At 35.5% G+C, this 72,089-nt stretch overlaps 3 protein-coding genes and 1 long non-coding RNA gene across 8 annotated transcripts; 3 read left to right on the top strand and 1 right to left on the bottom strand.

Moving 5' to 3' along the window:
* The first annotated feature begins 4,256 nt into the window (after positions 1 to 4,256).
* LOC104645530 (uncharacterized) lies at positions 4,257 to 8,148 on the top strand. 2 transcript variants are annotated; one of them, XR_011214540.1, is made up of 3 exons: positions 4,257 to 4,822; positions 7,234 to 7,289; positions 7,983 to 8,148. It is a non-coding gene; the product is annotated as an uncharacterized lncRNA (long non-coding RNA). The 2 variants fall into 2 exon arrangements; XR_011214541.1 differs by having other exon boundaries at positions 7,980 to 8,148.
* Positions 8,149 to 11,745: 3,597 nt separating this feature from the next.
* LOC138337030 (uncharacterized) lies at positions 11,746 to 14,071 on the top strand. Its single transcript, XM_069293287.1, has 2 exons — positions 11,746 to 13,232; positions 13,372 to 14,071. The coding sequence occupies exons 1-2, from the start codon at positions 12,623 to 12,625 to the stop codon at positions 13,404 to 13,406; spliced, it is 645 nt and encodes a 214-aa protein (XP_069149388.1). The 5' UTR covers positions 11,746 to 12,622; the 3' UTR covers positions 13,407 to 14,071.
* A 25,111-nt stretch (positions 14,072 to 39,182) lies between these two features.
* On the top strand, positions 39,183 to 53,255 carry LOC101265687 (probable 3-hydroxyisobutyrate dehydrogenase, mitochondrial). Of its 4 annotated transcripts, none has more exons than XM_004231511.5 (10): positions 39,183 to 39,434; positions 39,704 to 39,792; positions 40,388 to 40,502; positions 40,690 to 40,840; positions 44,255 to 44,337; positions 45,159 to 45,254; positions 46,513 to 46,655; positions 51,295 to 51,379; positions 51,891 to 51,970; positions 52,978 to 53,255. In XM_004231511.5, exons 1-10 carry the CDS (start codon positions 39,330 to 39,332, stop codon positions 53,063 to 53,065), a joined length of 1,035 nt encoding a protein of 344 aa, XP_004231559.2. In that variant the 5' UTR covers positions 39,183 to 39,329; the 3' UTR covers positions 53,066 to 53,255. The 4 variants fall into 4 exon arrangements, with proteins under 4 accessions (XP_004231559.2, XP_010315632.2, XP_069149386.1 ...); XM_069293285.1 differs by having other exon boundaries at positions 39,235 to 39,434; positions 40,324 to 40,502; XM_010317330.4 differs by lacking the exon at positions 45,159 to 45,254 and having other exon boundaries at positions 39,223 to 39,434.
* A 6,127-nt stretch (positions 53,256 to 59,382) lies between these two features.
* ERN1 (ethylene-responsive nuclear protein) lies at positions 59,383 to 60,958 on the bottom strand. Its single transcript, NM_001247871.2, is given in 1 exon segment — positions 59,383 to 60,958. A coding segment is annotated over 1 exon segment (1,242 nt). The 5' UTR covers positions 60,806 to 60,958; the 3' UTR covers positions 59,383 to 59,563.
* Positions 60,959 to 72,089: the final 11,131 nt, after the last annotated feature.

Here is a 72,089-nt window from a genome sequence, read left to right as displayed (position 1 = left end):
CACGGATTCCACACTTAGCTCTTGTAGTCTATGCAGGTTAAGCCAAGTGTTCCCGAAACTAAAATGAAGTAAAAACTACCTAGGGTGACTTAAGAGGTTTGACTTAGCCTAGGTACGAGTATGGGACTATACCTTTGAAGGACTATACCTATGGGACGAGTATGGGACTATACCGTCCATTGAGCTTATAGAAGGCCTTTGAAGACTACTTGGATATTCCTCAAGTGTTCGGTAGGTCCTCACTTTCTGAGGACGATGCCACTATCAAGCTATTGATGTAGTTCTAGTTATAAGACTTCTAGTTCTTTCCTCTTCATTTGGAGATGATTGTTATATAAGCCTATATAAGGCTCTTTGTTGTAATGAAGTATGGGTTAAGCCCAAAATGTTGTATTCGTTTTATATGGTTCTAATATGAGACATATTATACTTCCTATAAGATTATGTTCCTATAATATGTATGTGAAATAAAAATAGAAGCCTATGTAGTGCTTCCTATCATCAGGTATCTAAGTAAACTCCATAAACATATATTATGTGTAAGCAAGAGGTCTAAGTAAACCTCAATGTAAAAGTAAACAAAAAGTTTTAATTTTTTTTTCATTTTTAACCTACGAAATGTAATGACGAATGCTAAGAGGTTAGTCTTAGTCCTCTTCGAGGACGACGACACCGGTTACTTTTAGGGGATGCTCTCGGATGTGACACCTAAGACGTCATAGTCTAAAGGCATCATTTCATGGCCTGCAGACATCATATCATGGCCTAAGGATTTAATTTCTGTGTATCATGATTTGAATGTATCATAGTCTAAGGGCATCATTTCTTCATTGCCTAGAGACAACATTTTCATGACCTGAGGAACTAATTTTTCGTATTATGGCCCTTGAAATCATAGCCTAAGATATCATTTTCATAGTCTTAAGGCAAACTTCATGGTCGATATGGGAAATTGCATCATGTTTACCTTTATCATCTATTTCATATATTTGCCCTAATCATATTACAAGTTACAGATTAGCAGAGAGTGACAGTTTGTAGGTGTGATTATCTCTCTCGGCTACGATTATCGTGCTTAGATCTATCACAACGAAAGCCCTACCAATTCTCCACTGCTCATATTGCTCCTTTTTATCTTAAACTTGCTCATAGTTGGAATCACTCTATCATGCTATTCTAGCTACTCTAATTTTTTCTATTCAAGCTGATATCATATCCTTTTGGATATCGTACCACTCTTTCAATTTTTAGGAGTTTTGTTTTCTCTTGAATCTAGAACTACATACGACCTGATTCTCGTATAACCAGATATATATAGGCGGCTTAATACCAAAGTCTCGGTCGTACCCCTCTCCTATCTCCAACTCTATATCATTTCAATTGATCCCACTAACATCTCTCATCGGTCGAACAAAATCGGCTACTAAGTTAACGTTAGTTGCCTGACAATTCATTCTTCATTCCCGAGCAACAAAGGGGCAGTTGTCGATATCTAATTTTTACCAACCTTTAGCCAATTTTAGAATGCTATTCGATTAAGTACGTATTTTTTAAAATACATTTCGAGTTTAAAATTTTAGTAGATTTTATCAAAAAAAATTATATTTTAGTATGCATATTTATTAAATCATTGTAAATGTTCTTAAAATATTTTTAAAAATTATTAGTAAAACTTGAAATAATTATTTCATTCAAATGTTATAAAATTTAATTGATTTTAATTATATAAAATATATTATAATATTTTAGTATTTTAATTGGATAGCAATTCCTTAATTTCTTCTTCAAAATCATTTAAATCTCAGCCTATTCTGGCCTAATTTATTTCAATTCTAGCCACTCCAATTCAAATTTATATCAACTATAGCCATTATTAATTCAAATTGTGGTCCATTTCTTACTCCAATTTCAATTTTCAGCTTTAGTCATTCCAATCCAACTCTCAAATCCCATCTTAATCTCGTCTGTTCATTCAAATCTTGATCAAAAGATATCGAAATCGTGGTCGTTCGTCCCTCTAATCTGATAGTCAAGATTTTAAACCATTTTCTTTCTTATTCTAGTTCAAAAAGGCCTAAAAAACTTTTTTCATTCTTCTCCTTCTCCTCTCTTCTAGAACTGGTGTTGCCCTTCCTCTCTATGATTTTCGGCAAGATCACCACCATTTGCTGGTGGCAGCCCTCCTCTTTTGATCTCCGTTGCTCTTTCTATTTCTCAAAAGACCCGCCGCCCTCTCCCTCATCTTTTCCTTACTCCGGCGAGACGCAGCAGCAACCAGTAGCGAGGCGAGGCGAGCTACCGGCGAAAGTCACCTAGAAGTAGTGATCCCTACAAACCTATTCTCTTCTCTTTGGAACCGGCGAAGGCAGCCAACGACGACAACAGTGCCTGGAGAGGCCACCAGTGAAGGCAAACGACAGCAACATCAACAGCCGACGAAAGCTCCGGCTGAAGCAGCAACAACAACCGACGGAAATAGCAGTGCCACCACTCGCCTGCTTATCCAGTGAAGACAACAGTAGCACATAGATGGCCAATAATTGGTCTTTTTCATTCTCCCATCAGCGAGCTATGAAGCAACAGCTCCAACGCAGTCGTATCCGCCTCCGGAGAGTCGAGCTCTAACCAACAGCTACAATACCAAGTAAAGCAAGATAAAAAAGCTCAGATAAATTTCTCAAATTTCAGATCTGTTCGAGTATGTTTAGTTTCATGATTTATCTAAAGTTATTACTTATTTGTTTTGTGACTTAAGTCTGAGCATCTAGCACAGTTAGAGTTCGATGTTTTCGTCACTATTCTCCCCTATTATTTGTAATAAATGGTTTTTGACACCTAATTTTGTCCCTCCAATATATAAATTAATTATCGAGCTTCTTAAATTTCAAACGATTTAAAATAATTAGTTTTATAAGAATTTCAAAAAAAATTGAATAAATATAGTTTGCAAGTTATTTTAAATAGTTTCGTTGCTTTTTCATAATTTTAAATAATTTATACGTTCTATACAATTATATATAATTAGTATATTTTATTAATATTCGAAAACCATCTAAAAAATTTTTACTTTTTAGTTGAATATTTTATTAAATTAGTTTCTTTTGAGTTGGCATATATTTTTTAGTTATTAATTTACAATCAAGTTAATTATTATATCTCGTTAAGATTAAGAGGCCGTTAATTAATTAATATTAATTCATCTAAAATTAAACTCAATTGGCTAACTTCTTAGTTCCTATTTGGCTATAATTTCAATCTAATTGTCAATCTTTTCAATCCCTTTTTAAACTTAATTTGCAAGACCAATTTTCGGGCCTTATCAACAGACCACTACATTCACTCCAATTCCTCAATACACCTACTCAACCCAACATAGCCCTAACACCTAAATTATTAGAAAAAAAATATATATATAATAGCAAACTAATAATTTAAAATAAATGAAGTAGTTAGAGTTTGATTTAATTGTGTTCCATAGCAAACTTTTGCAAAAAATTATCAGGCGCCTCTCTCCCAAATATCTCGCTCGCCACTCTCTTCCAATCTTTCGCTCGCTTCCTCACTTTTTATACAAATAAAAGTGCATAGAAATTATTTCTAATTGTATAAAGCAGAGAAAAATGTATAAATACATATATTTTTGTTCCCCTCTCTCCCCTCTTCCAGATCTCGCTCGCCACTCTTCCATATCTCGCTCGCCACCCTCGCCTTTCTCACTTATATAAACAGAAGCGAAATATATAAATTGTGTTTCTGTTTGTATAAAGCGTGAGAAATTGTATATACACATGCAAATACATATATTTTCATCTTAAACACTTATAATTATAGAATAAAAATACTCCCTTGCCCAGTTTCTTTTGTCTTTCTCTCTTTCTCAATTTGTACAATTTTCAAATTGTATGTAATTTCTCTCTTTCTCATTTTGAACAATTCGATTCAATTGTATATTCCCTGTCAAGTCTCTTTTGTCTTTCTCTCTTTCTCATTTTATACAAATTTAAATTGTATGTAATAGTTCCATACACTTATAATAATACAATTCGTTTTATACACTTCGTTTTTATACAGTTCTCTACCCAAGTGTCTTTCTCTTTCTTGTTTTATACAATTTGCTTTAACTGTATATGTATAGCGAATTATACATTTTCTATATTTGCTATGGAGCGCAATTTGCTATAGCATAAAAATATAAATTTTTTATTTGTTGTACGTGAAAGTTGCCAAAATTATTATAACCTTCAGCCCACCTCAATCCAACTAATAAGTCAATACCAATTCTTTCAATGTTTGACCCATCAGAGAACCGACCCAACCCCTTGATCCCTATGTTTATCTTCTTCGTGACCAGAACGCAAATCCAGAAATACACAGCAAAGCTCACTCCATCCACGAAATCATCCCAGAAAGAGGGCCACGACTCTGACAGCCACAGAGCATGCGGCGAAGCGACAACCCATCACCATCGCCGTTTCCTTTCTCCCCTTTTCAGGGATTTCCCATCTCTGCGTCGAAAAGGGGCATATGAATTCAAATTTCCCAAAGTTCGATCGAATTTTTGCCTTTTATAAATACTTTGTTGTCATCACTGTTAGAAAGGGGATAGAGAAGAAACAGAAAAAAAAAAGAGAGAGAGAGGAAATTGGTGGAGAGAAATGGTGGAGGGGGGAAACAAAGGGGGATAAAATATTCTCCCTTTGTTTCTAAGTTTCGAGGCATTAGCCGCTTAGATTTTCTTGGTTTGCTGTTCCTATTTGAATTTTGTGGAAGAAGAATCGTTGTACTCTCAAGCTCGTCGTCCCAGAACGCTGCTCCAAAGAAGGTAACTTCCTCTCTTCTCCTATCTCATATTGGTTGCTTTTACACTCAATGAATTTATTGTGTTTGAATTCGGTTAATCTGTGAACTAAGACAGCAATGGCAATATACATGTTTTCCATGCATTTTCATATATGTATTGTTGATGACTTTGTTTTATTACTGCTATATATATATAAAATTATTCATTGTCTTTTGTATCATATGCATGTTATTCCATATTCATGAAGGTATTCCATTCATCTTATATGTCGGGATCTAATGGGAACTTAAATTTTGGTTTAAATTTCCTAGGCATGTTGTTTCCTTTAAAGTTATGTTCTCTATTCAAATTTATAAATTCCGTGTCATAGTCTTTGCATAATTTCCTTTCTCATTCATTTATTATAATGGGATTTTCATTTAACTTCAACTTGGGATTTACTCGTTGTATGGTTCTGTTTTTGTTTTTTACGGTTTGATGTCTTCTTCATGACTAAAGTTGGGAAGAATCAATAATGGTTTTGCTGGATGAAAAATTATGTTCACTGTTTGTTCATTGAAGTGTGAATATGAATATTTAGCATTTGTTCTTTTTTTTTCTGATTTTGTTTTTCTCATGTTTCTTTAAAATGCCTAAAACTTTCAGTGTATTTAGTTCATCTTCCTTGTTGTTTTAACTCCCTAAGAGGCTTGTAATTATTGGTGATGTTTGTCACCCCTTAAGGTTTGTGATTAAGCAATCTGCTTCCTTTCCTCTTCCTCTTTGTTTGTTAAGAATTGTCATTTGGAGGTTAAATTTAGTTAATATTATTGGTACTTATATGTGTTTTGTGGATAGTGTTTCTTCATGTCCAAATTGTTGAGTTCTAGTTGTGATAAGTATTAGAAAACATTTATTTGTGTCGTCATTGTGATGTTTTGGAGTCTGAAAATAGCATAAAGATATGGATCTTTATTTTCCTACATTACATCATATGAGTTGTTACTTATAAGTTGCTTATTCTTGTTACATGTGAACCTCGTCCGAGTCTCTTGTGGACTTTCTTTTCTCTTTGCATTTCCGATACGAGCCATGGAGGATTCAATTTCTTTACCGAGTCAGCCCCATTCTTAGTCAAACCATTGAAAAGAATGACAGATTGAGCACAGGTTACTGGTCCAGTACCCCAAGAAAAGGGGCTGATATGCAGCCTGTATACATTCATCATACAATGGTATACAAGTTCAGCGCAACGAATGCTGGAAAAAAACAAAGATACAGGTTGTAGGCATCAAGGGGGACTGTATACAGTCGATATATGGGTCGATATATAGGAAACAGTACTGATTTGCGATCTGTGTACACTGATATACGGCTTGTGTATACAAAAACGGGTTTTGGATTAAACCCCAAAAGTAGCAGCGAATTAGGCCTAAGAAAGGCCCAAATTCAAATTCTCTCCCTTACTCTTAAAGTATTTGATTGTGATTATTCATCTTTGTTGTTTATTAATTCTTAACTTTTATTTTGTTTTGGTTTAATTTAATTAAATTCCCCCAAAGATAAACTTATTTCTTTTATGTTGGTTTATTTGATTAAATAAAATTTTCATTTTATCAACTCTTGAATATATTTAACCAAAACCTTTTATTTATTTTACAATTAATTCAAAATGGTTTTCATGCTCAAATTAACCAATTTAGTTTAAATTATTATTTTACAAATGAGAAGTAAATTCTAATAAATTTTAGTTTCGTTAAAATTCTAGTCTTGCATTTCAATACGAATATTTCAACTAAGTACCAGTTTTCTTAGAAATTAAAAAAAAAAACTTCTTTTAACTATTTTATCAAGCTGATCAAATATTTTAAATTAATTTTATTATGTTTATATCAATTCATTTTCCTAAAAAATAGTCAAATAATTAATCTAAGTCGTGGGATAACTGTGTGTTAGCGGACGCTTCAAATGCTTTAAAAATCTTCTTGAAGCGTAAACAAGAATTTCTTACCCATTTTTTCTAAATTTATTAAGATTTAATCTATCTTTTAAAATTAAGTTTTCTTAATTTCTTTAAAAGATTAAGTGGCGACTCTTTCTAAATATTTTCAAAAAAAATGTTTTATACTTAAAACATTTCAAAAAGTGATTTTTCTAAAGATAGTAAAATACGGCATAAAATGGTCTCTGTTAAGTTATTCGACATGCTTGTCTCAGAAGATGATTATTATTTGTTATTTGATTATTTTCCTACCCTCCTGTTAACATTTAATTCCTCCATAATTGTGACTTTTTTTACTGAATGTGGGAAACTTATTGTGTTGTCTTAATTGATTTTGTACTTGAAATAACAGATTGGGTACTTAACTTAATTATGATCTAGGCTAATTGAAATACTCAACTGCATGTTCGTTAATTCGGATCTTTATCCCCCGTGTTTTGATTTATGTTAGGGAAACTAAGTGATCATTACAGTTCGTGATTTTGGCAAAAACTTTAAGTGGTTGTGGTAAGAAATCTTTATGAATTGTGTGTCTTTTTCATCTAAGGGAAATAATATATCCCTTAATTGCTTATTGTCTGCCGTAATTAGAATGAAGTTGGTTTCTTGTTTGTTTTATATTTTGTAAAATTGTGTCTTTTTGGTAAATATATTTTACTGATTTATATTTTCCTTGGTAAGGAAATATAGTCTCCCTTAATTGCTCCTTGTTGAGTATTCTTTTCTCTTATTTACGCCCTCTTCTCCATCACTATATAAATAGGACCCCTTTCTTCATTATAATTCACTCTCACATCTTGATATTGTCTCACCCTCTGAAAATATCAAAAAGAATACTCTCTACTCTTGAAAAGAAATAAGAACTCCAGTTTAATTTTGTATCATTCTTTGTGATTTTGTTGTGTTGTTATTTCGGTGGATATCTCTTAAAAATACTGCATTGCTTGTATTTATTTCTGCTAATTGATTGGTTAGTAATTATTTCATTATTTTGAATTTTGTTTTTCATCATCTATTTTAAATATTGTGTATTTGAAACAAATAAAAGGGAAGCAATTTGGTTAGTTCTCTTTACCTCTCTATTCTATATGTTATTGTGTGTGGCCTGTTTAAATTATTGCAACGTTACATATATGTGAATGATATTTTATTATGTATGTTCATTTTTTATATGTATTCGGTTGTATTGTCCCTTAGCAGGATCTTAATCTTAGAGTTCAAGGTTTTGAAGAGTCGCTTTGGAGAAGATATTGATGGATTTTAGTTTATTTATGTATCTCTTTCGATTTTATTTTGGTTTTGCAATAATTTGTGTAAACCTCTAACTCTAGTATATATATATATGAGAAATAAATTTGGGGGATCATCCAAGGGGAGGGAAAAATACGTGATAATTGTTATTTTATTTGCAAACTTATTTGTTCTTAGAAAACATGTCTACAAGACTGTTGATGGATCATTTCTATTCTAATCATTTCACTCAAGATCGGTGTAAAACAAAATAAGTTACCTGTCACCAATTTCTTATAGTGGAAAATCAGTCATGTGATTAGGTACTTTAACTGACCGTTATGCTTTGCTTTAATTGATTTTTATGATCACTTTCTTCATAAAAAATATAAAATAACATATGACTACTCCTTGCTTCACCTACTTAAATCAAACTCCTTTTATAAAACATGTGATAATTGTCTCCATTTATTTTATATTGAAATAATTTATGTCATCTTAGATATCATGCCTATAGAATTTTACCTTTTATGTTGCATTTCATGGTTAGATATCATGCCTATAGAGTTTATATAATTTCTAATATGTGTATGCATTAAGATAAGAAATTTATTTTGGCTTGTTCATTTAGAAATCATGCTTGCAAAATCTAATAAGTTAACTAAAATAGCTTCTCTTTTGAAATTCTGCATGTTAATAAATTGAGAATGTCTTAAAAATCATGCCCATAAGATCTGATTGTTAAAACTAATGTTGATTAATTAGTAGACAATTTCAGCATGTTTAATTAACTTTAGGGATAACAACTTTTCAGCATGTTAAATAACTATCTGACATGTTAATAACTAAAAGTAATATTTACTGTGCATATTGCTTGCTACTTGAAGAATTCTGTGACATAATTCTTTTCTTGCACTTGAAGATGTAACGACTCGCTAGGTCGTGTTGATAACTCGAACAATCTTGACTATCCCCGTAGAAATTAAAATAGAAATTTTAAAATATTCGGTAACCACGATTATTTAGTTGTCGGATATTTGTTAAATGATTAATATAGATGAATAATTAATGGGCCAAAACAATACCTAATTTAATTAAGATCCTTTTATCACTTGGCCCATACATTGAATTAAGTTAAATGAGTGATTAACATAAATCCAGTAACATATTCTGGCAAACGTATAGGGGAAAAGAAACCGCAGAATTCAGGTGAACGAAATATCTCAAACTTTTCAATTCTCCATTTGAGTATGTTGTCAAAGTGAATTAAATGGTTATTTTATATTATTTTGTTCAAACTCTTTATCTAAGGAGAACACAATTTTTTTTTGGATCTATTCAGATCCTTTGTAAAAGAACGAAAAAAATTCTTTTTTAAAAAAAATTATTTTCTTTTATTCTGCATCAACCCAAGGTGGGGACATAAATGTCATTGATGATGCTCATTTTAATAGCGGCATTTGATATGCCTATTTCTTTAGAAATTAAGCATTTTGACTTAATAGAATTGAAGGAAAAAATGGAGGATCGTATTTACAGTGCATTTTCTGATTTTATTAATTAGTGAAAGTGGGTCTTAATTTATTTATTTACAGAGTTTAGTTACTAATATTAGTATGTTAGTATTAAAGAATTAAGTTTTGGTTGTATTGTATTATATAAATATTCGTATTGATGATGGGAGGATTTTAGTAATAGTATGTATTGCTGGAAAATTATTTGAGTTGTGCAACTTGTTAATTTAATTTATTCCAAAAGACCAGCAGGTTAATTAAGTGGGTTACCGTAAGTATTGAGGTTGTTGGATTAGAGTAGAGGAAATTGTTTATATTAATTTTTATCAAGTTTAATCATTAAATAAGGATTAGGTATAATCATTGGGGGAAAAAATAGAAAATGTTTGACAACCAAACCTGATTCCATATATGGAATCTGCGAAAATTCCATAGTCGTTATTTTATTTAACTTTTCGTGGGTCAAGTTACATCAAATTAATTATTGGCCTTAAACTTTTTATTTAATTATTTAATTATTTAATTTTCATATAGTAATACTCCTTGAAGTTTATGGGTATGGCTAACCAAATTTTAGTGGTATTGTGTTATATGAGTATTATTAGATTCATGATATTTTGAGGAGTTGAGGCTTAACACTAGGCTTGAAATTTAGCAAATAGAATCTTTGACATATAAAATGTATCAAGAGTAGGAGCTTGATTGGAGATATGATTGAGTTTTGGAGTTTAGGTTAGAAATATAATAAATTGAGTACCTATGCACTCGCTTACTAACGAATATTGCACAATTGGTAGATTGGGAACGTTCCGAAGATTTGCGAAAAGGAAAGGAAAAATCTTAAAGATTGGTGACACGAGTTCGGCATTTAAGGTATGTTAAGACTTTTTAGATTTGTTGAAGGACGATTTCCTAATTAAAGATAATATATATATATATATATATATATATATATATATATATATATATATATATATATATATATATATATATATGAAATAGACAATGGATAAGGGCGAAAGATGGGGTTCTTGTATCAATGGTGTGACGGGCATTGATACGAGTACCAGTATTATAAAAGGGAAAGTTACTATTATAGAATGTGGATTGTAATTTTAGAACGCCATAGCATATGGGCATTAGCTAATATATTATTCACTTGAAATCCTTGTGTGATTGTAATTTCTTATTTACACCCGTATAGTTGTGATAATTAAGGTGGTTATGTATTATGTTGATACTTGATTGATTGAGGTGCATCATCATCTCCTTATTTGAAATAATATTTTGTACATGCATTGACATGAAATTGAGTATAAGTTGGGCACGTGGAGATTGTCTGTGCTGGGGATGGTGAGATGTTAAGATTGTAATTTGGGAACGTGGATACTTCTGTGTGGAAATTGTTTAATTTTATGATAGTGCGTTGAGATCGTCTGCACAGACATGTGAAGATCATCTGTGTCGGTATATGGACCTCGCGAGTCCCCTATAGTTCATGAACTCTCGATGTATTTTTGAAGAGTATCATGTATATACGATTGAATGAGATATAGTGGGTACACGTGGTTTCGTACTCATACTACACTAGTTGCACTCTTTGTGGTGCAGATTCGATTCTGAGTAGGAGCACATCTCGTGGAGCATTTTGAGTCCAAGTTTGGAGTGTATTGGAGTTATGGTGAGCTGCTTGGCTAATATGTGGCCCACACCTCCCTCTATCTTTTACTTATTCTATTATTTTAGTATTCAAACAGGATATCCCTTATGTTAGATTTGTCATTTTAGTTTCAGACTTGCATCATATTTTAGAAGCTCTTGTACTTATGACACCAATTCTTGGATGGTATTTAATTTTCTGCAGTACGTACTTATAAGGAGCTTTATGTTGGAGATTTTCACTTAGGGTTAAGAAAAAATTTCTCACTATTTAGTTAAAATTGGTAAAATATGTTGGGTTTGTTTACCTATCGTTTGGGAACATAGATGCCATCACGACTTGTGAATTTGGGTCGTGATAATTTGGTATCAGAGCCCTAGGTTCATCGATCTCACGAGTACAAGAGCAATGTCTAGTAGAGTATTGCGGATTGGTGTGAAGACGTCCATACCTATCTTCGAGAGGGTATAGGACATTTAGGAAATATTCTGTTCTTTCATTCACTATCGTGCACACTTGACTTTGTTGAAATTCTAATAGTGATATCTCATTCTTTCAGATGGCGAGGACTCGAACATCGGCAAGTAGTGGTTAGGATCCTATTTCTGCGCCTGCTTCTGGGAAAACTATCTGAGGTAGAGGCAAGGGACGAGCTCGAGCTCGAGGTCAGGGTAGGGGACGTATTGCAGCATTTGTGGAAGGTCAAATACAAACAGCTACCTAGGGTCGTGATAGGACCGTACCTCCTGATGCAGAGGTTATTCATGGGGATGTGCAAGATTGTGTCGAGGGGGATGAGCCAGCTCAGGCTCCACCCAGTACTATTGTTACCCCAGTGCTTCAAGATACCTTGGCTCATATGTTAGGACTCCTAGAGGGGATGGCTCAGGCAGAAGCTTTGCAAGTCACTTTTGATAGCTCACAGACCCGTGTTAGAGGTTAGACTCCAGATCCAATAGTTGCTCCAGTTTCTCAGACTCCCAGGACTCAACCAGATGCTGTTGTAGCCCCTCGTTTGGATAGTATGGAGTTTCAAGATATTGCATCATATTTCACGAACATGCCTTCTATGACCATTGATGAGCAAAAGATGTTTGGGAGGTTCAAACTAATGAATCCTCCTACTTATACTGGTGACTTAATAGAGGATGCATATGAATTTATAGTTAGTTGTCATGAGAGGTTGCATAATCTTGGACTAGTGGAGTCTCATGGAGTTGACTACACAACGTTTCAGATGACTGGCTCTGCCAAGCAGTGGTGGAGGGATTATATTAGTAGTAGGCTAGTGGGATCCCCTCCACTATCCTAGACTCAGTTTACTCAGGTATTTCTATCCAAATTTGTTCCACGCAGTGAGAGGGAGCGCAAGAGGGCCGAGTTTGAGGGTTTGTAACAAGGTGGTATTTCAGTTGCAGAGTATTAGGGTAAATTTCATGACTTGGCTATGCATGCTTCGATGCATTCGTCAGGTTGCTGCTTCTGGTGTTTCGTTCCAGAAAGTGGTAGATGCTGCTAAGAAGTTAGAGATGATTCGATGTGAGGTATTTGAGCAGCGTGAGAGCAAGAGGACCCATTCTTCAGGTGATTATGATGGTGATCCTCCTAGGAGTCGAGGTTATGTAGAGAGAGGTTATCACTCTCAGTCCAGCAGACCCATTCATGCTGCTATACCTGCGTCTGAGGCTGGTTACGCTGGGCATAGTTCTTCGAGCTCAGTGCATACTTCACAAGGTTCATCTTCTAGACGTATAGTTCGTGGAGGTCATTCAGGTTCCTCTCATCAGCCTGCGTCTCGTAGGGGCTGTTTTGAGTGCGGTGATATGGGACATTTTGTGAGAGACTGCCCTAGGACCATACGATGTGGCTTACATCAGGGTTCTCAGGCTTCAACTTTCAAGGCTACACAACGTCCAGCTAGGGGTGGTGCACAGAGTGGTAGAGGATTTTCTCATTCAGATAGAAGTGGTTCTCCTTCTGGTCGAGGTGGTGGTCATGGAGGTTCACAATCTGAGGGTGGTCGTTCTCATTGTTATGCTTTTTCGGGTAGGCCAGAGGTTGAGGCTTCAGATGTTGTTATTGATATACCGTGGTTTCACGGTATTATTAATACTTTTTCCTTAAGTTTAGTGTGTTCAAAAGCCTTTTTGTGCTAATTTTTATATAAGTTTCTCCTTATTTGCAGGAAATCTGTCCAAAGATGAATGCGGAGGTTTTTGAGCGAAGAAATGCAGAAGAGACCACCTACGGAGCTTGTGACGGTTCGTCATGCTTGTGACGGTCCGTAGGTGGCAGCGTAGTGCAGTTGCTGAAGGAAGATGAGGAAGTCTGACCAAGTGTGGGGTTACGGAAAACTTGACGGACCGTCGTAGCCATGACGGTCCGTCCTGCAGGTTCGTCATGAAGATATGAGAAGTAGCCCCAGTACCCATATTCCAAGAGTTCAAGTGTTTTGAAATGGAGACCCTCGACGGACCGTTGTGCTAATAACAATCTGTCATACCTGCTGTCGAGGGTAATGAAGAGAGCAGCAGAAGAAATTTCATCAAGTATGGAACGACGGAGTCCATGACGGTCCGTCATGACCACGACGATCCGTCGCGATGTCCGTCGATCCAGCCGCATTTTGACAGATTTCCAAAAAATAGAGTCTATGTTTAATTAGGTTTTTATTTTCTATAAATAGTTCGAAAAAACTTGTTTTTGAGGTTATACTCTAGATTATTAGGTTAGACTCTGGATTATTTGGTTACCTTGATTATTGTTAGATTCTTGATTATTTTGAGATTCTTTGAATTGATTGTTGGTGATTTTTGTTGATTAATCAGGCGAACTTTTGGATTTTACTCTTTCTCATTGAAGTCAGTACATGAATTCTTATACCATATATTTGAATATTGTGATTATGACTATGGGTAGCTAAACTCCATAACTAGGGTCGTGGGAACCATAGGCAAATAATAAAGTAAAACCTAACTAAAATAACAATTCTAGAATAGTGTCTTGCATGTATTGATGATTCTTTGGCTTAGAAGTCTTTTTAACGGATGGCCAACGTTAGAACTCGCCTTAATGCTACTTGTCGGACCAAGGAGGTAGATAATAGGAAAAGAATTGTCAACATAGATTTAGTGTATACTATCTAATAGACTAGTATTGATTGCTACGAGGTAATAACTTAGTCAAATATCGAATACGATGCTTAATATGAGGTAAATATAAGGGTGAGGATAGCAACACACGTAGCCGGACCAAGGTGCGGAGTGACATTTTCTAGATGTCGGACCAAGGATTTAGAAATACATAACTTATCACTTTGCATGCAAGATACTAAGAAAGAATTGTTATAGTTAGACTTATCAAGTTATGAACCTGTGGGAACACGTAAACCCTAGTTACTTTGATTAATTGATTAAACTCCAACATTCGAAGCTGTTAGTTGTCTCCTTTTATTTCGCTAGTTATTTTCATTTACTTAGAAATAGAAAACCCCCCTTTTATCATTTTTGCTTTCCAAGGAAGTAATTGACTGAACAATAGTAGTAATAGATTGAAGTTAAGTCTAAACTATTTTCCTCGTGGGAACGATCCCAACCTCACTAGTTGGGTTATTTACTTGACACGACCGCTTTACTTCTTATTTGAGAAGTAAGTTTGAGCGTATCAAATTTATGCGCCGCTGCCGGGGAAAGTAGCTTTTAGATTAACTTAAACTTATTACTATAGTTTAGTTGATATTTTCTTGATTTTACTTTGTTTTATTGTTTGATTCGTGCAGAACCACCCTCCTTGTATGCCAAATACATGGAGAGAAAGAGAACCCTTGTTTCCCTATGATCACGAGAGCGTGCACTACGCAACATGAATAGAAACTTGGGAATCAATGATGATGATCCAAACGAGAACATCCCAACTCCGGTTGATGTTCATGGTCAGTTGTTACCTAATGCTCCAGGTGAACACCAACAGAGGGGACAAAATCCCGCTCCACGGCCCCAAGCATACTACAGAGGCTATGACAACATAGCAGACTCCGATGGGCCATTTGTCTTGCCTCCTCTACCACCAGGCCACACCTTCGTGGTAACTAGTAGCCTGATGCAAATGCTCACTGCCAGAGGTTTGTTTTCAGGGCTACCTTCTGAGGATCCACATGCCCATATAGCTAAGGTAAGGGCAGTGTGTAAAAGCTGTGTAGGGAGGCCTGACTTGGACTTGGATGTAATAGGGCTTAGAGTGTTTCTTCTCTCACTGACTGGAGAGGCTGCAATATGGTTCATTGAGCTCCCTTACAACTCATTTTTCACTTGGAACCAACTAAGGGATGTTTTCTTAGCACGCTACTATCCGGTCTCCAAGAAACTAAACCACAAAGACAGAGTGAACAACTTTGTGGCACTACTAGGAGAGTCAGTTAGTAGTTTTGGGATAGATTCGCCTCGTTCTTGAGAAGCGTCCGAAATCACCGTATAGATGATGAGTCACTGAAGGAATACTTCTATCAGGGACAGGATGATAATAATAATAAAGCGGTGTTGGACACTATAGCAGGTGGATCTTATGGGGAGTGTCCTTATGCTGAGATTGCTGAAAACTTAGAGAAAATCTCCCAGAATAATAAAGCTTGGAGTACTAGGATGTGAGATACCGGGAGAAATACCTTACCAGTGCAGTCCACTCACAACCCAGCCACAGATGAGATTCGTGAAGAAATGGCTCAGATGAGAACTGAGCTTGGGTTGGTACTAAAACATATCATTGGGGGTGCAGAAAAGATAAATGCAGTTAACTACATACCTAAACCACCACCTCCTAATGATGAATGATATTATTCAGAGGACTCCTATGCAGTAAATGAGTAGACGGGGGGTTTCCGACCGAGCGCCCAAGGCTCAAATCAGGATAATTGACACCAAGGTCGAGGGAACCAAGGTTGGATCTATGGTAACTATAACCGTGAGGGTCATTATGTCCGAGATAGAAACTACAACCGCGACAACAACTTCAACAGGGGTAACTATGGTAACAGAAATGATAGGAATGGGCCTTATGTCCCTCCTCAAAATCGTGAAGTTACTCCTAGGGATAGTGGAGATAGTATGGCGCGAGTTGAGGATATGTTGCACAAAATGATGAGGAGGTTCGATGCTAGTGATGAGCACATTAAAGAGTTAAGGTGTGATTTAGCAGGTATTGGGCAAAAAGGCGATACACATGCAATATCGATTAAGCAAATCGAGTTGCAAATGGCCCAATTATCTGCGACTGTGAACACACGGCAACCGGACACTCTTCCTAGCAACACTGTCCAAAATCCAAAAAATGATGCACACTGTATGGCAATCACTACTCATGGTGGTAAGTAAACCATTGACCCACCTATGCCGTCTAATGAGGAAAAGGTGAGAAAGGATGATGATAAGGTGGTAAAGGGTAGTGGTGAAGTAGAAGAGAGCACTGGAAAAGATGCAGAAGTCCCTATGAAGGTAATTCCCATGCCTATCCACCACCACCCTTCCCTCAGAGATTAGTGAAAAAGACCGAGGATGGTAAATATCGGCATTTTATAACACTGCTGAAACAACTTTCTATCAATGTCCCTTTGGTAGAAGCTCTTGAACAAATGCCAGGTTATGCCAAGTTTATGAAAGATCTGGTTACAAAGAAAAGATCGGTCACTTTCGAGGATGATGATAGACTGCAGCATTGTAGTGTTATTGCTACAAGATCTCTCGTACAAAAGAAAGAAGATCTGGGTGCCTTCACTACTCCTTGTACAGATGGGTCATTACATTTTGCGAAAGCATTATGTGATCTGGGGGCAAGAATAAATCTCATGCCCCTCTCGATTTACAAAAATTTGGGTTTGGGTGACGCAAAACCCACTGCGATGCGGCTACTGATGGCTGATCGAACAGTGAAAAGGCCTATAGGGATACTCCATGATGTGCTAGTAAAAGTAGAGTCACTCATATTTCTGGCAGATTTTTTTGTTTTTGATTGTGAAGTCGATTTTGAAGTATCTATTATTCTTGGGAGACCATTCCTTGCTACGGGTAGAGCCTTAGTTGATATGGAAAACGGTAGATGAAATTTTGGTTGAACAATGAAGAAGCGACCTTCAACGTTTGTAGGACCATGAGGCAGAGTGGTGAGCTCCAATCGGTATCCGCCATATCCCACAAAGAAAAGATGAAGAAGGAGAATGAAGAAAAAAGTGCAAACAAGAGTTTATGGTTGGGGATTTGGTGCTTTTAGACAGATCTGGGTTGCCTTGTCTTTCGGGAAAGCTCAAGTCCAAACGGAGTGGCCCTTACTTGATCACCCAAGTATTCTCTCATGGAGCAGTTGTGTTAAAAACCAAGGAGGGAGTGCAGTTTAAGGTGAATAGAGAACGAATAAAACTCTATTTTGGGCATACTTCATTGGTGAATGAAGTGATAGAGGCATACCATCTTGATGAAGGCTGAGTAATCAAGTGTCCTCAGTCGTGTCGCGACGTTAAATCAGGCGCTTGTTGGGAGGCAGCCCAATACTTATAGTTTTTATTTCTAGTAATGGTAGCATTTTCTACTAATGGGTTTTAAATTTGCAGGCACATCACCCGAAAATTCTGCAGAAAATTACTCTTCCTCCTATTTCCCTCCCTTTTCAACTTCCAAAATCATCTCCCTTTTCAACCGATCATTTTCCCCAAATTCTCCAAAGTCCTAAAAGTCCTCATCTACTAGTCGGAGTTGCTGCTGTGGGTGTCTTCTTGATCACCAAGTACCTTTTCCCTCTTGTTTTTCTCAAATTCTCAGGTATGTGTCTCTAATTTCTACTCATTTATATTGCATTTTTGTTTATCAATTAGTAGTAGTCTAGTTCTTCTTGATACGTTCATTCTTTATCAAATTTTGTCTGACCTAGGTTAAAAAATTCCCAAAATTTCCGTGTTAAAACCCTAGAAATAAGTGCCTTAGCATTGCTATTTTACTAGGTATTTGGGTTCGACAAATGTAGGTCAAAACACTACCAATTCGATTTGGGTCATAGGGGATAAATGGGGCATCTCCAGTTCTGTCATTGAGTTACAGAACGAGACCCCGATGACGCACCGTCGTATTCACGACGGACCGTCACTGGGTCCGTTCCAACCGTCCTAACACTCCGCTGTCCGATTTTTCTCCAAGTGTCCACCAACGGCCACATGCGGTGGACCGTTGTTCCCGCGAAGGTCCATCCTGCACAACCGTTCTGGTTTTCAAAGACCCTATTCCTAAGGGTTTCTCACTTTTTCTAAGTGTCCTTCAACGGACACATGCAACGGACCATCATACCTATGACGGTCCGTCCTACACAACCGTTCTGGTTGTTAGAGACCCTTTTCCTAAGGGTCTCTCTCTATTTTTCTAAGTGTCCTCAAACGGACACTTACGACGGATCGTCATACCCTCGACGATTCGTCCTGCATGACCGTCATGACGGTCAGAGACCCCTCTCCTAGGGTCTCCATTTTCTTTTAAGTGTCCTCTGACGGACACCTACGACTGACCTTTTTACCTGTGACGGTCTGTCCTGCACATACCGTCATACTTGTCAGAGGCTCTCCTTCATGTTTCTCCATATAAACATAGTCTAAGTAAGACACGACGGACCCCATGACGGTCCGTCGTACTCACGACGAACCGTCACCTGGTCCACTGTGTTTCACCGTTACTATAGCAATGTCATTTTATTTTAATTTTTTTTATTTTGTGTGGTTTTGCTTGTCTTGTGTGCTCCTTCTAGTACTAATATTGATCCTTTAGAGGTACTATCTACTATGGCACCACAACAAGATCGAGTCTATGCACGCGGGCAATCGAAGTCTGTCGCCCCGTCGTCTCGCCTAGTCATTGGCTCTGATGATGAGCGTGACCCCGAGTACGTGCCCCCAGGCACTTCTAACCCATCCCGTGCTGCACGTGCTGCTAGAGCCACACCCCAAAAGGTGGCGTCCAGCGCAGTCACTACCTCCCAGTTTGATGAGAAGCGCACACTGACCAGCACACCTTCTGGGTCAGCCACTAATGAAGAAGGAGCGTCTGGATCCTTAGGAGTTTCGTGGTAGGAGGAAGCCTCCAGATCTACTGAGGTTCCCGCACCCGCCACCGTTGCAGCATCGGCCTCATCTTATAAGGCTGACAGTTCGGAATCCACACCCGGTTCACCAGTTCGTGCTCTCACCCCGGTCACCGACCAACCCAACCGGTGGTATGTAGACGTGCAGTTTCAAGTCTTTTCTGATGCCAAGTTCCTGAATGACAATGGAATTATGACTCGGACACTTACATCGAAGCGGCGAGTCCTTACGGCAAGTCTCCCGACGATGCCTGAGATCCACAATCTCTTCACCAGACATCGACTGGAGTGGACAGCACGTCTGTTGGGCCGTTATAGTGAAGAACTGGTCCGAGAGTTCTACAATCCTACGTAGCGACTCTCCGATCAATGATTGATAGGTGGGCTGCCCCCGCCAAATAGGCCCCACGGGAGCAGGTCCGAGTACGTGGCGTTTCGGTTGATATCTCCCTGTATGCTATCCGTCGGTTTCTATACAGAGAGAATGTTGATGCTAATCAGACCCCTCTCACTGCCGAGTTTGACCCGATGGCAGATTGTCAATGATGGCCAATTTCAGCGTGAGCCATCGCTGAGGACCACCAAGAGGTGGATGGCCCTGCACTAGTCCGTTGATGGAGAGGGTGCCGACTGGGTGACTGAGCCGAAGGGGGCCATCAAGAAGGCCAACCTGACTTTCACGGCGAAGTTTTTGTGGTTGATTGTCCGCCACTGCCTTTCCCCCACAACCCCTGATAATATCGTCACATGGGATCGAGCAGTACTGATGGCGGCGATGATAGCCGGGTTCGAGGTGGATTTTGCGTGGCTTCTACAGGCGGTCATACATGAGAGGGCTTTTAAAGATACAACTACTTACCCTTTCCCGTGCATGATATTTTCTCTATGCAGGTCTGCCGGTGTGCCTATATGGCACGTTGATAACCTCAAGACCCCGTTGGGCATAGTTGATATCGGCCTCATCAGGGATGAGGCCAATGAGTTGGCTCCACGCAGAGGGCTCCGTACAGAGTTTCCTCCTCTTGGTGACAATCAGGCTGAGACAGTAGCACAGGCCCGCACGGCTACGCAGACAGCTTCCACTGACACTACCCCGGTCGAGTCTATCCTGGGTAGTAGCACTGCCCCGAGCTCCTCTCGCTTGCTAGGGTCCAGAAATTAGAGGAACAGATGGCCACACTTCTTCATCACATCCAGCCTTGGATGCAGAAGTCTATTGCTGAGGCAGAAGAGCGCTTGAAGCGGAGAATGGTCCAGCACACAGAGCGGAAGATCGCTGAGGTTCATCAATACTTGGACTCTTTTGAGTTGCGAGTGCTAGCCCGACCAGCCCCTCCGGTGGATGTGTCGACCCTTCAGGCTGCGGTCGACAGTCTTCGCGCAGATATTTATATGATCTTAGAGTCTAGGGTGCCTGAGTCTGAGGCCCCTTCTGTAGAGCCTGCTGAAGACACAATGATGGCAGCCCTATTCTCCACTTCAGAGATTCCACCACCTCCCCCTCGAGAGCATGCCAAGAGGCGTAGGGGTCGAGAGGAGGATGAGGTGCGAGCATGGAAGAAGGAGCGCCGTGAGATGGAGGCTGCGTGGAGAGCCTCGCTTGCTGAGGAGGAGGCTCGTCAAATGAGAGCAGAAAAGCTAGCTGCTGGGGCGTCTAGCTTCAAAACTGTGGAGATAGCGGGAGGAACTGCTGATAGTGTTGTTGATGCTGAGGACACCACATAGGGTGTCCAGATTACAGAGCTTTCTGATCGTCGGCGCTTTGCGCTCCAGGTTTGCTTCACCTACCACTCTAGTATTTCAATTTTTTTATGCATTGGGTACAATTGCATGTCTTTTTGTTGGGGGTGGGGTATATGGAAAATGAGCACTAGGGTGAAGTCTGAGTAGCCAAAATCACTATCCTCTTTTGGGGTTTTCTTGCCTGTGTTCTTTTTCCCCAAGAGACTGATTACTTTTTTTGTTGAACCGGCATGTCTATATCTTGTGTACATAGTTTAATTCTGTAGCATGATGGCTAAAATGATATCCTGATAAAATGGAAAATGATGCATGACTAGGCATAGTAATTGATAAATCTGTGGCTCTAAGCATGACATAGAGGTACACCACTGCATGACCTTAAGTCTAAAATTCAAACTACGTGTCTGATAATCTGGTAGAGTGATGAGATGTCAAGTGAGTGTGAGGAAGATTTGAATAGTCCACTATTTGTACTGAGCTAGAAATTGCCTAGTTAGTCCTGCTAAAAGTAAGATGTAATAGACAATTAGGAAAGGATCATAGGCCAATATTCAATATAGCCCATTTTTAGCCTAAATAAAAGAAAACCAAATGAAATTTATCCTTCTTTGATCCAAATGATTTGAGCTTAAATTAGACCTTTCTTTCTCACCTTAACTGATCTTTTCTAGGAATAATGTGTTGGCCCTGGTCCCTCCTTGGACATGTGCACCTCAGCTTATGCCAAAAGCATAAGTCGAGGGTGGCTAATGTAGTAAACAACCTTTTTATGGCCCTGACTCAACTTTGGGTATTTTGTACTTTGACTCATGCCAAAGCCATGAGTTGAGGGTGGCTATTATGAGGAATGCTCTGGAAAGTGGGGTTGAAAGAACAAAGAGAGAGAAAGAATAAATGTAAAGTGACTCAAAAATTAGTTGAAAGAAAAGTAAAAATGAAAAAAAATAAAAAAAAATATACAAGCAAGAAAAGAAGGGAATCACTTACACAAATGAAAAAAAGGGGAAAATAGCAAGGTGAAAGAATGTGGGAAACTGGGCAATATAAAATGATAGGAAAGTTTAGCTGATATGTCAAGGAGGGAAAAAAGTCACTAAAGTATACCAAAATATACCCTACCTGACCCTGAGTCTATGTTACAAGCTAAGAAAGTCCTATCATGATCATAAGGGTTGTATAGCGAAGTTAAAGCAGTGAAAATAAGGGCAAGCTTATGGAAATAGGTATGAATGAGTGTGAATTTGTTCTGAGAGTGAGTGTTGAAAAGTAATCCTTATACTCAAACTGAAATCATTGTGTGAAAAATGAGGATTTTATTTTTAAGTGAGGACACTAGTTGCATTACCGGAAATATTAGCACCTCGGTGAGAAATTGAAGAGGATAGGTGTTAGTGCATGGTGAGTCTGTGTCATGGTCTAATTCCATATAATTCAGGCCTAATAGAATTAGCATGCATAAATATGATGAGATTAATCGGGATTGATAGCCAACTGATTGCAAAGGATAAAACATGGATACTATTGTACAAAGATTGTGTATTGAGTCATAGTGCGTTGCTTGAGGACAAACAACGAATTTAAGTTGAGGGTGTTGATATACCGTGGTTTCACGGTATTATTAATACTTTTTCCTTAAGTTTAGTGTGTCCAAAAGCCTTTTTGTGCTAATTTTTATATAAGGTTCTTCTTATTTGCAGGAAATCTGTCCAAAGATGAATGCGGAGGTTTTTGAGCGAATAAATGCAGAAGAGACCACCTACGGAGCTTGTGACAGTCCATCATGCTTGTGACGGTCCGTAGGTGGCAGCGTAGTGCAGCTGCTGAAGGAAGATGAGGAAGTCTGACCAAGTGTGGGGTTACGGAAAACGTGATGGACCATCGTAGCCATGACGGTCCGTTCTGCAGGTTCATCATGAAGATCAGAGAAGTAGCCCCAGTACCCATATTCCAAGAGTTCATGTGTTTTGAAACAGAGACCCTCGATGGACCGTTGTGCTTGTAACATTCCGTCATACCTGCCGTCGAGGGTAATAAAGAGAGAAACAGAAGAAATTTCATCAAGTAGGGGAGGACGGAGTCCATGACGGTCCGTCGTGACCACGATAATTCCTCGCGATGTCCGTCGATCCAGCCGCGTTTTGACAAATTTCCAACAAATAGAGTCATTGTTTAATTAGGCTTTTATTTTTTATAAATAGTTCGAAAAACCTCGTTTTTGAGGTTAGACTCTAGATTATTAAGTTAGACTCTGGATTATTTGGTTAGTCCGTTGATTATTGTTAGATTCTTGATTATTTTGAGATTCTTTGAATTGATTGTTGGTGATTTTTGGTGATTAATCAAGTGAACTTTTGGATTTTATTCTTTCTCATTGAAGTAAGTGCATGAATTCTTATATTACATATTTGAATATTGTGATTATGACTATGGGTAACTAAACTCCATAACCAGGGTTGTGGGAACCATAGGTGAATAATGAAGTAAAACCTAACTAAAATAACAATTCTAGAATAGTGTCTTGCATGTATTGATAATTCTTTCGCTTAGAAGTCTTTTTAACGGATGACCAACATTAGAACTCGCCTTAATGCTACTTGCCGGACCAGGAGGTAGATAATAGGAATAGAATTATCAACATAGATTTAGTGTATACTATCTAATAGGCTAGTATTGATTGGTACGAGGTAATAACTTAGTCAAATATCGAATACGATGCTTAATATGACGTAAAGGTAAGAGTTAGTTTAGCAACACAGGTAGCCGGACCAAGGTGCGGAGTGAAATTTTCTAGATGTCGAACCAAGGATTTAGAAATACATAACTTATCACTTTGCATGCAAGATACTAGGAAAGAATTGTTATAGTTAGAATTATCAAGTTATGAACCTGTGGGGAACACGTAAACCCTAGTTACTTTTATTAATTGATTAAACTCCAACATTTGAAGTTGTTAGTTGTCTCCTTTAATTTCACTAGTTATTTTCATTTATTTAGAAATAGAAAACCCCCCTTTTATCATTTTTGCTTTCCAAGGAAATAATTGACTGAACAATAGTAATAATAGAATGAAGTTAAGTCTAAACTATTTTGCTCGTGGAAACGATCCCAACCTCATTAGTTGGGTTATTTACTTGACACGACCGCTTTACTTCTTATTTGAGAAGTAAGTTTGAGTGTATCAGGTTTAATTAGGCTTTTATTTTTTATAAATAGTTCGAAAAACCTCGTTTTTGAGGTTAGACTCTAGATTATTAAGTTAGACTCTGGATTATTTGGTTAGTCCGTTGATTATTGTTAGATTCTTGATTATTTTGAGATTCTTTGAATTGATTGTTGGTGATTTTTGTTGATTAATCAAGCGAACTTTCGGATTTTACTCTTTCTCATTGAAGTAAGTACATGAATTCTTATTCCATATATTTGAATATTGTGATTATGACTATGGGTAACTAAACTCCATAACTAGGGTCGTGGGAACCATAGGCAAATAATGAGGTAAAACCTAACTAAAATAACAATTCTAGAATAGTGTCTTGCATGTATTGATAATTCTTTGGCTTAGAAGTCTTTTTAACGGATGGCCAACGTTAGAACTCTCCTTAATGCTATTTGCCGAACCAAGGAGGTAGATAATAGGAAAAGAATTGTCAACATAGATTTAGTGTATACTATAGAATAGACTAGTATTGATTGGTACGAGGTAATAACTTAGTCAAATATCGAATACGATGCTTAATATGAGGTAAAGATAAGGGTGAGGATAGCAACACACGTAGCCGGACCAAGGTGTGGAGTGACATTTTCTAGATGTCGGACCAAGGATTTAGAATACATAACTTATCACTTTGCATACAAGATACTAGGAAAGAATTGTTATAGTTAGACTTATCAAGTTATGAACCTGTGGGAACACTAAACCCTAGTTACTTTGATTAATTGATTAAACTCCAACATTCGAAGCTGTTAGTTGTCTCCTTTTATTTCACAAGTTATTTTCATTTACTTAGAAATAGAAAACCCCTCTTTTATCATTTTTGCTTTCCAAGTAAGTAATTGACTGAACAATAGTAGTAATAGATTGAAGTTAAGTCTAAACTATTTTCCTCGTGGGAACAATCCCAACCTCACTAGTTGGGTTATTTACTTGACACGACCGCTTTACTTCTTATTTGAGAAGTAAGTTTGAGTGTATCAGTTATCACAGGTATTATTTCGGTTTGTCATCGACCAGGTACTGTATTATTTGATCCAGACTCTACTTATTCTTATGTGTCCACATATTTTGCTCCTAGTTTGGATATATTATGTGAATCTATTGATTTGCCAATACATGTTTCTACTCCTATCGGGGATTTTGTAGTTGTAGATCGGGTGCATCGATTATGTATTGTTACCTTGATGGAGTATGACACTCATTCAGATTTAAAGGTCTTAGATATGGTAGATTTTGATGTGATTCTTGGTATGGATTGGCCATCTTCTTACCACGCAATTTTAAATTGTCATGCCAAGACAATCACTTTAGCTATGCCTGGAATTCCTATAGTAGAATGGAGAGCTTCTCTTAGTCACCCTAATAAGGGTGTGATATCATTTCTTAAGGCTTGTCAGTTGGTACAGAGAGGATGTTTGGCTTACTTAGCACACATTCGAGATACTAGTGTTGAGACTCCTATGCTTAAGTCTATTCCAGTTGTGAGTGAATTTTCAGAGGTATTCCCGACCGATTTGTCGGGTCTTAGACCAATCGTGATATTGATTTTTGTATTGATGTGGATCCAGGCACTCAGCCTATTTCCATTGATCCTTATCGTATGGCAGCGGTTGAATTGAAAGAGTTGAAGGAGCAGTTGTAGAATTATCTAAGCAAGGGTTTTATTATACCAAGTGTATCTCCTTAGGGTGCTCGAGTGTTATTTGTGAAGAAGAAAGATGGATCCATGCGTATGTGTATTGACTATTGGCAGTTGAACAAGGTAAACATCAAAAATAAATACCTGATGCCTCGTATTGATGATTTATTTGATCAGTTGCAGGGTGCTTTAGTTTTCTCCAAGATTGATTTGAGATCTATCTATATATCATCAATGGAAGTTTAGGGCGGAGGATATCCCTAAGACAGCTTCTCGAACATGTTAAGGCCATTACGAGTTTTTGGTGATGTCTTTTGGATTGACTAATGCCCCTGCAAATTTCTGGACTTGATGAATAGAGTTTTCAGACCGTATTTGGGTTCCTTTGTTATTGTCTTCATAGATTATATATTGATATACTCATGCACTAAGGAGGAACATGAGCATCATTTGAGGATTGTGCTTGGGATTCTAAAGGAGAAGAAGCTTTATGCAAAGTTTTCAAAGTGTCAATTATGGCTTAGTTTGGTAGCAATCTTGGGACATGTAGTGTCTAAGAGGGGTATTACGGTGGATCCTAAGAAGATTGAGGTATTTAGGGATTGGGTCAGACCTGCTTCAGCTATGAGATTCTGAGTTTCTTAGGCCTTGCTAGTTATTATAGACGGTTTGTAGAGGGTTTCTCATCCATTGCTTCTCCATAACTAGATTGACACAGAAGGAGGTGACTTTTCAGTGGTTTGATGAGTGTGAGTTTAGTTTCCAAAAGCTCAAGACTTTATTGACTACTACTCCAATTTTGACCCTACCCGTGGAGGAAGAGGGTTTTGTTGTATATTGTGATGCTTCTCGGATTGGTCTTGGTTGTGTATTGATGCAGAAGGGAAAGGTGATAGCTTAAGCTTCGAGGCAGGTGAAGGTTCATGAGAAGAACTACCATATTCATGATTTAGAGTTGGCGGCTGTTGTGTTTGCATTAAAGATTTGGAGGCATTATCTTTATGGTGTGCATTGTGAGGTGTACACGGATCATCGCAGTCTCCAGTATATATTCAATCAAAGGGATCTCAATTTGAGGCAGCAGAGATGGTTGGATGTGCTCAAGGACTACGACATGACTATTCTTTATCATCCAAGCAAGGCAAATGTTATAGCAGATGCCTTGAGTCGGAATGCGATAATTATGGGTAGTCTAGCCATGTTACAGGTTGACGAGCATCCTTTAGCTAGGGATGTCCAATCCTTAGCCAATATCTTTGTCATACTTGATATTTCAGAATTTGGTAAAATATTGGCTTATATGGAGACTAGGTCATTCTTGTTGGAGCAGATTCGGGATCAACCATTTGATGATGATGATTTATGTAAGATTAGGGATAAGGTGTTAAAAAGGAGAAGCCAAGGTTGAAATTCTTGATGGTGAGGACAGGTGATTTGACTAGATTAATCATGGAGGAGGCCCATGGTTCGAGTTACTCTATTCATCCGGGGGCTACTAAGATGTATCGTGAATTGAAGCAGCATTATTAGTGGTGCCGTATGAAGAAGGATATAGTAGATTTTGTATCATAGTGTCCGAATTGTCAGCAAGTGAAGTATAAACACCAAAAGCCTGGAGGTGTGACACAGAGGATGCCTATACCTGAGTGGAAGTGGGAGCATATTGCTATGGACTTTGTGGTAGGATTTCCACATACCTTGGGTAAGTTTGATGCTATATGGGTCATTGTAGATCGACTGACTAAGTCTGCACACTTTGTACCAGTTCAGACTACCTATAACTCATAGAAGTTAGCCAATATCTATATCCCAGAGATAGTTCGTTTGAATGGGGTTCCTATATCTATTATTTCAGATCGTGGCATCCCATTTACATCTCATTTCTAGCGGTCTATGCAGAAGGAGTTGAACACTCGGGTGGATCTCAGTATAGCCTTTCACCCTCAGACTGATGGTCAGTCTGAAAGGACTATCCAGGTTCTTGAGGACATGTTACGGGCGTGTGTGATTGACTTTGGTGGTCAGTGGGATCAGTTCTTTCCATTAGCGGAGTTTGCTTACAATAATAGTTATCATTCGAGCATTGATATGGCACCATTGGAGGCCTTGTATGGTAGGAGATGTCGATCTACAATTGGTTGGTTTGATGCATTTGAGGTTAGACTGTGGGGTACAGATTTGCTGAAGGAGTCCTTGGACAAGGTCAAATTGATCCAAGATAGATTTCTCATGGATCAGAGCAGGCAAAAGAGTTATGCAGATCGAAAGGTTCGTGATTTGGAGTTTATGGTTGGAGAAAGGATTATACTGAAGGTTTCACCCATGAAGGGTGTGATGAGATTTGGAAAGAAGGGCAAGTTGATCCCAAGGTATATTGGTCCTTTAGAGATTGTGGAGCGTACTGGCGAGGTTGTGTATCAGTTGGCTTTGCCACCTGGTTTGCCAAGTGTCCATCTTGTATTTCATATTTCGATGATGAAGAATTATCATCAGGGTGGTGCTCATGTGATTCAGTGGGATTCAGTGTTACTTGATCAGAATTTGACTTTTGAGGAGGAGCCAATTACCATTTTGGAAGGGCAAATTCGAAAGATGAGGTCAAAAGAGATTGCTTCAGTGAAGGTTCAATGGAAGCATCGTTCAGTGGAGGAGGCTACATGGGAGACCGAGTCAGACATGAGGTGTAAATATCCTCATCTTTTTGAGCGTTCAGGTGAGTTCTTTTTATTTTTACGTTCGAGGATGAATATTTATTTAAGTGGTAGGTGATGTAACGACCCTTTTATCACTTGGCCCATACATTGAATTAAGTTAAATGAGTGATAAGCATAACCCTAGTTACATATTCTGGCAAACGTATAGGGGAAAAGAAACCGCAAAATTCAAGTGAATGAAATATTCTCAAACTTTTAAATTCTCCATTTAAGTATGTTGTCAAAGTGAATTAAATGGTAATTTTATATTATTTTGTTCAAAATCTATATCTAAGTTATTTTCTTTTATTCTGCATCAACCCAAGGTGAGGGCATTAAATGTCATTAATGATGCTCATTTTAATAGTGGCATTTGATATGCCTATTTATTTATTTTTTTTAGATATTAAGCATTTTTATTTGATAGAATTGAAGGAAAATATAGGGGATCGCATTTACAGTGCATTTTCTGGTTTTGTTAATTATGAAAGTGGGTCTTAATTTATTTATTTAAAGAGTTTAATTATTAGTATTAGTATGTTAGCATTAAAGAATTAAGTTATGGTTGTATTGTATTAGATAAATATTCGTATTGATGATAGGAGGATATTAGTAATAGTATGTATTGCTGGAAAATTATTTGAGTTGTACAACTTGTTAATTTAATTTATTTCTAAAGACTAGCAGGTTAATTAAGTGGGTTATCGTAACTATTGAGGTTGTTGGATTAGAGTAGAGAAAATTGTTTATATTAATTATTATCAAGTTTATTCATTAAATAAGGATTAGGTATAATCATTGGGGGAAATATAATAGAAAATCTTTGACAACCAGACTTGATACCATATATAAAATCTGCGAAAATTCCGTAGTCATTATTTTATATAACTTTTCGTGGGTTAAGTTAATCAAATTAATTATTGGGATTAAACTTTTTATTTCATTATTTCATTATTTAACTTTCATATAGTAATTCTCCTTGAAGTTTATGGGTATAGCTAACCAAATTTTGGTGGTATTGTATTACATGAGTATTATTAGATTCATGATATTTTGAGGAGTTAAGGCTTAACACTAGGCTTGAAATTTAGCAAATAGAATCTTTGACATATAAAATATATCAAGAGTGGGAGCTTGATTGGAGATATGAGTGAGTTTTGGAGTTTAGGTTAGACATATAATATATCAAGTACCTATGAACTCGCTTACTTACGAATATCACATAATTGGTAGATTGGGAACATTTCGAAGCTTTTCCAAAAGGAAAGGAAAAATCTTGAAGATTGGTGACACGAGTTCGACATTTAAGGTATGTTAAGACTTTTTAGAATTGTTGAAGGACGATTTCCTAATTAACGATAATATATATATATATATATATATATATATATATATATATATATATATATATATATATATATATATATATATATATATATATATATATATATGAAATAGACAATGGGTAAGGGCGAAAGATGGGGGTCTCGTATGAATGGTGTGACGGGCATTGATATGAGTACCCGTGTTATAAAAGGAAAAGTTACTATTAATGTGAATTGTAATTTGATAATGCCAAAGCATATATGCATTAGCTGATATATTATTGACTTTAAATCCTTGTGTGATTGTATTTTCTTATTTACACCCGTAAATTTTTGATAATTGAGATGGTTATGTATTATGTTAATACTTGATTGATTGAGGTGCATCATCATCCCCTTATTTGAAATAATATTGTGTACATGCATTGACATAATAATATTTTCCCATCTGATAAACTAACGGCTGCTTTAGATCTGTCACTGTTTTTTTAATAAAAAATATATTTTTTTTACATCTTGTCATGTGCTCGTCCTAATTAAAATCATCTATATTTTACTTGTCGCATTGATTAAATAATGTTGCAACCTAAAAAATTAGTTACTAAATTTCTGCATCTAATAAACTAGTTGTCTTAAATAATTTCTGCATTAATAATAAATGTGTTGTTGTATCCTCAAATAATTATCTGCATTTGTAATTGTTTTTCTTGCTATATTTTAAAATAACTTTTCTTGCCCTTCTTTAATTTCTACACCTTTGAAATAAACAAATGAACTGTTAAACTATCTGTTTTGTATGCACACCCAAAAATGAGACTTTTTCATTGTACTTGTGTCTTCCAGTATGTTTAATTAAATTTAGAGTTCAATATGAGAGTTACGTGCTAAATGAATGCTCTATATGTTTGACTTGGTGTCTAGGAGGCCCTTATATTTTCTTCTTAGTCTAATTCATCATATTAGTAGTCCAATGCCTCTTGGACCTTAAGCGGGGATGTTAGGCACCTTTTAGGACGGAACGTGTGTGGTGCTGGGTAGGGCTAGTTGGTCCCCACGGATATAATGGCATTGACTCAAGCTAAAAAGACTAACCTTGATTTTGTCTTTCCGTACATGGAAGCCTATTGAAAAAATAAAAAGAAAGTCGAGTGTTGATCTGTAAAGTCTCTTAGAGTCTCTATTTTCTTAAGTCCCTTTATCTGATTATAATTAATTATTTGGGGTAGTTTAAATAAAATAAAAAAAATTTTGACTAGTTAATTGTGTAATTTCTATCTCTTCGCTTCTTGCTTTATTTATTATTTGGTTTTGTTTTAATGTTTATTATATCACCTAGTCTTTCATGCTTGCTTATCTAATTAATTAAAATAATAAAGTTACTCTAATTGTTTAATATTATTATCACATAGTCTCGCATGCTTAAATAATTAATTAAAGTGATAATGTGAGTTAATTGCTTAGTATTTGTTAAAATTATTATTCACCTTGCATGCTTAAATAATTAATTAAAATAATAGAATAGTGGTATTTCTTTAACATTATGTTATCACCAGTTTCGCATGGCTAACTAATTAATTAAAATAATAATGTGATCTTAGTTGTGTAATGTTAGTTATCACCTAGTAAGCATGCTAATTAAATAAATAATAAATGAGGTGACCTTATTTGCTACTTGTAACCACACCATAAATTGCATGAGATACAGTCGGGACCCACATTTATGGGCCACGTGGGATATCTAACACCTTCCCCTCGAGATAATTTTAACTCTTACCTTGATCTCTGGTTCGTTAACCTCTGGTTAGACTAATTAGGTTAGATAGTTGCTCTAACGCGCCTGAATTCGTTAGGTGGTGAATCTTCAGTTTTCTAAAATCCCAAAAGAATTGTTAGGTCGTGCATCAAAATCTGTTTCGAGGGAAATGGGGTGTGACAAGCAACAATTGAAAAGGTCAAAGATAATTTGTGATTTCTTTGTTTACATCAACATATTCGACTTCAAATTCTTGTGAAATAATTTTGGCAAATTGAGATTTGAGTTCATCTGTTTTAGGGTTAAGGAAGTACAAATTATGGCATTCAACCCAACGTGGATGAGAAATTGGCTTTCTTTTACGTTTTTAGGACAAATTAAAAAGAAAAGTGTGGCACATAATTAAAATTGAGGGAGTATGCATTATTAATTCTATTGTTAAATGAACTTCATTTTTCGTTTCATCACAAGTTTCTTGTGCAAATTTTTTTTTTATCAACATTCTTATTGTAATTTTTCGGAGATTGATTAGGTTGTTCGGATTCATATGTTTTGAAGTTAAATTCAAGAATACTTGTTAAGAGAAGGAATTTGGCTTTGAAACAATATATTAAACTAACAAGAAAGAGATCATCAATGACAAAATTAATAGGGAAAATAGGCTAATCACGTCCAAAAATTAGAAGGCCCGTGAAGTTTTTGGGTACCTACTTTGAGAAAATGCTCAAAATAGTCCCTCATCTTTGGGTTAAGACTCAAAGGCATCCCCTAGTTATCACATGGAGCATTAATAGTCCCTCATGTTCGTAATATTGATTCACTTTTGGTTCTCTTTCAAAATTTTGCCTATTTTTTAACATTGATTTTATTCACAATTTTATGTATGGAATGTTTAATCGTCAATTTATATATTTAGTAGAAATAATAGCTCCATGTGAGAGATTGTGAGAAAGAAAAACACCTTATTTTGTTTAGTAAAAATCGTATTGCAATTCAACTCGAGAGGTTCATCACGACGATTTCACGTGAAATAGTTCAAAATTTTCTTTTCTTGCAATGTCATATGTTAAAATGTTCTTAGTTTAGTTGAAGTAATATTTATACTGAACAGAATAAGGTGTTCTTCTTCTCACCTTCTTTCACATAGAGTTATGATTTCTATTAAATATATAAAAGGATGATGGAAGATTCCTTACAGAAAACTATGAACAATATTAATGTTAAAAAATAGGAAAAGGTTTAGGGGGACCAAAAATGCACCAATATTACAAACATGAGGGACTATTAGTGCCCCATGTGAAAACTCAAGGATGACTTTGAGTCTTAACCCAAAGATTGGGGACTATTTTGAACCTTCTCCCTTCCTACTTCCTCCTCTTATAGTTCAATTAGAAGTCAAAGTAAGCAGATTTCCAACTCATGTGGCCCCAACTCAAGATTTTCATTTTTCAACAGATCATTAAAGACTCTATACCAAGTCCAAGATCCTATCTTTTCCTAAAGAACTCTGTTTGATTGAGGACAACAACATACTCAATATGATCTCACAAGTAGGTGTGAGGGGTAAGGTAGAACGTACATAGATCATATTCATATCGTAAGAGGTAGAAATATTGTTTCAATAGACCCTTGACTCAAGGAAAATCATATCAAAGAAGGAGGAGAAACAATCTTTGGATTAAACATAAGACAAAATGATTTGCACAATTGATCCCGCTATATGTAGGCTTGAGCAAATGAAGGATTTGGGTGAAGAATGAATGAATATTACTTGGATAAGAATATGTCACAATACAATTAAGTGGCATCGTATTGTTAAGTGAGAGAGTTTGGAGGTTGAATAAGTAACAACATAATGGATAATTCAGGTGAAGTGATTCATATGGGAGACTTTGATCGGCTTCTTATGTTAATGTCGATGAATATATTTTATTTAAATTTGGTAACATCTATTCCATGAAGTTGTGTGAAATTGGGAGTTTATATCTTTTATACCGTAGTCTTATTTATAAGTTATAATATCTCCATGTCTGATTTTAAGATGCTTTCCTTTAACTGTAGTAGCTGGTTTTCTGAATCTAAATTAAGAAAATTTACTTCTTACTTTTTTCAACTATTTTCGACTGTAGTTGAAATCACTTTTGCTGCTATTTTTTTGGATATTGCTACAACTGTTTTTTGATGATATGATATTGCTTATGGTAACAAATCAAAATTCAATAAGTTCAACTTATAACTTGTCACAACAAGATTACTCCTTACTTTTTTATGCATTGTTCGTCACTCATCTATTGTTATTTCTTTATATTGAGTGATTTCCAGGTTTTTCTTTTACAAAATTTGACGCAACTTAATTGATGGTTCATGTGTGATGTCGCTTAAGGACAAGGTTGAGTCACAAGGAGTATATACTTTTTTCCCTCCTAAAAGAGAGAAGATTATGCATGTTGAGATTTGTTGCATCTATTTCCACTTTAAATTGTGATGACATTTTTTTATATAGACAATGAAGTGGCAACTTAACATTTGAAAGGGCTTGACAGAAAAGGCCATGCCGCTGAAGCAATTTCATATGACAAGTTTCTTATCCATTGTTAGAATGAAATCTTTTTGAATTTAGAGAAGGTTGGTACTTGGAGGGCGATATAATTAATAGCTTTAAGTAGCAGAAGGTGGTTATGGTTTCACAGTTGTGTTATTGGCAGCCCTTCCGCTCCAATTTTGTTTTAGAGGAACACTCGAATAGTAGTAGGGCAACAACTATAGGTTGTTTGTTTGTAAATTTGATGAATATAAACTACCGAAAAGGGCCTAAAATATCTTCGAAGTATTGGAATGGGACAAAAGTACGATTCATCCACCTATTGGCTCCAAAATGCTCTTCTCATTCATCTATTGGCTCAAAAATACCCTTATCATCTACCTTTAGGCTCAAAATTGACTACTTATTTAACAGTTTTAAATTTAAACTATTTAAACATTTTAAAAATACTTGACACTCAACTATTGGTTATAATTTAATTTATTAATATCGTTTATACTCAATTAATAAACCAATTCTAATATAAAAATCGCCCTAAACACTACTAAAACACTACGAAATTACATATTCCTTAAAATGACATCCAAAATTATTCGAGTTCGAATTGAAGCCTCAATTAAATTTAGGTTGAGCCGCTAATTTAGGAGGTCACTTTTAAGCTTGAATTCGAATTTATGATTAAATGTAAAGAAATAGTACATCCCGAATAATTCATGCATTCTTTTAAAATATAATTTTATAAATATTTATAATTTATTTTAAATATTAAAACTTTAATATATATATTTTTAAAAAGTTATTTATTAACTAACATCACATAATTGAGACGAATGAATAATTAACATAAACATAGTTAGACTTTTAAGTTTATCGGTAATTTTTATTTAGACACTTCAATTATAATATATTTTGAATGAGAACTTGAATGTATATATGATAATGTACTTCTATAGACATTTTCGCTTCAAATTTTTAGATTGACAGTAGCTTTCTTGTTGTTGCATTAGTAATGGGGTAGGATTATTATGTGAGGTTTAGTTAGTAATGGGTGGGCAGTGAATTTGTTTATAAATAATATTAATAAGTTAAATTATAACAAATAGTTATCACCACGTATTTTAAAATATTTAAATATTTTAAATTTAAAATTATTAAATAACTGATCAATTTTAAACCCATAGGTGGATGACAATGGTATTTTTGAGCCAATAGATGGTTGAGAAGGGTATTTTGGAGCCAATAGGTGGATGAAGGGTATTTTTGTACCATTTCTAATACTTTAAGGGTATCTTAGGCCCTTTTCCATATAAACTATCACATATTCTTTAGTGTTTGTTTCTTATTGACATGTTTAATCAAGTTTGATGAAAATATGTGGATGCTTTTGTTTGAAATTTCGTTCTTGGTAAATAATTAGTTCCATTTGTTAGAGAAAACGTTTCTATGTTGAGATGTAATTATGATTTTAAAGGTGGATTGTGTTGCATACCTCAGAGGATGTTGGTACGATCTTCTACTACTTCTAAAAATTGCTTAATTGATATGTTAATTTTTTGTTGAACACTTTATCTGGAATTAACTTGCCCTTTTTTAAGCCTAGGTTATCACTTGTAAGGTGAAATTGCACTCCACTTTATTTGAAAATAAAATTTTATGCAGCCACCAAAATTCATTTGGAAACATGTTATACCATAGAACTGTTGGGCCCGTACTTGCGCAGGTGAATGCGTCTAATATATATATATATATATATATTAAGTGAGAAAGGACAATGAGTGATCCTTCTTGTTCTTATATATTTTGCTAGGTTTATATTATTATATCTTTGTTAGTTTCTGGCTTCTAATTTATACTAGAAGAGCTTGTTAAATTCTAGGGGATACACCTTTACCGGGTGAAATATCCTTGAGGACAGTGTCTCTCGACAAGTCTCAAGTTATGAGAATTTCCTATAAGAGTTATTGATGAAGTACAAACTTTTGTGAATTCGGTACAACTGTTCGTCAAAAAGGTATTTTCCGTAAGATTTACAGCAAATATGAGATTAGAATACGTTATTCTAAAAAAATAGTTTAGAGGAAATTCCTTGATTCAAGGATTTTCTAAGAATTAGGGATTTATTACTTTATTTGGTCTTACTTGTTCTCTTATAAATATTGTACAAACACTATGAATAAAAATATACTTTTTGCTGTATCTAAACTTTTATGGTATCGGAGTGAGACTTTTTCCCCAAATATCATATGAATAAAATAGTCTTTCATGGAGAGCATTTTCTTAGTACATCAATAAAAGATAGAAGTTTTTCTCTAGAAGCTCTTACAGAAAAATTTGATGACACAAGTAGGCAATGCTTCTCACATGTTCTTCCATTTAACTTCTCATTGGTTAAATAGGAAAAAACTATCTGAAATGGGCACAATCCGTAAAGTTTGCTATCGATGACCGTGAAAAGCTAGGACATCTAACCGAAGAGATAAAAAAAATTAGAGTTGGAAACCCAAAGATGAACTCCCGAAGATTAAAGTATTCACTCGTGATTGCTTAATTGAATTTAAAAACACCCTTCTGCTTGAGGTGTTTTTAAATTAAATTAATCAAGTAGAGGGGTGTTTTTAAGTTTGTCAATAATTGAGGGACTAAAGTAATAATTTACGTCAAGTTTAAAAGTGTTTCAATTCTTATCTCTTTATTTTTTCTTTTTTGTAATTCGTAAAAATTTTCTCTTATAATATCAATATTTTAAAATAAAAATAATATTTTTACTTGTTTCAGAACGCGTGTAATCCTACTATTTTAATGTTACATAAGTTTGATTAATGCTTAGAGAGATTTAAACAATAACATTTCATCAAGTTTAAGTGTTCATTTGGTAAAGAAGTGAGTAGGATAGTCTAACGAACAAATAAAGCCAAATATAATTATGCCGCTTTCAAAAAAAAAATATTCCGACAAGATTAACCGAGCATTACACCTATTCAAAGTTCAAGCATATAAGTCCATGACCGTCTCAACAAGCTTGGGGGCCTGAAGTCAAACTTCAAAAAGAGACCTTATTTTTTTAGTTGACATATATAAATTGAATAATTATTGCATAGTTAGTGTAATCTTACAAATATGCTTGGAGAGGTAGAATATAAGGGACTTTATGAAATGCAAATTATGTACATATTCAATGAAAAATATATAATATAAATTTAGAATAATAAAACTTGACTCAAAACATTGATAAATTTTTATATAATAATGTTGAAATAGTGTTGCATTGGATTTGATAAGTTGATATAGTGATATTTGTTTTAGTGTTTGAAAATTGAAGAAGATACCAAAAATCAAATTTGATCTTTTTATGAACACAAAACAATATACTTTGCATAATATAGAAGGTTTGAATGTTTGAGAGATTTTAGAATATTCAATAACGAAAGAATATAAATAGTGAAAGATGAAAAATAAATAGATATAAGAATAATATTATGATTTATTATAATAATCAGAATATAAATGAAGAAACAAAATAGATAAGCACATAAGAAATGATACAATAATTAACTATATACTATTCCATCTCTCAATTATTACAATGACCTCTATATTAAATGAGGTAAAAAAGATTATTATATTTTCTATCCAAAAATTTCTCTTCAAATTTATAATATATGAGATCTTTTTAACTATATATATATATATAAAGGATCTTTTTAACAATTTAGTGGTCTTGTATCCAGGCGACCCTAAAACAAATATACAAACAAATATAAACACGCAACACCTATTATATAGATGCAACTGTCAAGTGCCATTCTTTTTATTTCTTGTATCATTAGTTCAGGGCCGCTCTATGCATGGAAAAATGAGGCCTTTGCCTTATTTTGGGATTCAAATTTTTGTCAACAATAAATTATAAGTTAAATTTTTATAAAAAAAATAATTATTTATGATAGAAAGTATAATTTTTTTTAAAATAAATTATTTACCTACTTTAGCATTTTTTGTGCTTTATTAAAAATAAAAAGTTAATAGGGAAAAGTGTTGAATAAAGTGAATTACAATTTTTTTAATTTCTTTTTAAATTTTAATTTAAATGATAATTATAAGCATATTAAAATGAGTTATATCAAGTTATTAACTTCTTGAGTTAAATTCTATGGTTGTAACTCTTATCTTTATTTAATGTTTATCAATTTAATCACTTATAGCATTATGTTAACAATAAATATAATATTTTACCTCACTTAAAGAATGTTTGTCAATGCTGAGTTGATAAAATTTTACATAAAACTAGTAACTGAAAAAATATTATTAAATACTAATAATTTTTTTTTATCTAAATAGTGAGAAAAATTAATTTTGAATTAATATGGATATGAAGTTTATTTATATTTTAGGTCGTGAATTGAAATTCGCTTTAGCTCTCCAATTATGTTGAGCCGCCTCTGCATTAATTATTAATACTAATTAGTATTTGTGTATGAAATCGCCTTTGTTGGGGAGTGTTTTACCCCTAATGTGAAATTTTTCGACGTGAATTTAAATTTAATCGGACTCTAATGTGAATACTGAATATAGGGCGAGAAAAAAAAATACTAATTAGTACCAAATTCGTTTTTGTTAGACTACCTTTGAATTTTCAAATAAATATTATTTTCAATATAAAATCTGAGATTTATGCATGTTGCTAATAAAAGGAATTGGTGTTTTTCATCTTTAAAATTAAGTTTAATTGGATCAAATTACATAGTAGAACGAGAAAAAGTTTTTAAATTAATAATCCATTAATATTTCTTAAATGCATTTTCCTTTTTAAGGACAAAAGTTTTGTATTAGAAAATATTAAAATGATATATTTTTCCCTCCTTAATTATCGTATATTGCATTGCGACCTTTATTTTTGTTAAACGTTTTTTGCATTTTTAGTGATACAATTAATGCTTAATACTATATTAAATGTGATTATACGATGATATCTTTCTCTTTCTTCAATTATAATAATAATAATGATAATAAATTGTAATTAACCTTTCCATTCTTGTAATGTAATGAATGCTTAATATAAAGAGCATGAGAAAAGAATCTCCGCCATTTTTAATCCAACAACTTATTTCTTCTCATCTTCGAATTTGCAGCTATGGCTACTTTCTGCAGACTGCGATCACTTCTGGGTCTCCACAAAATGGTTTGTTCAGTTTCGCCATTTTATCCGATGCGTAGTTATTCTTCATCTTCTTTTGGTGTAAGCACGCTTTCTTCTCTTCTACTATTGTTTTTTCCACTTTTGAACCATCAAATAGTTGAATTGGGTACTTTTTATTCCTCTCAAATTTAGTTGCTGAATTGGTTGATGATTTTTCTATTATCCTTACTACCTTCTTTCTGTTAAACTTAGCTGAAAGGGATTATTGTGTATAAAATTGTTGTTTTGGGATCCCGTAGATTTCATGTCCCTGCAATTTGTCATATGTAACTACATTTCAGGTTTGCTGATTATGTTAATTTCTGCAGAGAATTGGATTTATAGGACTCGGAAACATGGGAGCAAGAATGGCTGATAGCTTGATTAAAGATGGATATGAGATTGCAGTACATGACATGTAATGCTTACAACTTTATTCACTTATTTATGGTCTCGTCAATTTCTCCTTTTAATTATCTATAAGCAGGTCTGGAAAGGGAAAGTGGATAGGGAGTGAGAACAGTGAGAATTAGATACTCATCTGCTGCGTGGCAAATTCTCACTGGTACTACTAGGCTATAAGCCTAGGTGGCTATGTTGCTCGGACTCTCCATAAATGATGCCGCGCCCGTGTTAGATCTTTTAAAAATGCACTACTTTTGAAGGGTCCAACACATGCTCTTTGATATTTTAGCAGAGTTCGAGCAACATAGCTAGGTGGTGTCACAACTTAGGTTAGTTTCATATGTTGTTGGATATAAATTAGTATCTTTCAGGTATCTATGTTGTGTTATGAAAAACGGACAAGCATAGTCGGACAAGAAGAAAAATTACATTGTTGGACACTCTTATATGTTATATTTTGGTGTAACACAATGTCGAATAGGGTGGTCGAGAATAAGAATCCTTCTATTTGTTGATGCTTTATTTGATTCAAAGGATTTGTCAGGTTCGAAGCCAATTTATGTGAATTCCCCTTTGTGCTTGAGTTCATCAGTTTGTATTTGTCCCAGAAATCATAATGTTATGACGATGTTCTCAGCCAAAGGCGTTCTCACAGAAGATTCACCTTTGAAAGTTGCAGAGACAAGTGATGTAGTTATTACAATGTTACCGTCATCAAACCATGTGAGATTTGCATACCATTTTGTATAGATCTTATTACATCATGCTCTTACTCATTTTCTTAGGCTGATTAATTATCCTGAATCCTACATAACTGATGTGAATGTATCCCACTATCCCTTAGACTTATTATTGTTGTTGATGAGTTAGAATATTTGTCAAATGAATCAATATATCTTTAATCATACAGGTTCTGGATGTCTATACTGGAAAGAATGGTTTTCTTAGTGGTGGTAGTCTACTCAGACCAAGGCTATTTATTGATTCTTCTACAATTGATCCTCAGACATCAAGAAAGGTCTCTGCAGCTGTGTCTAATTGTTCTTTGATAGAAAAGAGAGGTATATTAAGTAACAAAATCAATGAACTTCACAACTTCTGCATGGTGTTGATAGAGCATGTGATATGTTTTAAATACCTAATATCTGGTCATAATGTACTAATGTCATTGTACGTTATAGGCATATCAGTCACTGCTTAACTCTGTTACCCACAATACATCCAGGGAGACAAATAAAACAAAACAAACATACCCCCCTTTCTCATCCAATATCTATGACAATGTCACTGTTTGTACCTTATTATCTTTTTTTATGTGTTTTTCTTCCTAGACTAACTTCTTCAATCAAATGGCCCAAAAAGCATGACATTCAAAGTTAGTTAGATATGAAAATGAGGTAGCAAATGTGCATACCGCCCTATTTTCTTTTTGGGATGGTATATCTGGTAACTTTTGCCATGGTAGTTTCTCTCTCTTCCTCGTATTCCACATTGTGTGCAATAAAATTCTAGTAACTTGGTTCAATTTGATGAAAACAAAGTCACACTCATTCAGTGGGAGAAGTACTGTAGAGGAAGGAGAAGGCTCTGATACACTCACCTTGATGAGAAAATCACTGGTTTTGAGGCTGGTTTGTGGCCTTGAACCTACGTATCTTTGTTGTTGAGTACAACATCAGTTCTCTTGAATCCATTGTCCTTGAGGACTTGATGAAGTCAAAGGGAACCTTATTAAGCAAGGTGAAGAGCACAAGGAAGGGCTGACCGCCCTTGAGTTCAAGCTCACGGAAGCTCCATCCGCGTTACACGGAGAGCTTGAAGCCTTGAGTCAGCAGATGGAAGAGACCACACTCGTAGGTGGGCATGATCCGGTTACTGGCTGAGAAACATGTATTGAGGCTCCTAAACCAAGGAGTTTTGCGGTAATAGGAATGCTCAAGACATTGAGAACTTCATGTGGCAAATGTATGCTTATTTCGAGCCAGTTAACATCACTAGTGACACTGCCAAGATCTGTATGACAGCAATGTATTTGAGTTACACCGCTATGTTGTGGTGGTGGAGGAAGAAATCCATATGAAGAAGGGAACATGCTCCATTGATGATTCGGGGCAGTTCAAGGAGGAACTAAAACCGGCAGTTTTACCCCCAAACGTTTGCACGAAGCTCTTCGAAAATTGACAAAGCTTAAGCAAATGTCCTCTATTTGTGATTGTGTGAAGGAATTCACTAAACTATTCTTCAAATACAAATTTGAACAGTGAGGATCTGTTATTTTACTTCTTGGATGGCCTTCAAAATTGGGCAAACAAGGGTTACAAAGACGTCAAGTCAATGATGTGGATGAAGCTGTTGTAGTGGCTGAATCGTTGACCGACTTTTGTCCGATGCTGCCAAAGGAAGAGACAAATGGAGCAAGCCTGTTGTTCCAAAGGTGGATCCCAATTGGAATAAAGGCAGGTTTGTTCCCAACCAGAGCAATGAACATAGAGGTAACCACAACAAATTTCTGCAAGAATTACGAGGAACAAAAGAAGGTGTTACCAATCATGAAGGTTGTTTCCTTTGTGGTGAGACATCTCACTCTGCTCATTTTATTCCGCGTTGAGCAAACTTGGGGCGAGGGTTGTTTCCCTCAAACAGCAAGAGCAGGCTACCTGCAAACAACCAGGGGAGCGAGGCGTACAAGTTGACGGGGTGGAACAAGGGAAGAACAAGGCTGTTGGCTTGTTCAATCACATGGCCTTGTTTAGTCGTATGATGCTTGTAGCTATTGTCGCCCAACCGCCTCGTATGAGGTTGCACGAATCACTGTTTGATGATGCCAAGTTGAATGGAAAAAATGTTCGTATCTTAGTTGCAGGGGCAACCCATAATTTTGTGAAGAACAAGCTAAGGATCTTGGACTCGTCTTTGTGTCCAGTGGCATGCTCCTGTTGCTCCCAAGGTGGATCCCAATCAGAACAAAGGTAGCTTAGTTCCCAACCAGAGCAATGATTATAGAGGTAACATAACCAACCTTCAATTCTCCGCAAAAATTATGAGGAACAAAAGAAAGGTGTTCCCAATCGTGAAGGTTGTTACCTTTGTGGTGTGACATCTCACGCTGCTCAATAAGGTTGGCGATGGTTTAAAGACATTGTTTTGGAAGGAACCATGGAACAGGCGTGAACTTTTGATGTCTGTTTTTCCAGACTTATTTTCTATATGCAGCAATCATGAATGACGGAGATTGGTAGGGTGGTTGGTCTTCTGAAGGAAATTGACAAATTTAAAGGTACGTCTGCCGTTTCAGATGTTATTAACTGGAACATAGCAGCAATGGGAGATACTCTGTCAATAGAATATACAAAACTGAAGCTTTTGGGGCAGCCAGGAGGCAGTACAGGGCCATGGATAAAGGTGTGGAAAAGTTTGGTCCCATCCAAAATTAAATGTTTCACTTGGTTAGTGGCCAGAAGAGCTTGTCTCACCCATGAAGTCCTACAGAAGAAAGGCTTTCAATTAGTGTGCAGAAATTTCCTTTGCAATGATATGGCTGAGACAAATAACCATTTGTTTCTGCATTGCAAAGTGACAGCCTAATTATGGTCAGCTTTCTTCAGCCTCACAAGTAACAACTGCATCAGGTCTTCTAAGTTGTTGAATCAGGAGAGGGGGGTAGCAAGTCCCAGAAGAGATGGTGGAGAGCAGTACCTTCATGTATTTGGTGGACAATATGGAAGGAAAGAAATGAGAGGTGTTTTGGGGCAGGTCTAATACTATGCAGAAGATTAATTGGAATTATATTGTAAACTTTCATTTTTGGGGTAAACTAGCAAATGTAGAGGATGAAGTTCAATTGGTAGATTTTTTAGGCTCTTTGTAATTAGCCTCGGTTATAACTCTTTGTTGATAACTTTTTGGAGGTCTCCAGCGTATCCTTGATGCTGAGGACAGAGGAATATAAATTACCAGTTTTCAAAAAATTAAAAAAACATAGTGTTAAACTTGTTACATAACTAATGTTGATTTGAAATGCAAAGACGTTTGGGCCTAGTTTATCTTATATGGGTATAATGTTTCTTCGGCATGTGTAGTTTCTTCTATGGCGATAATGCTATCTTTGTACGTACTCTATTGATCAAGTTGCTGACTTGTCAACCAAAAGATTAGGGTTCTCTCAGTGACATGAATTTTCAGCTTTGCATGGAACATGAGATCTATATAATCTAACTTGAGGGAGATTTTCAGAGAATCACAGCCTATATTATGCTGTAACCATTTTTCACATAAAAGCAAGGCTTTGTTGCATCATGTGAAATGATTATTGTTTTCCCTGTCTTGGGTAAAGAATATGTTATGCTGTAACCATTTTCGCATAAAAACAAGACTTCTTGCATCATGTGAAATGATAATTGTTTTTCCTGTCTTAGTTAAACATCATAGCCAAATAATGTTCTGGTTCTTTAGCAAATTCACCGCTGTCTTTGCAGATGGCTGGAAGGCTCCTGCTATGTTGGATGCTCCTGTATCTGGCGGTGTTCTTGCTGCAGAGGATGGGACTCTTACTTTCATGGTATTTTTACAATCTAACTGGTTCTTAAGTGACTGTTTTTGTTATAATTTCACAGCCACATGCTCCTTAGTGACTGGCTATAAAAGAATCATTCTCTAATTAAAACGTTCTGCTGTTTCCTGTTAGTCTCTCTGCCTTCAACAGATTTTGAGACTCACAAGCAATGGTCTCTTAAGATTCACGCATAGTAGTAATTGTAGTAGTTGTTGTTGTTAGTTATGGCCTTGTGGGAAAGGAGTATAACAATAAATGTAAGTCCTTACTTCTTTTTTTCTAAGCTATTCATTTCTTAAATATTTGTCCAACTCCAATGCATTAGAGTACAGTATGAATCAACGCGTAAACTTTAACTTTTTCAAAAAAAAATAATGAATCAATGCGTAAACTAATTTTAATTTGTATTTCTGGTATATTTACAATTTCTATAGTAGTTTTACATTTCATGACATACAATTGAGAATATATAAACTTTTTTCCTTTCTGACAATAATATGTAGTTTGGACATTGAATTATTCATAGATATTTGATGTGGAAAATTTAAATTACCACAAACATCGTCTTGGTTACATACATATGGTATTCCAACGAAAGCTGGATTAATGAAATGCAGGATTTCTTTTTGTTTTGGTTGGTGCGATTGGGGTAAGGGTTTTTTTTGTTTATCCTTATCAAAATTACCTGACTGGATGGCACGCGTACTTGTTGATAAAAAGCAAGATTATTACAATCCAGTTCCAGACAGAAAATTCTCTCTTGTACTTTCTGGCTTCTAAAGTAAGATTCCTGTTAGTTTGAGCTAATAAGCAACATCTGCATGTAGGTTGGTGGTCCAGAGGAGGCTTACTTAGCTTCCAAACCCTTGTTCCTATCGATGGGCAAAAACACTATCTACTGTGGTGGATCAGGGAATGGTGCAGTATGTCCAGAACCTATTTTTAAAACTTTTACACGTTGAGTTTTACATGTTTGCTGAGTGCTGATAAAGACTTTGAAAGATAAATCCTTTCTTTGGCTCTTCTGTAATATTTCGTTTACCCAGCTTTGACTTGATTAAACACTGAGGTAAGTGGAACCGATAAAACTATACAAATTAATCAATATGAAACAGTGTAATATGTCCAGCTTTCTCTATCAGAATAGGTAGCAGAGAGTTACTTCTATGACTTCGATTCAGTAGTGTTTGTAGGATTTTGTGCAAGTAGTATCGACATATTATCAGACTTCAGCTTCTAAATGGTTTGGGTTTGGGACTCCGGTAGTTTAGGACTTCACTTCATAGCCCAAATTAATATTAACTTGTATTATTTTCAAGCAGTGTCCTGTTCATGTGAGTGTATATATATTTAAAGTTTCTATTTGTACATGAAATGAAAGTTTTTTGCAAGTGGTACATAACACCTATGCCACTACTAACACTGATACATGTTTATATCCATATAGCACTGCCAGATAGAAGTGTATGATCATCATTCACCAACAGGGGGTTTCTTCATGCCAGATAGAATTAACTGTCTGCATAACCTAGCTTCAATTTACTGTCTTCTACAGGGCAACATTTTTTATTTTCTGTAGTTTGAGAACTAAATACGAAATGGTATCTTGTGATGATGTCCCAAAAGCCCGAATTCAGGAAACCTAAGGCTGGTAAGATATAGGTTGTGTTTGGTATGATGGGAAATGTTTTCCAGGAAAATAAGTGGGTTTCTTACTTATCTTCTTGTGTTCGGTACGTAAGCAAAAAATATCATCCTAGAAGTATTTGTATATAATCGTAGACAAATACTATGGAAGGTAGAGATCGGGGCTATGGGGGGTAAAGAAGATGAGGTGTATTGGAGGGTGAGGATGACACAAAAATATGGAATGACTCTTGTGGAACTTATTTTCCCTACTTCCACTAGGGAAGTCATTTTTCTCATTTTTATGGAACTTCTTTTCTTAGAAAGAATGTGTTTTTTTTCAAAATGTTTGTAATAATTTGACCCAAAAAATAAAAGGAGAAAAAAGAAAGGAAAGATTCAAAAATTTCAATTTGCCAAATGATTTTCTATGGAAGGTTTTCAAAAATCTTTTTAAAAAGAACTGCATTAATATTAGCTAACTAACAAAATTCGGAGAAACTTTTGTCATGACAAAAACGAGAGAACATTGTGTTAACTCTTTTTCTTTCTCAGACTGCAAAGATCTGCAACAATTTGGCAATGGCTATTAGTATGCTGGGGGTGTCTGAGGCCTTTGCTCTTGGTCAGTCTTTGGGAATTGAAGCTAGTACTCTAACAAAAATATTCAATTCTTCAAGTGCTCGCTGTTGGAGTAGGTACTCACTACAACCTGGTACTGAAGAACTATTATAATCCATAATAAGACAAAAGTCTTAATGAAAAAGCCTATTTGCATGAAAAATACTCTGCTGTAGCAAATATTTGTTTTCTGCACAATTTTTATTTTTTTGGGAAACTATCTGAACTATAACAATTAACAAACAACCACAAATCACAACCTAAAAAGCACCTTGTTCCACAAACACCTTTTAGGAAGGGTGAAGTAAAAAAGTAGGTCTCAGGCAGATGAAAAACAACTAATTAAATCTTCAATCTTTGTATATAAAAGTCTCTAGATCTACTGGCTTTGGAGCCACTATATAAAACTATCATATTTCTATAATGTCTTTCTTTATCTGTGTGCAATTACTTCATCCAGCTGTACAAGCTTCCCTTGGAACATCTTCCAATTCTAGGTCTCCATATATGGTAGATCATTCCCCCTCACTGCTGCAAGTATCTCCTCTTTGAACTGCTTCCATTGCTGTCATAAAGTGTAACTCTGGTCCACTGTACCATCCCAGTCCTAACTGAATTGATCCAGTTACACTCCACAAACAAGTGCTTTGGATTCTCAGGAACCTGATGGGCACATAGGCAATACTCACTCTCCTCCACTGGTATATTCAACATCAACTACCTGTCTTTTGTAAGCAATCTGTTTTGAGCTGCTAACCACATAATAATTCTGTGCTTCAATTGGGCCAATGCAATCCATATAATCTCAACAGTAGCAAGTCGAGCCAAATTGCTACAAGTACTAGAATACTCACCTTTAGGAGTCAGACCATACTACCCCTGCAGATGCCAACTTTTCATTCTTTCCTTTAAAGAATTTATCTTCCTCCAATACCACTATCATGAGGAGGAGCCTTGTATTCCCATATGCTTTCATATGTACCTCATGAACCCACTTGACCCACAGTGAGTCTTTCTTCTCAATAAGTTGTTACAGCAATTTACCAATAGAAGCAATTATCCATACTCTACATTCCTTAATATGTAGCCCTCCTAACTTCTCTGGAAGACAAAATTTGTCCGATGAAACCAATGAGATCTTCCTTTTATTTTCAAGCTTCCCCACATGTACTCCCTACACCTCTTATCCACTTCTTTCAAAATGCTTTGAGGCAAAATAAACACTGCTCCCAACAACTATGGATTGAGAAAAGAAACAACATTTATAACCTGAAGTTGCCTGCATAGAATAGCTGTTTTGAGTATGTCAGTTTGATTCTGTTGGACTGCTAATTGCTGGCATTCCATTTTTCTCCATTTCTTCGATGAGAGAGGCAATCCAAGATATCTTATAGGGAAAGTTCCAATAGACAATCGTGTCTCAGCAATGACTTGGCTCTTAACTTCATCAATAACTCCTACCATGAAGATGCTTGATTTGTCTATGTTGGTCAGCAACCCAGTAACATCACTGAAATGTGCTAGCGCTATAAGCCCGTGTAGTGAACTAACTGCCCCTTTACGGAATAGCATAAGGTAATCAACAAAAATAAGATGATTCAATTGCGCATCCTTGTTAATTGGGTGAAACATAAAGTCAGGTAGCTGCTCAATGTTTTCAGAAACCTGGTAAGGTACTCCACTACCAAAGACAAACAGCAGTGGTGAAACAGGATTACCTTGGTTGAGTCCTCTCCTCCTTTCAAATTATTCATGGGTTTCCCATTTACCCTGGCAGAGAACTTTGTGGTGGTCCCACAAGTCATCACTAGCTTAATGAACTTCCAGGAAACCAAAAGCCTTTCATTGCTTCCTCCAGAAATTCCCAACTAACCATGTGATATGCCTTCTTAAGGTCAATCTTCAGTAGGCACCTGTGAAGTTCTCCAGTTGTAGTGTCTAAGCAAATCATGACCGACCAGTACATTGTGGGTCATTGAACTCCCTTGCACAACCTGCTTGGTTTTCAGCCACCAAGTTATTTACAACAGTATTGTCTTGTACAACTCATTTTAGAGATGCATTTATACAAGACATACAGCAGGAGATAAGTCTATGTTGGCTAGCATACTCTGGATTATCCAGTTTAGAGATACGTGCAATGATGGTGGAGTTCAACTGCTTTAACAGTTTTCTCTTCTGAAACTATTCCATGACTGCCTCAGCAATGTCCTCACCAACAATATCCCATATTTCTTTGAAGAAACCACTGCCATAACCATCAAGCCCAGGGCTCCTATTACTATCAATTTTAAAGATAGCAGACTTCCCTCCTGTTTTGTAAATGGCTTAACTAAATCAACCTGCTAATCAATAGTTAACAAAGTTTCATTCTGAATAAGACTTTGGAAGACTTTAACCCTTGTTGGAGCTGTTTACTTTTCCCTAGCATTTACATTGTAGTAATTCACAAAGACTTGGGCAATTAGATCAGGATCATTCTGCCAGTCACCTTTATTATCCCTAAGTTGTGTTGTGGATTGATGGAGTCTCGTATGTTTAATCACAGAATGGAAGTACTTGGAATTGTCATCTCCTAACCTCAAACAAGTTACTTTACTCTTTTGCTGTAAGTATACTTCAGCTAAATAAGAAGACTCTCTGTAGGCTTGGTATTCTAAATGCTCCTCTTGTTGTAAGTCCATGTTCCCAGGATCAGCTTGCAACCTCAATTGAAAGCCTCAGTAACAATGTTTCTTAAGTGTTTAGCATTCAATTTCCTCAAGCTATTCTTTAAGACTTGAGCTTCTTCACAATCTGGAGCATTTTACAACGAATTACTTGAGCCCACCAACCAGCTCTGACCAAGTTTTGGAACTCCTGACACATAGCAAAACTGGAATTGCTTCCTAGATGTAGGCCTCCCTTCCTACTGTGTACCCTTGCTGGACACTGGTCACTAATACCTCAGGCAAGTATATAGCTTTACAAGAAGGCATTGTATCCAGCCATTCATTATTGATAAAATCCAGTCAATTTTTGAGAAGGTCCTCTGCTCCCCGTTCTTGTCATTCATGTGTACTTAGTGCCTATGTGTGGTAGCTGAATAAGTTCATACTCCTTAACACAGTTATGAAAATCCACAACTTTTGACTGTGATACTGGATTACCACAAATCCTATCCTCAGGTGTGAGTATAGAGTTGAAGTCTCCAAGAATCATCCATGGTTTCTGACATGTTCTATGGTCCTCCAGACTACCCCTCAAGTCCCTCCGTTCCTCCTTTATATTGAAACATATACAAACAATAGATTCAATGGTAGTTGTAAGGGTATATACACATATTACCTAACAAGTAATAACTTGAGCAGTCGTTGTGGCAGGTACGACATGATAATAATCCTGCCTCCATGTAATCCATATCCTCCCATTATAATGCTGAGCCAAACTAGTGACATACTGCCATCCTCCAAACAATTTTTCAACTAGTTGATCAATCTTATTACTCTTCATTTTAGTTTCTAATTGGCCAATCAACCCAACCTGCTCTTCATTGCAAAGGAGCTTCACCTCCTTTTGCTTATTAGAGCCATTTAGCCCCCTAACATTCCACCCTAGATATCAACCATTCTCTGTGAGAGGAATGGCCTAAGATCCACATTTCCAACTGTTCCTTCATTCAACCCTGCCTCATTTAAATGTAAAGAGTTTGGTGTAACAGTCTGCAGGGTCTACTGTACTATTGTCCTCCCAATATTTTTTGGTGTTACCCAAGCTGCCTGACTCTGAGCATTCTGAGCTTTGTTTCCTTTTGGTGATGGTACGCTGATGCTTATTCTTCTGACTAGAGATTCTTTTCTATCTAATGGTGTATCTCTATGGTTGTTTTTCCTGCAATGGAGTGCTTGAATTTGCAAACATTTTGTTGCTGGCCAACAGACTTTCCCCCTATCTGCTGAGGGACTTGAATCTCGACCTGTGATTGTCTAAAGGTTCTACTGCCTCCAGAATTGGCTTCCTCACTGCTGGAGCCTTCTTCTTCCTGCATATCTCCTCTGAGTGCCCATACTTATGACAGTGATGGCGTAGGGTTGGCCTCCAATCATATGGACTTTCTACTTAACTAGATCATGTCTTTATTCACACAATTGATTTCCTCTGGCAATTTAGCATTCATATAAACTTCCACCAATAGCCTAGCATAGTTGAGTCCCACCTTCTTCTCAGTGTTATGGTCCACCATCGTAGGTTTTCCAATGTACTCAACCCTTTAGGGCTCCAACACTTGAATTCAAGTCCCGGTAGCTTAATCCAAATAGGGACTCTGTATAACTCATCCCTAGTGAATTCTATATCCCGGGTCCAAGCCTCCACATTGAATTGCTTATTATTAAAATGATGAATGCCCCCCTGTATAGTTTCATAGGTCATCCTATTCATGGAGTAAGCTAATCCACACCAGATGTCTACACCAAGCTAATAAATACATGATATATGTCTTTATATAGCATTGGTTTATCACGGTTAAATATGGTTAAGTGACAATTCAAGATCAGAATACATATTGATTAACCATTTATGTAATACAATATTCAGTTAAATGACCCTCCATGAAATCAAAATTCTGCAAGCTAAATCTCGTCTGTACCATCTAAATCTGTCCCCTGCTAACATATACAAAACCAAAGTGCAGCTTATTACTAACTTAACCTAATGCTTGTGTCTATGTAATGACAGTGATGCATATAATCCAGTGCCTGGGGTGATGGATGGAGTGCCTTCTTCAAGGAATTATACTGGAGGTTTTGCGTCTAAGTTGATGGTACGTGTTCAATCTTATCTTGATATAGTACAACTTATGTACCTGCTAAGATTTCTGAGAACATGAAGGTTCAGTTCTACATTATAAATGCATGTTAAGGTTCACTTTTAGCACACCATTAATATGCATTTCTTTTAACTTTGTTCTCTGGTGGGTTTTACTCCTGTCCAATTGTCGGCAATATTTTTGCTCAGCCATTGTGGTAATTATGAGTATGCAAATGATCTGCTCTTCTTTTTGTGTCTGTGTTTGATGCATCTGAACACCTATGTGTTCACTAAAGAGAGACCTGAGTTCATTAGGTGTACAGGGTAACATCAGTTAAACAAAGATCTGTTTCAATTTGCTATTAAGTATTTTCCTTTTTCTTTTATTCTCATTTTCATTTTCTCTCTTTATTCTGCATAATCACTTGAAATCACAATTTATTGGAAGTCAACATTTGTTTAGTTTGTATCATAGTTTTTGGGGTTTACGCTATCAGTTACCAATGTTCCTTTCCTCTGTTCAGGCTAAAGATTTGAACCTTGCTGCAGCATCAGCAAAAGATATTGGATTCAAGTGTCCCTTGACATCACAAGCGGAAAAGATGTAAGTCCTACCTACTTCAGCCACGAGTACATAAGATGATTAATGTGGCAGAAAATTGTATGCATGTGAAGTTAGAAATAGAAACCTACTTGTCGTACTAATACTTTAAAAGAATAAGGATCTGCTGGCCGTACATATTATCTGTCCACTTAATGCATTGATCTGGGGTTTAGGAATTTTGCCACCTGTAATGTTCTCAGCTGCATCTCCTTTCATATGAAATAGGAGGTATACTATTCAATTACAGTTGCAATATTCTATGCTAATTTACCAGGCACTGACAACATTTTCTTGAAATATTTGCTATTTGAACTCATTATATGGTGCACTTGGTAAATGATAGTACATGAATTAACAGTTATAACGGAGTATACTTTGTAATGTACTGTGTATCATGATAATGCATGTCAGATAGATTTCATAATTTATCTGAGGAAATACTTAGTGCTGGCTGGTATCAGGAAGAGCTGTATGTTTTATCTGTTATTATTTGCTTTTAGTGTGCTGCATTCTCGGTAGTTTGAAAATTGTTTTCTGCAATAAGATCTGGTCAATAAACCTTGTTGCTGTGTGGTGCCACTCTCCAGTTAGACATCTTGGTTTTGAACTCAATCGATGTGATTATTCAATTTTAGTTGTTGATTAAGTACTCAATTTTGTTGTAACTAGTTTAGCATTGTAAATTGTCCATTGACCATGAAGTTGTGAACATTCACCACTATCTTCAGTTCTTGAGCCTCAAGGATTTAAATAAGTGTAAGGCACTTCATAACTTGGTTCACGATGGACCATGTGGATGCCATATGAAAAATATTCATTAGAATACAAAATGGAGCAAAGTGGTACATAACATTTAAAAAGATGGCTGACGCCGTTTCAAGGGACTAAAATCGCAATACTCTCTCAAAACAGCATGTCGTTATTAATACATATCTTCTGGTTTTTAGCATCATCTGTTGGAGTTAATAATGTTATCAAAGTATCTGAAAATTTATATCTGTATCCAGCTTCACAGAGCTCTGCAATAACGGTCATGAGGCAAAGGATTTCTCTGGTGTATTTCGGTACTATTACTCTGGAAAGGATGAGCAGTAATCCCCTCAGCTAAGGGTAGATGTGTTGGCAAAGATTATGTGCTTGGTATAAATGATAAAAAGTCTGTATAGTTTTCTTTTTCTGTTCTTAATCCTTTTCTTCTTGCATTTCAATAATTCACTTGGTTGGAGTCGTGTATAAATGATGAACAGTGAGGTGGTTAATGTACTGATTTCTTATTCAACTCCAATTTCGTGTTCTATCTGATGAATTTTGTCATGTTTACATTTCTGTTTAGGTTGTACAATATATATTTTCTAGGAAGTAGGCTTACATTAATTAAGATATTTCATTTATTTTTATATAATAGGGAAAATGTTAAAAGATGCTCCTTCTAGTATAACATTGTTTCTAGTTAACGGTTAAGTATGTCCCTACTGTTATTAAGTGAACTTTAAATTTCAAATCAATTCAACATACCAAATTGTTCCCCAACATACACTTCTATGGTTAAAAGAATCACTTAATTAAAAAAAAAATTAAAAATGTTGAGTGTATTTAATTTTGATTGTGCATTGAGATTCTATTAATGACGTATAAATTGAGATACGATATATTGTTTGAAATGACGTAAAAAGGATTATAAAATCACAATAACCGACTACTTAAATTTTTATAAGACATAAAAACTTTGAATGATTCTCAAATTCTATCACTACCACATAAATTGAAAAAACGGAAATATTATCTAAAAATTACTCAAACTAATCACAATCAAAATATTTGAAGACAGTTTTTGATCAACTCACAAAAATTTTATCCGTATGCCGCATAAATCATTTGAAACTGTCATTAAAAAAACTATAAATTACAATAATTACCAACTTAAAGTATAAAAAAAAATTGACTGAGACTCACAATGTTATCATTGCTACATAAATTAAGACAAAAGGAGAACAACATATATTATCTAACAATTACATAAAAGCTACGATAAATCATGATAATAACAATATAAGATATCTAAAAAACACACTAACGATGTGGTTGACTCTCCTAATTTTATCCGTGTTACATAAATTGAACATATATATATACAAGGTGTAACTATAATTAAACAAAACTAAAGTACCCTTCCAACATAACTAAAAACTTGACTATCAACATCTGAGTATCAACAGCCAAGGCAACCTGGAATGTGTTACCAGGCCAAAGCTTGGAGGAAAATGTGTTGTGGTTTATTCCCTGGAAGAGCCTTGTGGTCACCACATCAACTATCTGAGAATCACTGGGAACACGCGGTTGAGGGTAATGAGACCAATCTGAAGAACATCAAGGAAAAAACGGAAATCAGCCTCTATATATTTAGTACGTTCATGGAATACAGGACTCTTAGCAATATATGAATGGAAGAAGTGTTGTCACATCAAACAGAAACAGGAATAACGGAGGAACATAAAATTAGCCAACAATCAAACAATCTCCGCAACTTACACTCAAAGAGCCTAATACTCAACCTCAACAGAGAAGAGGGCAATAGCTGGATGCTTCTTGGATTTCCATGAAACAGGACAACCACCAAGAAGGAGAACATAACCATTAACAGACTTACTACCAGATAAACAGTTGGCCCAGTCCTAATCAAAATAGCCTTAAAGAGAAAAATCAGGATAATTGTTTAAAAAAAGTCCCAAATCAGTTGTACCAGCTAAGTGTCTAAGGACGTGGAGGCCAACTTTATAACGAGGAACCCTTGGTTAAGACATAAAGTGACTCTAGTGTAAAACACAGAAATATCAAGGCGCGTGTATTGAAGGGAATTCAACTTGCCAATCAGTTTCCTATACAAAGAAAGATCAGTGAGCAGGGCCCCTGCATCAGCAGAAAGTTTCACATGAAAATTCGAAGGAAAAACAACAGGGGCAACATCAGTGCGATGGAACTCATGCAAGAGCTCGTGAAGAAACTACTGCTGAGTCACCAGAATACCTCGAGGAAATCTGAGCAACTGCATGCTCAGAAAGTAATGTGCCCGCCCTAAATCCTTGATTTTAAACTACTAATCCAAAAAGAATTTGAGAGAACGAACCCCCACAATGTCCCTGCCAGTGACAAGAATGTCATCTCATCATCTACATAAACAATAATCACAGTAAAAGACTGACCCAGTCTTAAAGAACAAAGAATAGTCATTTTTACTATAGTCATAGCCCTTGCACACCAAGACAGAAGACAGCTTGGATACCACTACCTAGAAGCTTGCCTAAGCCCATAAAGAGACTTGTTGAGCTTGCAGACAAGATTGGGAGTGGAAGAATCGGAGGACCAAACTTGTAAGCCAAGGGGCACCTTCATAAAAATCTCCTTATCAAGATCATCTTGCAAAAAAAAGCATTATGAACATCCAACTGGTGAATCTCCCAACCATTCTTGATAGCAACAGATAAAAGGCACTTAACAGAAGTAAGCTTCACAACAGGGGAAAATGCTTCTGTAAAAGTCGACCTCTTCTTGTTGAGTGTGACCTCTAATGACTAGTCTTGCTCTTAGTTGCTCGGACTCTTCAATTTTGGTGCCACACCCGTGTCGACATGACATGGGTATGGGTGTGGATGTGGTATCCTTATCCGATTTAGTCAACTAATATTGGTTACACTGACCAAAATCCATAGGGAAAATCCAGACAATTTTAACGATTTCTGTAATTAATACAAAAGCTAAGGTGTAATTGAAGAAAATGGAATGCCTTTTATATAGAAAAATCTATGTCACTCTTTCTCCATTAATCTCCTTCGAGAATGCTCCTCAAGTTCTCCACATAATATTTCATAATTTAGGTTTTATAACTCTATTCTTAGATATTTTAATTATTTCTAGGAGAATCCCCGCACCTGTATCCATACATGGAGCTATATCCCCGAATCTTAAAAATTAGATCATGAAGGAACCGACCTCTAGATTTTCACCCGTATCGAACACCTGCACCTGAGTCCGAGCAACTTACGACTCCTGCTTTATATCTTCCAATTGTGCCTTTAGACTTTTTTAGTTTATATACCTATTTGGAAGAGGGCACTTTTTTCAGAAGGAAGAATGACAATGTCCTAAGTACTATTAGCCTCTAAAACTTGAAATTCTTTAAGCATAGCAGCCTGGCAAGCAGGGTTAGAAACAGCTTAACGAAAAAATTGAGGTTCAAGCAAATCAATGTCAGTAGAAATAGAAGCAACCTTAAGGTGGAAGCATGAGAACAAATGTACTGTTGTAGATAAGGAGGAATAGTGGTCCTAGGATCTCCTCAAGGCCACTGGTAAAGGGACATGAGAGATAGAGGAGGTAGAATCATTTGAAACAGGAGAAGAAGGAACAAAAATAGAATCATGGCAAACATGAGATGAAGAAACAGAACTAGGAGTAGCAAGACCTACATGAGAAGGAGAAGAGAGTAGAACTTGTGTGAAGAAGCATATGTTTGTGCTTTCTTTCCACAACAACATTATATTGGGATGTATGAGGTATAGCTGTTTGGTGAATAATTCCTCTGGAAAAAAAAGAAAGAAGTTGCTTCAATGCTTGATCCTAATTCAAAAGCATCATCACATACCTAACAATTTTCACTGAAGTATCAAACTGATTCTGAACCATGATAATGAAATATTTGATGAAGGAAAAAGCATTGGACTTTGTAGAGAATAAATGTGTCCAAATAGTTCCTAAAAAGTCATCATCTATGGTTAAGAAATGTTTATATCCATTATAAGTTTGGGTGTGATATGGACCCATAAGTCAATAAGTATGAGTTGGAAAGGCAAGTAGTTCTAATGGAGCTCTTAGAAAATGCTAGTCTTTGTTGTCTAGCCATAGGACAAATTATACAAATAAAATCCTGCTTGTTGGGTAATTGATCCCTTAAAGGAGTAATACATTTCATTTTATGATATGAGGCATGTGTCCTTGCATTAGGTGCCACAGTAAAGCAACATTAGGAGCAGTAGAAGAACAAAAAGAAGAATTTGAGATATCATGAGAATTAATTCTTCAGGTGTAATAGAAAAAGAATAAACTTTATTATCAAAACAATCAGTAGCTGATATGGTATTTACAAGATGAGAAAGGTTAAGAGACTTGGGATAAAGGATGTAAAGCCCTTGGGACACCCTACCAAGCTCCAGTGGCCTCTACAGTGAAGGGGCCCTGTAGAACACAAGTATAAGCAGTGCATTGTACAAATAACTTGTGAACAGAAACCAAGTTAAATTGGAAAGAAGATACATAGAGGACATCAGTTAACACTAACCCTGGTTAAGGTTAGTGTTCCAGTCAAAGTGACTTTCACCAAGTAGTCATTTGGCAAGATGATAAGGTAAGTAATTGAAAGAGGAGAGATGTTTGTGAGACAAGATGTTACTGAAGTTATGACAGTTAGAACCTGAGTCTATGAACCAAAAATTATCAACTGCTCGACATATTACAAACAAAAAAAAAACAATTATTAAAATCTTAGGTGCTAACTTAACTTGCATAAATGGCAGAATCAGAATCAGCATCAGAGGTGACCTGGTCAGAATATGTACTCTTCATATGTTGCAGCTTCATATGTTGCAGCACAAGAATCATTTGAGTCAACTGGTCTGGTGAAAACTATGCTCCCCTACTTTCAGGTTGGCCAGACATCCCTGAAATCTCTGATCTCATATCAGCTTGAGCTTGACGATCCTTCCTCTGTACACAAGCAACAGTCTTCTTGTACTGATTTGAAGAGTTATTTGCAGAATTGGAACTGCTTTGACAGTTCTGATGAGTAAGTTTTCTGGAGTTGCCAATGACATAATCATGTTTCTTACAATATCTGCATAACATGTTATTCCTTTTGTTGTCAAAATTTACCCTCTTGTGTAAAAATTTCCTGATTCTTAGGAAAATAAGCACCAGAATTAAGGCTTCTGTACCCCAGTATAGAAAGTAGCAGTTTCTATAGAAAGAAGGGCTACAATTTGTGCTTCAATTAGACTTTCATCAGAATAAAAATGTTCCTTCTTAAACCAGAATAAAACTCATTCATTCCCATTAAAAACTGGTGTCATCCTTGTTCCTCTTCTATTTTGTAAAAAGCCTCTTTGCAACCACATGTACAAGCGGGTAGGTAATTAATAAGGAAGTTCACCCCACAACTTCTTTAATTTGTAACTAAATCAGTCGACCAATACGATGTGTATCTTCCGATATATATACAGGGTGCAAGTGTAATCAAGCAAAACTAAAGTCCTTCCAACATAACTAAAAGTTGAAATTATTTAAGTATCAACAGTTCTCCACTTGTATTATTTGTTGTGTCTGTCAACACATGCAGTTCTCCACTTGTATTATATGTTGTGTCTGTCAACACATGCAGCAAGGTTTTATCTGGGATGAGGTATTAGCAAATTACTTTTTCCTTAAACCAATTGAGCTAAATAGCAGACGAAGATAATTTCCTTTAGTCTAAACAAACCTATCGAGTAGAAAATTAGAACTCGGATCTATCAAAATAAAGCACAAGGTCATTGCATCAAAGGCCCATAGCAAAGGAAGGCAGCATACTTACTCAATTCGGACTACTAAGTGCTGATGTCAAGATTCTACTCGTTGTAGCAAATTTTTTACCTAACTATGTCTGAACAAAGCAATGAGACAGTTTCATAACACCAGGCAAAAAATAGCAAAATTGGCATTCAAGAATGAAGACAAAGCTCCAAAGATATACCACCATTGTGTAAAAGAGAAATTTAGACAGAAGCTGGCACACTGCATATATACATGTAACATTCAAGAATAAGAAGCTAAAATAATGATGGAAGCAAACTAAACTGATGTAAATCCCGCTGAACTCCAAGCATAAGAGCGTAACAAACCGATGAATTGAAACGTGTACGAATAACAAAAAGATCAAAACAGGAAATATCCATTGTCATGAAAAAAAGGGTTGAACATTCCCTTAGTATTTTTTCTTTTAGGCCATATCTCCAAAAACTAATATCATCCAACACAAATTATACATCAATACGAAGTAAAATACCAAATAAGTATCATACAACAACAACATACCAAATGAAATCCCTAGTGTTCTTTCTAGATCCCCTAAGCCTCACTTGCTTTTTGTGGGTAACATAAACATTTGCGTGACATCAAACACTTATATCTAAAAAACTGAAACACCAGAACACATGGTTAGAGAGGGAATAAGCTTAAGATTATCCATGTTCTGATTTATTCACTGCAATTTATCCCCTGGACTGAAAGGCAAAAAGACTGACAAATTAACCAAAAAAACTGCAAGAGAGCAAAAGACAAAACGGGGTCAACTATTAATGCAAAAAAATGCCTCAGACACAAGAGTATCACAAAGTTAATCTTATTTGAGTAACTTTACAGTACATAAAACAAGACCAATGGTAGTGGCCAACCAAAGGTTGAACTCTCCATCAAAGTAAGCTCAAAAGATCAAGGAAGGCTTGAAAAGCACTTCACACAACACTATGAACATACTTTCAAGGGCTTCTATGAATGAGTTAATAAATTCTAACAGAACTTTTTTGTGAAACGCCTCATCACGGGCAATTTTGTGAATCTTCCTATTCCTTCACCTCGTTTCAACATCAGGCAACATGATAAAGTAAAAACAAGTGCAAGAACCCGACCTCCAATAAGGCCGACTAGAACAACCAAAAGGAGAGCAATATACATAGAACTATGCTCTCTTCCCGTCAATTCTTCTTCCCCAACAATGGTTGCCTTGTCATCAGTACCATTAAATGATTCTTCAATACTAGCATCAGTAAGTACTTCAGATGCCACTCCAGCATTACCAACTACCTCAACAATATCTGTCTTATCATCTATGCTACTTGCCACTGATGACACTATGCTATTGGATGGCATTTTTTGTTCACTGGAACCTTCAGTTTCCTTCTTTCCTTCAATAACGTAATCTATGTCATCCAGGAGCATAGGGCGCTCCAATGCTGAACCTTTTTTCTTTCTGAACTTCTTCAGAACAAGTTTCTTCATTTTCGACTTCATCTTTGCCCGGTGAGATTTCTTTTCTTTGGATTCACATAAATCATATCTATACTCCTCTCCTTTCTCTATTACATCTAGCCCTACACATTTACCTTTTCCATCCCAAATACTCTCCTCCTCAATCTTCTCCCTAATACATTGACTATCCTCAACATTAGTTCCCTGTGCAGCCTCAATTTCTTGAATTTGAAATCGAAAGTCAGAGCAACCATCCTTCGACAGCTCCAAAGGTGCCTTATAAAAGAAGCCATACAAACGTTCTCCTAAATATTCCAAGAAAAACAATAAGAAAGCTGACATGGTTACCCCCACAACAAGATTGTTCATCCCTAAAACCAATGCCGCCACGAGAAACATCTTCAGAACGGCCACCAACCCCTGATTCATACTGAGACAACCATAACCCCACTCTTTCTCGTCGTTCATCTTGCGAGATTCAGGTTTGTCACCTTCCACTTCTGGTACACGGATCATAGGAGGAACTTCATTATCATCAATCATGAATTCAGAAGTAGAGGGTAACGTTACAGACGAAGGGGGATTTGGAACGAACAAAGGGTCGTCAACCATTTTTTTCTTGGAAGATTTCTTGAATCTTCGGCGATTCTTGACAACAAAATCGACAAGAGAAGTTGGAAAACCAGTTTCCACCATTAGAGGAGATCCACTTTGAGAATTTACATGATCCTTCACCAATTGTGAAATGCTTGTTTTCTTCACCTTCTTCCATGGAAAAGGCATCCTTAATTATATAACCGATCGACCGATAAGGGGTTTTGAATCAAATTCGAAGTGTCAAACTACTACAAACCCAGAAAATTGTGAAAGAAGAAAATCTGGATGAAGATTATGAGTGTACGGACATGGCATGATGTTTGGGGAAGAACAAAAAAAACGGAACATGTTCCGTATTTCCGGTGTCAACACTATTTTTTTTTTATAATCACCTTCAACCCACTCTATCAAATTTTACGTTAACATTCAAAAAAAATAAAAAAAAAATATTTAAAAACTTATATATTTGCATTTTTAATTTTTGTGAAGATTAGATAAATTCAATTTATAGAAAAGCTATATTTAAAATTAATATTATAAAAATAGTATATAAAAAGAATTAAATATACAAGAAATTTAATTAAAACATATAATTTATATAAAGTTTAATTAAAAGTTTGTATATGTCACAACCAAGGAGCACTCACTAGAAGTAACATGACGTACTTATCTATTGGAGGTGTTGTACAAACCCATAATTATCATTCATTGCATTGTCATAGATAAATTTAGCAGAACATTTAAAACTTTCATAGCACATCATATGCTAGAACGTTACTTCCATTTATATATAAAATATCATAATATATAGTTAAAGACTCTAGTCTCTTTTTTGTCATCGTAGACTCAACATAATTAGAGTATAATATGGACACGACCCTTACAACATAAATCATAAGTACATTATTACTAAACTTTACAGTAAGATAAAACTTAGGAAATCCTTGGACTTAAGGATTCCTTTCCTTGAGCTTGAGAATCAAATATCAAGCTCCTCACCATTAAAGACATCCTTTAAGCATCCATAATCTACACTTAGTGTAAAAAGGTAAAGAAGAATGGTATTAGTACAAGAATGCACTAAGTATGGCAACCATGCAAAAACATGCATTTAAAAGGAACATTTTACTTGAAACCATGCATCATGTCTTTTTGTGAAAACCTCATATAAAACTTTATACATTAAGCATTATACTATTCACATACTTCATATAGGCATATTCAATATATAAATCATACATTGTATTTAAAGCATATTTAGGATCACTTTACAGTAACTATATTTCATTTACGGTAAGCTTAACACAATTATAGTAAGCACATTTTTTTTACAATATGCCCCTCTTTCTTTATTTCCTTGACTTCCCAAGTAACCCTCTAGTGATACCTAGTGCAATGCATCACTTTAAGGCCATAAAGTACTCATACGTTAACCTTACTGATCCAATACATATATTCATAAAAGTGTAACATATCACGAACACATTTTAGTCAAGGCTTACAACATCATTACAATGAACCATAGCCTACTTGCATATATGCTAATTTCACTTCACATATATCACGTTCGGATTTTAGACCCCAGACGAGACCGACGTCGTTAACCTCTTAGAGGTCGCAAACAAGCCTACATGCGTTTTTCATACTTCACATAGATTAATTTTAGCGAAAAATTTGAAACTTTTTGATCTTTAACATGCTTGCTAAATATTCTTAAGATTTCATAATCGTTCATCATCAACCATCTAACATTAAAGAGATAAGCAACTGAAAGAAATAGTTCATTAAGTATTAATTGTATGATGGCCAAAATGGCACAAATACAAAGTCTGAACCAAACAGGAAAGCAACGCTAGTGGAACATGCTCCACTACCTTAACTCTAAAACTACGCTAGAATGTAAAACAGTAACATCCTCGAAAGCGTGAGGACCTACCAAACTCTGGATGAATGTTGACGTTCGGATAGCTGCAACAATGAACTTGTAGCACTATCGTCCACCTGTGCCTGCACCTAAAATAGTATAGATGTATAAGGTTAGTACATACTTGTAAGTATGGGTATATGCAAGCACACACCAAGGACATGCATGAGAAAGAACAGCTCTTTCCTAACGACAAAATTTTTGTAAGTCAAGTCAGTAGACTTGTCAAATTGAGATTAAGAAAGTTAGTGAACTTTCCAAATTGAGTTAGGAAGGTCATGCCATGAGAGTAACATGCATCATCATAAATATCGTATTGCACACAACACATAACATCTTTATATAGCACATATAATAACACATAACATATAACACATAACTTCGTTCATATCATTCATTCATATGTCATGAGACCTTGGAATCATGGACTTGACATTAAGACTTTCCAAAATGAGAGCTCAACAGATGGGACCTCAACTAGGGAGTCTTCATTAGCAAACACAGAGTCTTTTTCATACATTCATACATGCTTCATTTCATTTCATTCATAGGCTAGTATGAACACTAGCTATACCTAGGGTATAGTTTAAGACTTTCATCGGGTTTGTTGTGCAATGATCAGGAATAACCTAATATCATTACCTGGATCTAGCTCACCTCTTGATTATCCTATTCTAACACCTTGGGTATCATTCATTTCATTATGTGTTTCATTTGACGCTGACCTCATTCATTCATTGGGAACTTTAACTTTAACCGACATAGTCATGTGAGCATCATGAAATCCAGTGTATCCCCCAAACCGAAAATAGGTGGAATCACCGGCCAAAGTGACTCAATAACATGCTAGCGTTTATGGGAATTTAACCCCGCCAGATCCCTATATTGGCAGTATAGGTTCAAAGACTAGGAGATATATCGAGACTCATACCCGGCAAGCCGGACAGTCTCATCTCATGAGAGTTGCGTGAACCTTCGTCATTCCTGAAAGAAGGCATCACCGTTCATAGCTAGCCTATCGGTGCTCAATATAAAGTTCCATTACATTCAACTCATACGTCATGGAAGTTGACTTCTAGTTAGAGGAAAACATAGCTCATTAGATGATTTCTCATCCCATCATTAGTATTAAGTGTGTTAAACTCATCACTTTCATTAGAGTGTTCATACAAACTGGTCTCTTCATCATCTTATACTCTCATTGGTGAGTACGTATTGGTAACATTTACTTAGGCTCATTTGATACTCCTCTCATCATATACATTAGCCTCATATCATGTTGTCACCACATTCTTCATTATTAAGACCTTTTTTTTTCCATAGTTACTCACCTCTTATTACGTGAATGTTCATTTCATCATTTCATAGTTCATGTCATCATATGCCAATGCACTTGGCCATTTAGTGTATCTCACACTTATACTGAACTCTCCTAGGGTTCATCATTTCATTACGTACATCTTAGGTTCACTTACTTTTGAACGTATGTTAGACTTATGTGTCTATACATACAAGTCATGGGGCTTCATCCATAGTTCGCTAAGTGATTCTTACTTTCCTAAGATTATGTAGTACAAGACTTATGTATCTTGTATATATGCCAAGATCTTGATTTTTGATCTAAGTAGATGGCATTACTCTTGGATATTTTACCCACTATGACTTATGTATCAATACGGAAGTTTGGGCTAGGGAACCCAAATCTTGAATCACTTGGATATCATTTATATTTTTTCATTGATTTTATTTCTAATATTCATAACATTAGAACTCTAAATTAAATTTCAACATTTACATGGAAGGATTAATTTTTTATTTTAATTAGAACTCTAAATTAAATCTCAACATTTACATGGAAGGATTAATTTTCTATTTTAATTAGAACTCTAAATTAAATCTCAACATTTACATGGAAGGATTGATTTTCTATTTTAATTAGAACTCTAAATTAAATCTCAACATTTACATGGAAGGATTAATTTTCTATTTAAATTAAGACTCTAAATTAAATCTCAACATTTACATGGAAGGATTATTTTTCTATTTTGATTAGAACTCTAAATTAAATCTCAACATTTACATGGAAAGATTAATTTACTATTTTAATTTTACTCTTAGTTAACTGAAGGGTTGTGGGTTCAAACCCCCACAGCCTCTTTGATTTTTCCTTTAATTTTCACTGGGATAGGGAACTTGTGGGTTCGAACCCCCACAGCCCCCTTATTTTTTTTAATTTCGCTCACGCTTCAGACCTTGAGGTCGTGGGTTCGATTCTCACGCCTCACAATTTTTTTTCTTATTTTTCCTTTCTCTCGCGCATACCTGGAGGTCGTGGGTTCGAATCCCAAGCCTCCCATTTATTTGCTTAATTAATTTTCTCCTCTTTCTTCCCCCAGTTCGCGAGTTCAATTCCCCCCAGCCCCATTTTCTTTTCCCCTTTCTCGCGAAAATAGTGGCCAAGGATTCGATTTCCCCCAGCCTTTTTTTTTTCTTTTTTTTCCTCCCTCGCGACAACCAGTAGCTAAGGGGTTCGATTCACCTTAGCCCCTTCATTTTTTTATTTTTTCCAGCCATCTCAACCTGTGAGGTCTTGGGTTCAATTTCCATTGACCTCACTTATTTAATATTCCCTTTTAAAACCCAGATTTCAACATTATTATAGAGTACCCAAATCTGAAAAATTCTTGTCATTATTCAACTCATTTTTTGTCACATAGTTCATAAGTTTAGTTGGCTTAAAGGTGGTTATTTCAATCCACTATACTTCATGGTAATGAACATCACATTGTACACATAAAATATACAAGAAATACATGATTCATACAACCCAAAACAGTGGCCAAAGCCACTGCCCACATGCGCGCACACACACACACCAACTTTTCGATCACACTTTGAATATTGTTTTTTCGTAATTTCCCTCACATAAACATGTTCACAATTAATATAAATACATCATTCATGCCTAAATCTAGCAACACAACATACCCATCCTACGAATTCGTTTGGGAGCTAATGAAAAGGACCTACAAAGGGGAACAACCTTAGTTTTCAAGACTTGAGAATCGTTCGAAGGAAAATAATCTTGGACAAAGAATTCCAGGGAGAAAACCCATACCTTTTGATGTTGTTCAAGTGTGAAGTTGTTGCCCAAAAACTCCTCCAAACCACGCCCAATTCTCGTCAACGTGCACACCACTCGACGAAAAACCTCCCTTTGCCTTGACGTTTTTGATTACCTTGCTTAAAACTTTTCATGTGTTTTTCAAGTGTGAAGAACAATTGTTATTAAACTGTTCTTGAGCCTTCTTGTTAGTCAGAGCGTGAGAGAATGAGAGTTGAGAGACGTGGAAGAGAGTTGAGAAACGTGAGGGAGAGAGTTATTAGACTTAGGAGACTAAATTCAAGACTTAGTCAAAATAGAAATTAATTAAATTAATACAAAATCTGGTTTATTTAATCAACACATGAAAGGACCATTATGCCCTTAAAATTTTAGATTTTTAAATAATAATTAAATCACCTTAAGTATTTATCTATTCGATTTTTTGGTTGTTACATTACCCCCCTCTTAGGAACATTAGTCCCTGAATGACTCTACCACTACACATCGTAATGCCAATCAGATCATAACATAATCACCATGCACAGTCAAACAATAACACAAAATATGGAGAGATAAGGAAATGTATCCTTAAAGAGATCACAAGCATACCATTCACTTCACACATCAACAAGGCTACGTAGACAACTTCAATCATGCCAAGCAAGACTGTCATCACATAGTCATTAAGATCAACACTATGTACATAAGAAAATGACACATCATAGAGACTCATTAGGACTCATACCATGCATATCATCACAACAATTAGACAAGACTATAAGGTCATGCATAAAGACATAAACATATACACATACATTAAATCACCTTCCGATAACTCCTTTCAAGAGTTTCTTGTGCAATGCATAGGTGAAGTCCCTTACCCCCACCTACACTAAGCAATTTCCCTTAGGTTATCCTAGTTAGGGTCTAGTTCTTTACTTTCATTGTCCATTTTACTTTAGGAAAACTATAGCCTTAGCCGACACTAAGACCGTGGGTGCTACATGAAATTATGTGTTGTAGAGCCTTACAGCACGGAAAGGTGCTCTACTTAGACAAAGTAGAACATTAACACATGCTAGAATACTAAGTGATATCACTTTTTAGATCCTATGGGGCAAACCTAGTTTATGGACCTTGGAGGCATATATAGAAACCCTCTTTATGCCTATTAAGGCATTGTAGTTATCCACTTATGAAAATATCAGTTTAAGCCCTTTGGCTATGAGGCTAAATACCTCGTGAGGACTATGGTGGACCTACCTTCCTACAATGGGAAGGCACACCCCTCATCTTCAAGTTTACTCGGTGCTAAGCTAAGTTCCTTTTATTGAAAAACATTTAGTAGCATTACTTTACAAAATTAGGATTATGAGAGTCAGCCCCTCATATGCTTAGCATATAGGTCATATATGAGAGTTAATCAACCTAAATCATGTAAGAAGCCCTTTCACTTGGACATAGTATATTGAAGCACCATCTAGTCTAGGTACACCTGAGAACACCTTTCAAGGCCCCTCTATTGACTAGATCATCATACATTTATGTGTGTATACATATTTGTGAGAAATCCTTTCACACAACACATTAAGACCACACATGTTCATAAATTAACATAATCATGCATTCATATTCATGTACATAGAAAACAAAACTAGGAACTATCCTATCAAGACACACATTTGCAATACATAGACAAGGTCTCATACCTTTGCCCATACCAGTACACCTATCAAGTCATCCTAGTTAAGGGAATACATAACATGCTTCATATACATATACCTTAAATGCATAGTAGTAGACACAAGTGCATATGAGAATAACCTTTCATTATACACCATGCACCTATACTACTTGTAAGCATGCATGAAGTGTGAGTGTGTACATTAGTCAACACGATCAGCTAATGACTATCAACAACACATTGAGGCATCCACCCTCTTAGGACCACAATGCACAACCAAGCATAGACCACACAACACATAATAGCATAGGAGGCAATATAACTTAAATACTTACATTGAAAACTCCTAATCATAGCTAATCACACATTCATGTACGGGTATGTAGGTAAAGGGTCATTCATTATTTATACTTCATCAATGACACACCTAAACCAACCCTAACATAGTCATTCACATACATATTACATGAGCAATACAACCTACATCACAACTAAAATGGAAGACTAGGCATGCTTCACATTTGATGATCATCTCCACCACACTTTCACAATTCATTTTCCCTCAAGGCCTTGATCACATCACATATGTAATGACAATAAAAATAAACAACGCCATCATAAGTAGACTATACCACCCAGTTCCCTACAAAGCTTAATCAACTAGCAATTCGATATAAAAGTAGAGGGGAAGAATCATTCGTACCAATTCATCAACCTTTGATCATCATTAATCAATACTCATCTTTCCTCAACAATTCAAGTATAGGGCAGTATTCCAATATATATTAACATGGAATAAATCATGCATAAACCACCACATGATCATGATACTATTATGTACACCACTTCTCCAATTCAATAAAGAGTAGAGAGACTTAGATCACTTACCAATATCCCTTTCTTTGATCATCATGGTCAACATTTATAATTTATCAAAATACAATATAGGGCAGTATCTAAGGAGATCATAACCTAAACGAAATCCTACTTCAATTTCCCAGAATCGAGATCATACAAGTGTTTTATATTAACAATCAATAGAAGATAGAAGAACATAAATCAAATACTACCTAACCTTCAAGCTTTGATCCACATTGGATCCATTACATATAATTCATAATCAATTTACATGATAGGCAGTAGCTAACAATCAATTTAACATAATTGAGTCATATTATAATCCTCCTAACATCAAGATCATAATAACCAACACATAGGCTAAAACGAGAGTTAGAAGGTGGCATGGGTTCATCATACAATTGGACTGAAATTCACTTCATAATCAATACATTAATATCAATTCATCATGAGAAATCCTTTGAAAATATTTGAGAAAGAATCTATGGCTCGATTAAAAACTAGGAAGTTTGATCACGAACTTTCATTGAAAAACATTGGAAAGAGCTTTTTAGATGAAAGATTACCTAAAGACGAATGATCACCATACCTAATTGTAGAAGAAAACCATTGAAACTTGATGAAGAAAGCTAAAGAATCCATCACCATGGTTGTTCTTGAGCTTCATCTCCAATGGAGGTTTCTAGAGAGGGTATTTTGGGAGAGGGAAGTCTAATTTTGAATCATGGACTGGGGATGGGGTTATCACATTTTTAACCAACTTAATATACCCAAAAATAACCAAAATGATACAGAGTGCATTGCAGTTGACACAACCTGCATCGATGGCCACCAAACGACGCCCCTTAGGTCTATTAATGAGCCGTTGGTAACCATCGTCGTTTGGGCCTGAGGTTGTCATTTGGCTGAACCTTCTCCAGGCTAAGTGCTAATCGATGCCTCACCATTGACGGGGGCGTAGGTGAACATATTGGATGTCAATTGAGGGGCGTAGGTAGGCAGACATTGGGTCCTCCTTAAGGGCCTTTTGTGAGGCCCTTGCGGAGTCGTACCTGGACGTTTCCAACGTAAATATACTCCTTAACATGTTAAAGACCTCCCACATCATCTTTAACCAAAACAAACACATAAAAATGTCAAGACACACCAAGAGACACATGCACATCTCAAGGTCTAACTTTCGAATGTCTTGGACGTTTGACTTCCAAATGACTTCAAATCAATCATACATATTTTAGAACACTTAATTAATATATTAACAAGCTTATTATGAACATGTGAGGCTCTAGACACCCTAACTCATTTTTTGGGGGTCTTACAGTATAATAAAATAATATTAAAATATTCAAAAAGTGAATTAGTTTTATGAATACTGTTACACGTCAAACACAAAATTTTGGTGTAAGAATTGGTGTGAGTTTTAGATCAAAACACCAAATTTTACACCAATAAGGATTTGATATAAAATTTGGTGTTGGATTGGAGATGATTTAACAAAGGTGATTTTATATCTTAGAGTAAAATATTCGTCAAGGAGTATTTATTGGTCTATCCTAACCTTGACCTTATTGATGAGAATCTCTTTAATTATTTTTTTAATTTGTCTAATTTTAGCTGCTTACTCGTATGTTTTTATTGGTCATTTTTCATAAGTCAATAATAAGAAAATATTTTTATCTAATGTATTCTTAATTTAGTTAGAGATTTAATGTTTTATTTAAAAAAAAGATTTTTAATGAGGACATTGATTTAGAGTTCTATCAATTAATACAGAGAAATGATAAATTCACTATGTTAATTTTATTTTTTTAATAAATGTGTCAAATAAAAATATACAAATAAATAGAAATAAAAGTGCTACTTTCTCCATTTTTTTTTTCTAATAACATTAATGCCAAACCAAAATCTGGTTCGATACATTAATCAAATATTTCATTTAAGAGGAGAAAAAAAACACGTTCTAATAAGTAGGTTAAGATTCACTTTCTTAAATATTTTATTTTTATATTAAAAGAATCAAATTATGTTATTTATTCACTATTACTAGTTCTATTATAAGAAAATCATATATAATAGTAAACACTTAATTCAAAATAAATGTTATAATTATAGTTTGATTTAGTTGTACCACATAACAAATTGTTGCTTTTGGGCCTATCACCCTGGTGGAATCTCGCTCGTCACTCTTGTTTTCGGTGGCAATCTCGCTCGCCTCTCTGCTTTTATACAAACACAAATGTATAAAATGTGTTTGTGTTGTATAAAGCGAGAGAAAATTATTTATATATATATATATATATATATATTTCGTTCCTCTCTCTCCTCTCTCCCAAATGTCGCTCGTCATTCTCACTCACCTCTCTCACTTTATATAAACACAAATGTATACAATGCATTGTGTTTGTATAAAGCGAGAGAAAATTATATATATAAATGCATATATTTTTCGTCCTATACACTTATGATTATACAAATACGATTTTTCCCTGCCCAATTTTCTTTTGTCTTTCTCTCTTTCTCGTTTTATACAAAAACAGATTATATAATTGATTCTTTTGTGCATGTGTACCGACATAGATTATACAATTGCTTATTTTGTACGTATACCGAAATATCTATAGCAAACATAAAGTTTGCTATGAAGCGCAAATATGAAAACTATAGCTATAACATACAAATATGATTTTTATAATTTTACAATTAGTTCTTAATTTATCCTTATTATTTATTATCGTCTTTCTATTTAGAGTATAACTTTTAATGGATATGTCTAGTTCATAGTGGACAACTATTGTTGGACATGAAAAATAGTTATAAAATATATCTCTTATTCATATTAAAATGTTTTTTCTCTTCTAATTTGTCTCTTTTACTATATTAAACCAAGATTAATTTTTTTCTATTTTATTTTTAACATTAATTAATCGCCAAATCATTTTCTTCAATAAAAATTACACATCAATGAATATTATTTTTTGATGAAATATTTATATGAATTTTTATTTTAAAGTGACAAAATTCAACGTAGACAATAACAATATTATTTCATAACATGTAGTATAAGTATTATTGAACATCCTTAAATAATATGTTGGACAATTATTATTAGATTGAAGCAGTATTGTTTTAATAATTACGCCGAATGATTTTCCAAACGAAGTCTTATCATATTTTAAAACAAAACTTCACTAATTTTTTTAATAATAAAAAGAAATTTTTACATAAAACAAAAAAGTTGATATTTTGGAGTGGTATGTCTGGATGGTCAAATCTGGTGTGTGCTTTTTTGACCTTAATAATTTGGTTTACTTCATTGCTTTATCAGCTTTTCATTTCTGCCGCCAATCGTATCAACTTTTGTCAATCACTTCTATTTTTTCTAAAATAAATAATATTTGTGAGAGTTAACTGATTTTATTATTATAATAGAAAAAGGAAAAAAAATAGAAAGCAAAAGCGATTAGATTCTAAAATAAATAATATAATTGAAGGGACATATTCTTAATTTTCTATTGTTTAATTTATTAATGAATAGTTATAAAAAATCTTTCATAATGTTTGAATACAACAATAAGTCTATCTTTTTGAAAGGAAATGGTGCTCCTCATTTTTTTAAGCTTTATGTCTGTAGTATCTTAAAGTTGTTCACATAATTCACTTAGGCACTTTAATTAGGGTTAGTACCTATTAAATACTTTTATTTATTTAAAATTTGTTCCTATTTTAGACACACTTTTCGGTAATAAGAAAAAAAAGATTATGTGTAAGATGTAGCAAAATGACTAATTAAAAGATAACATGTGACTTTGAACTCAACAATTATAGAAAAGATTTTTATGTTAAAAATAATGAAAATTATTTCAAATAAATTTTCCACCTAACCCAGACCTCTTTTTTC

The sequence above is a fragment of the Solanum lycopersicum genome, chromosome 2 (assembly GCF_036512215.1).
Source record: "Solanum lycopersicum chromosome 2, SLM_r2.1".
Classification (NCBI taxonomy): Eukaryota; Viridiplantae; Streptophyta; class Magnoliopsida; order Solanales; family Solanaceae; genus Solanum; species Solanum lycopersicum.
The sequence above is the reverse complement of the archived record's forward strand: the minus strand, read 5'-3'. Positions and strand labels throughout refer to the sequence as shown.

Excerpts from the sequence above, each read along its gene's own strand:
- LOC138337030 (XM_069293287.1), top strand. The coding sequence starts at position 12,623 with ATGACTTGGCTATGCATGCTTCGATGCATTCGTCAGGTTGCTGCTTCT. Across the intron at positions 13,233-13,371 it reads TCATTGTTATGCTTTTTCGG|GAAATCTGTCCAAAGATGAA; the intron begins GTAGGCCAGAGG and ends CCTTATTTGCAG.
- LOC101265687 (XM_004231511.5), top strand. The coding sequence starts at position 39,330 with ATGGCTACTTTCTGCAGACTGCGATCACTTCTGGGTCTCCACAAAATG. Across the intron at positions 51,380-51,890 it reads GTTTTGCGTCTAAGTTGATG|GCTAAAGATTTGAACCTTGC; the intron begins GTACGTGTTCAA and ends TCCTCTGTTCAG. Across the intron at positions 51,971-52,977 it reads ACATCACAAGCGGAAAAGAT|CTTCACAGAGCTCTGCAATA; the intron begins GTAAGTCCTACC and ends ATCTGTATCCAG.